This window comes from Cynocephalus volans, chromosome 1 (assembly GCF_027409185.1).
Source record: "Cynocephalus volans isolate mCynVol1 chromosome 1, mCynVol1.pri, whole genome shotgun sequence".
In the NCBI taxonomy this organism is placed as follows: Eukaryota; Metazoa; Chordata; class Mammalia; order Dermoptera; family Cynocephalidae; genus Cynocephalus; species Cynocephalus volans.
Window position 1 is genome coordinate 171,267,158 of NC_084460.1, and position 72,089 is coordinate 171,339,246.

Sequence of the window (72,089 nt, forward strand, 5' to 3'; positions counted from 1 at the left end):
GTAACAACTCTAAATGCATACACATGCAACTCTGGAGCACCCAGTTATACAGAGCAATTACAATTAGACCTAACAGGAGAAATTGATTCCAACACAAAAATAGTTGGGGAATTTTACATCCAACTTTAAGTGAAGGACAGATCATCCAGACAGAAATTCAACCAGGAAACATCAGAATTAATGTTCACTCTAGTCCAACTGGACCTAATGGACATATATATAGGGCATTTCATCTGACAGCTGCAGAATGAACATTTTTCTCATCAGCACATGGAGCATTCTCTACAATAGACCATATGTTAGATCATAGGATAAATTTAAAAAATTGAAATCATATCAACTATTTTGTCCAACCACAATGGAATAGACCTAGAAATCAACAAAAAAACAGACACAAGAAACCATGCAATTACATGGAAATTAAACAACATTCTCCTAAGCAATGAATGAGTCAAAGAAAAAATAAAAAAGGAAATTAAAACATTCCTGAAGACAGATTAAAGTGACAACTTATGGAATGCAGCAAAAGAAATTCTATGACTGAAGTTTACAGCAATAAATGCTTACATCAGAAAAGAAGAAAGAATTCAAGTAAACAACCTAACATTACACCTCGAGGAACTAGAAAACAAGAATAACCCAAACTTAAAATCAATAGCAGAGATAAATGAACTAGAAATTTTTTTTAAAAAGATGAAAGAAAGAGCTGGTTTCTTAAAAAGATAAACAAAAAAAATTTGATAAACCTTTAGCTAGACTAACAAAGAAAAACAGAGAGAAGACTCAAATAAATTAAGTTAGAAGTGAAAAAGGAGACATTACAACTGATACCACCAAAATACAAAGGATCATGAGACTACTATATGTGAACAAAATGGAAAACCTAGAAGAAATGAACAAATTCCTAGACTCATACAACTTACCAAGATTGCATCATGAAGAACTAAAAAACCTAAACAGACCAATAATGAATAATGAGATAGAAGCAGTAATAAAAAGTCTCACAACAATGAATCCCCACCCCAGACCAGATGGTTTTTCCCCTGAATTCTACCAAATATTTGAAAAAGAATATCAATTCTTCTTAACCTCTTCCAAAACATTGAAGAGGAGGGAATACCTCCAAACTCCTTCTATGAGGCCAACATTAATGTTATACCAAAACCAGAAAAAGATACAACCAAGAAAAAAAGAAAGAACAGACCAATATCCCTATTAAACACAGACACAAAGAACCTCAACAAAATTCTAGCAAACAGAATACAGCACATTAAAAAAATCATTCACAATGATCAAGTGGGATTCATTCTAGGGATGTAAGGATGGTTCAACATACAAAAGTCAATAAATGTGATACATCACATAAACAGAATGAGGGGAAAATAAACAAATAAATAAACCCAAATGTGACTATTTCAATAGATGTAGAAAAAGTATTTTGTAAAATTCAATACCACTTTGTGATAAAAACACTCAACAAACTTGGTATAGAAGGAATGTACCTCAGCTCAATAAAGGCCATATATGACAAACCCACAGCTAACATCATACTGAATGGACAAAAACTGGAGGCTTTGTCTCTAAGATCTGGACTAAGAAAAGGATGCCTACTTTACCCACTGTAATTCAACACAGGACTAGATGTTGTAGCCAGCACAATAAGGCAAGAAAAAGTAATAAAGGACGTTCAAGTGCATAGGAGGAAGTCAAACTATCCCTATTTGCTGATGACATAATCCTATTCATAGAAAGCATTAAAGACTCAAAAAAAATTATTAGAACTAACAAATGAATTCAATATAGTGTCAGGATGCAAAATCAACACACAAAAATCAAGAGTCTTCCTATAGGCCAATAATGAAATATCTGAAGAAGAAATCAAGAAAATAATCCCATTCGCAACAGCAACCAAAAAATAAAATGACAAGGAGTAAATTTAACCAGGGAGATGAAAGACCTCTACAATGAAATCTATAAAGCATTGATTAAAAAGAAAACAACAACAACAACAACAAAAACAAAAACTAACAAGGACACAAATAAATGAAAACCTATCCTACATTCATAGGTCAAAGAGTTAATATTATCAAAATGTCCATATTACCCAAAGCAATCTGCACATTCAATGCAATCCCTATCAAAATACCAGTATCATTCTTCACAGAAATAGAAAAAAACAATCTTAAAATGTGTATGGCACCACAAAAAGCCCCTTATAGCTAAAGCAATCATGACCAAAAAGAACAAAGTGGGAGGCATCACACTTCCTGACTTCGAGATATACTATAGTAACCAAAGTGGCATAAAAACAGACAAAGTGATTAACAAAATAGAATAGAGCCCCAAAATAAACCTGCATACTTACAGCCAACTAATTTTTGACAAAGATACCAAGAATATACAGTGGGGAAAGAACAGCCTCATCAAACAGTGGTGCTGAGAAAACTAGATAGCCACATAAAGAAGATTGAAATTAGACCCCTTTAACTCACCATACAAAAAACAACTCAAAATGCAATTAAAGGCCTAAATTGAAGACCAAAAATAATCACACTACTAGAAGAAAACATAGGGGAAATGCTACATGAAATGGGAGTGGCAGCACTTTTTTAAATGAGGAAACAAAAGCACGGGCAACTAAAAAATATATATATACAAGTGGGACTGCATCAAACTGAAAAGCTTCTGCCCAGCAAGGGGCACCATCAACAGATGGTGAAGAGACAACCTACAGAATGGGAGAAAGTGCTTGAAAACTACCCATCATAAAAGGGGCTAATATCCAGAATATATAAGGAACTCAAAAAACTGAACAGCAAAATAAATAAACAAATAAATAGCCCAATTAAAAAAGGGGCAAATGACCTGAATTACACTTCTCAAAGGAAGACATAGAAATGGCCAACAAGCACGTGAAAAATGCTCAAAATCACTAATTACCAGGGAAATGTGTTGCTTTGTGTTGCTTTGCCCCCCACGGAATGTCACCCCACTTCCCCTGGGTGACGGAGACACAAAGGATTACTCAAAACCCATCTCTTCTGAGCAGTGAGAAGCCCCGAAGTGGTTAACTTCCCTGGGACCCTCCAGCAAGAGGGATCCCTTCCTTGGGAAAATTAACGCTGAATTGGGGTTCTCTTCCTGCATTTATTTCCCAGACCAGGAAGTTACAGGAAGAGAACAAAGGTGGGGTTATAGTTTAACAATATAGGTTGGTAACTTTCAGTGAAACAAGTTAGATGACATTCCAGTAAGGCAATTAATTGGTCCTATCAGCAACAGTTTGATCTTAGCAAACATTCTTTCTCAACAGCAGTTTCTCAGTATCTTTACATAACAATCAGTAACTAGTCTATCTTTGAGCCAGCAACCTGCTGTGCCATAAATCTTGATCTTACACCAGAGACTTATAGTCTGAGGAAAATTTCCTGTCCTTGCAAGGTCAATATTTGAAACTGCAAGGCTTTGGAAAACCAAGCCCTTTGAAGTACATATGCTTTATAGTATATTCCACAGAAATGCAAATTAAAACCACAATATCATCTCACTCCAGTTAGAATGGCTATTATCAATAAGACAAAAAATAACAAATACTGGGTGGTGAGAATGTAGAGAAAAGGGAACCCTCCTACATTGTCAGTGGAAATGTAAATGATACGGCCATTGTGGAAAACAGTATGGAGGTTCCTCAGAGAAATAAAATAGAACTATCTTACAATCCAGCTATCCCAGTACTGGGTATATACAGAAAGGAAATGAAATCAATATATCAAAAAGATACTTGCACTCCCATGTTCACAGCAAAGCTATTCACAACAACTCCAAAATGGAATCAGTCTAAATGTCCATCAAAGGATCAATGGATAAAAAATCTAGTATATAAACATGATGAAATACTATTGAGCTATAAAAAGAAATGATATCCTATCATTTGCAGCAATATGGATGGAACTGGACACCAGCTTGTTAAGTAAAATAAGTCAGGACAGAAAGACAAATACTGCATTATCTCACGCATATGTGGAATCTTAAAAAAAAAAAAAAAAGTGGTTCTCATAGAAATAGAGTAGAATAATGGTTAGCAGAGGCTGGGAGAGGAGAGGTGTATTAGTCCGTTTCTGTTGCTTTTAATAAAATACACAGAACTGGGTGATTTATAAAGAAAATGAAACATATTGCTTACAGTTTCTAAGGCTGGGAAGTCCAAAGTCCAGGGAACACATCTGGTGAAAGTCTTGAAGGTGGTGACAGTGACGGCAGAGTATCACATTGCAAAAATGATGGAGCAGAGAGAGAGGAAGAGTTTCTCACTGCTCTCCTTTAAAAGCCCTCAGAACAACACCCATGACCACCATTTTTAATCAATTCACTAGTCATGGTCCTACAATCTAATCACCTCTTCAAGGCTCCACCTTTCAATTACCATAATAAGATTTCTCCCCTCTTAATAATCACAGTGGCAGCCAAGTTTCTAATACATAAAACCTGGGGGACACAATTCAAGTTTCAATGTGTTTTAGGGGAACCTTCAATCCTCTACAAGGGTGGTGGGTGGGGAAGAAGTGGCAGACTAACAGAAATCATTGTGCAGTATATGTTTGTATTGAAACTACATACTGCACCCCACACAAAAATATATAAGTAAAATTGAAATTAATAAATTAAACAAATAAAAAATAAATGACACTTGAAGAACCTAGGAAATTAAAACCCCTGATGAAGACAGGGACTATAAAAAACTAGGAGAACATTTTGGGTTCCTGATACTGTTAGCTACTTGTTAAACTACCTTCATGTAAAATGAAGAAAGTTCAATGGAAGAGAACACTTACACATTCTGAAAGTCATGAAACCTAATTTGTCCGTATGACTTTGACAACAGGAATCAACACTGTCAGAAAAAGCCAGCAACATCTCAATCCTGCACATCTCCTGGATTCTACAGTGACTCCTGCTGCTCTGTGTCCAGAGGACTATCGTACTGACACACAGCACTCTATCTGATGAATTGGGTATTGTGTAAAAGCTAATTTTTACTTTTATGGAAACATTATTTTTGTTACCAACCTTCCAAAGCTAAGCATAGGGCATGATACGTAGTAGCTACTCAATATAGAGTGGTTAAATAAATGGACATAAAACACATATCAAACATTATTTCATTAGAACAGCAAATCTATATCTGACATTTTCTAGTAATTCACCTTTAGTAGTCAGCCTGTAAAACGTCTTAGAAGGTCAGAAGCAAAAGTGACAGAGGGGAGATATTGTGCTATGACTAACTGGAGAACAATAGATAGAGGACGGCACGCTACACTCCTCAGTTCTTAAAATTACTGCCATAGATCAGTCAATAACATACTAAGAGAGTGGCTTCTCCCTAAGTCACTTGAATTTGTTCCTCTTTTTAAAAAAATTCTGCTCTTATGGCATTGCATATACATTGCTCCCTCACTAGTTTTCATCTCTGGTTCTTAGTTTTCATGTATAAGTTTAATACTTCAGGTCGAAAATTATGTAGTATTCCATGTATGTACACACACACACACACACACATTTATGAAAAGAAACAAAAATAAATAAATATCTGAGAACATTTGATCGTTGGAAGAAGAGAATTGTGCATAGGTGAGACCCCTTTATACATATTTTCCCTTAGGGACCTCATAATCTGCACAACATGAGCTAGCCAGGACTAAAACCTAAAGCTAAGATTTTATTGGCTTCAAACTTCCCTGGACAGATCTCAAAACTTCAAAAGCAGCTGGAGATTGAGAAAGAAAACATTATCAAAGAAGTCATGTAGGTTGGCTACCAAAATTCTATATAAATTGTTTTGAATTACTGATTATATCCTGAAGTATAGATGCATGTAGGAGGCATTAAAGAGCCCAGTGGAAAGTCAAAAATGAAAGGCCTAAAATGATAAGCAAAGATTTAAGCTGCTGATCCATACAGAAAATACATAGTTTCCAGTTTGAATCATCCCAACTTAAACAGCTAAGACCTCCTATTCAAACCTAAGAATTGCTGCATCATAAGGTCAAATACTGTGTCTAATAGCAAAGGAATTAATCCTATGACTCAGGGCAAATGAAACATTTCTGCTATAGCAAAGTATAAAACTAAGCCTACAAAACATCATTATGATCAGTTAGAAATGTATTTGCCAGAATAAATGAATGGACACTCTTCCGAAGAAGAAAACTAATTCCAAACCCACTGAAACACAGTGTACACAATATCTAACATTCAATAAAAAATGAGCTGACTGGCCAAGAAGAAAGAAAATGTGATTCATTTTCAAGATAAAAAGTATTTAATAGAAACAGACACTGAGCTTACACAAATGCTGAATTTAGAAAATAAGTACTTAAAACATTTCACTTTAAGCATGTTTGAGAACATAAAACAAAACAAATTTAAAAAATCAGAATGACTAAAGGCATGGGTGGGTATCTCATCTCTAAAGAGAAAATTAAAAATAGAAACAAAAAGATATTGTAGAGCTAAAAAACATAATACCTGAAATGAAAAAATTCACAGGATGGTTTAGCCTGTCAGCCTGAAGATAGTGTAAAGACGTTATCCAATTTCAAGCTTAAAAAAACAGAAAAAGATTGAAAAAAAAAAAATAGGTTCCACATTATCTGTGGGACAATGTTGAGTTTTCTAACATAAGTATAAATGTGGTCCTTTAAGGAGAGGGAAGAGAGATTGAACAGAAAAAAGAAGTATTGATGAACAAATAAATGAAAAAAAGTGTCTGAATTTAATGAAAACTCTAAACAAAAAATACAAGATCAATAATCCTCAAACAGTGTATACATTATAAAATAAAACAAAAAGTTCTTAGTCACATCATATTCAAACTTCTGAAAATCAAAAGAAAAGTTGAAATTCTAAAGTCAGACAGATAAAAAAGTGCAGATTACTTCAGGGGGAGTGACAATATGAATTACAGCCAATGTCTCCTCAGACGAGTTACAGTGAGAAACTGTTTATACTGGTAAAAGGATAATTTTACCAGGAAGATATATATGACTGTGGGTTGTGTGTGTACCTAAAATCAGAGTTTTACAACATTTGAAGCAAAAAAAGAGACATCTAAAGGAATAATTTAAGTTGACACGTAAGGTAGAATATTTTTACGTCATTTATCAGTAAAGGATAGGAAAACAAGAAAAATATATTAACAAGGATATAATATATTTAAATAAAACTATGTTTCTCCCATTCTGTAGGATGTCTTTTCACTATATCGATTGTTTCCTTTGCCGTGCAGAAGCTTTTTAGTTTGATATAATCCTATTTGTTTATTTTTTCTTTTCTTGCCTGTGCTTTTAGGGTGTTATTCATAAAGTCATTGCTTAGTCCTAAATCCTGGAGCGTTTCCCCTACCTTTTCTTCTAGGAGTTTTAAAGTTCCAGTCCTTATATTTAGGTCTCTAATCCAGATACAGAAAGAGAAATACTGCATGTTCACACTCATAGCTGGGAGCTGAATCCATAAATAAACAAATGAAGAATAAAGAGAGACAGAGAGAAATAAAGAAAGAAACAACAATCACAGTAATACATTGAACTTTTAGAAAACTAGAAATGGAAAAGACGAGGGTAGTGAGGCTAATGAGGAATTTGCCAACAGACACAAAGAATGATCACATATTGTAATGATGAACAAGCAAACTACTGGTCTAACCACCACACATTGTACACAATTATTGAAAATCAACATTATACCCTACATGTATGTATAATAAAATAAATAAGTAAATAAAAAAGAAAACAGTAAAAAAGAAAAAAAAAAGAATAGTGAAAAAATAAAATAAAATAAATACATTAACTATGTTTCAATTTACCTGAATTAAAATTTATAGAATACTGCATCTAACTTTTTCAAATTCACATGAGAATTTCACCAAAATAGACCATAGGCTAAGCCATTATATACCTTAATGAACAAAAAAAGGAAAGAAGGAAGGAAGGAAGGAAGGGAAAGAAAGAATGGAAGAAAGAATACAGAAGATGTTTTCTGACCGTGGGGAATTAATTTAAAATAAACAAAAATAAATGAATTAGAAAAGACTCAAATATAAGAAAATTAAATACACCCTCTTTTACACACACACTTTTAATAAGAAGAAATTACAAAGGATATTAGAAAAGATGGGTGAAATGAAATCACAACATATTGAAATGTGTGGGTTGCTTCTATAGCTTTAAAACAGATTTAAATTTTTATGTTAGAACATAAGAAAGGTTAAAAATCACTGAAGCATTTTTTTACCTTAAAAAGTTTGAACATGTAGAGGATATTAAATGTAAAGTGAGAATAAGAAAGAAAATAATAAAGATAAGAGCAGAACTTAATGAAACAGAAATCAACCTCTCGAAAACATTAATAAAAGCAAAGTTCGTTCTTTAAGAAACTGGGGAAAGACTGGTACAAAGAAAAATAGAAGAGAAAATAAAATAATTAATACCAGGAACGAAAGAGGTGAAAAGAGTAGAGATCATCCTATAATAAAAAGAATATTAAAAAGAATATTATAAAAAAGATTCATGTCAATTCTGCACCTTAGATAATATAGACAAGTTCTATGAAAAACAGAACCTATCAAGACTATCACAAAAATAAATAGAAAACTAGAATAAGCCTGTAGCCAGTAAATAAATTTAAATTATTGAAAAGTAATACTTCCACAAAGAAAATCTCAATGGCTGGATGGCATCAGGTATAAATTCTGTGGTTCATTTAAGAAAAAAATATTAAAATCTTAGGCTATTTCAGATAACATTGAAGAAGATAAAAATTTCCCAACTGATACATTATCCTTACAAATATAATAATAAAAATTTATAGACCAATATCTTTAATATATTAGCAATTTGGATTAATCAATGTACAAAACAAAAGTATAATACTATAATGCTCAAGTGAGGTTTACCTCAGAAATGCAGTTTTGGTTCAATATTTAAAAATTTGAAAACAATGCAATGTATTATATTTGTAGACTAGTGGAAAAAAGCCATATGGTAATTTCAATAGTTTAAGAAAATACATTACAAAATAAACATTAACAATTGCAATAGTAATAGCACTCTTAGGAAACTGTAGAGATACTTCATGGATGATTGTGTTTTATCTGAGGAATACAACATTGGTTTAACATCAGATAACCAAGCAAGGTAATTTGCCATATTACCAGATTAGCAATAAAAGTGATATAACTATCTCAGTATATATAAAAGGTATGAAAGAAAATCAGTAAATAATGTGATCAGAAAATTAGGAATAGAAGGGAATTTCCTCAATCTGGTGTCATCTACAAGAAACCTAGTATTAATACCATATTTAACTGTGAAATAGTGATCCCCCAAGAGAGGAAAACATCAACATTGTCTATTCTAATCCCTTTATTAAATATTGCACTGGAAGTCTTAGCCAGTGAAAAATAAAATAAATGGGGGAGAATGTCAATACTATGAATATAGATTGGAATATTAAAATGCCTATTTTCCCAAAATGAATGGATAGATGAAATGTAACCCCAAGTAATATTGCAACATGTTTTTGTTTGTTTTTTTGTTTGTTTTAAAGAATTGGAGCTGGCCAGTTAGCTCAGTTGGTTAGAGTTCAGCCTTGTAACAACACCAAGGTCACTGGTTCAGATCCCCATACTGGCCAGCCACAAAACAAGGAAAAAGAAAAGAAAAAAAGAATCTGGTATTTCACTAGTGTGTCTTAAAATTTGTATAAAAAAAAAAAGGAAGAAAACTAGGCAAAATAATCTTTAAATAGAAGAACAAATTTAGAAGGCATAAAACTACCTGATTTTGAGACTTCATATAAAGCTACAATAATCAAGACAGTGTGGGAGTGTGGAACTGGCAAAAAGAAAGATATAGATTAGTGAAACAAAATAGGGGATCTAAAGACCCACACACTCAATGATTTCAGCATAGGTACCAAAGCAATTCAATTGAGAAAGGACAGCCTTTTCTACAAATAGAACTAGAACAATTATATAAACATATAGAAAAAAAATAAATCTCAACATTTATCTCATAACATGCAATAAAGAATTAAGTCTACACTTAAACCCTAAAACTATAAAGCACTTGGAAAAAGAAATTGAATAATATCATCAGGAAGGTAAAGTTTTATTTGAAAAATAAACCAACAAAAAAAGCACTAAGTAATAAGACAACATTTGAAAAGTTTGTCTTCACATTAAGAAATTCTGTTTACTAGAAAATACCATTAAAAAATTAAAGACAATTGTACTACTATTTACAATTCTCATTTCTGACATGGAACTTGTATCTACACTACGTAGAAACCACTACAAATTAAAAATAAATAAAAATACTTAAAGCATTCAACAAAGAAATTGAGTAGATACTACACAAATGTTTACAGGAATTGCCAATTAACACATGAAATGGTGCTCTTAGTAATTAAACATCAGAAAGTATAAATTAAAATATAAATGACATATGACTTCACATCCACTTAACAGTAGAAAATGAGATGTCCAGCAATACTAATGGTTAGTGAGGATGTGGAGAAAAGAGCTTTCATACATTGGGGGTGGGGGGTAAGAGAATGTAAAATATTACGACTACTTGGAAACAGTTTGTCAGTTTCTTATACAATTTAATATATCACTAGTCTAGGACCCAGTGTTTCCCCTACTAAATATTTACTCAAGATAGGTGAAAACATTACCCCAAAAGACCTGTACAAAATGTTTATCTCAGGTTTATTCATAATATCCTCAGATTGGAGACCTCATGGCTCATCAACAAAAGAATGAATAAACAAATAACATTGTACCCTTACAAGGAAATAATACAGTTCAATAAAAACAAAACCAAATACCACTGATACATGCAGTAACATGTATGCATAACATGAACCTTTTCTTAAGTGAAAAAAAAAAAAAAGACATAAAGGTAGGCAATACTGTAAGTGTCCATTTATATGGAGGTTAAGACTAGCCAAATTAACATATAGCCAAAGTAATTAGAAAAGTGATTGCCTAAGAGTGATTGTGGGTAACTCAGAGGTGGCAGGAGCAAACTTAACAGTGTTATTGAAATGTCTTTTCTTGAATGGCGTGGAGGTTATATAAATGGTGTTATATGTAAACACATTTATATTTATATAATATACAAATAATATATGTGTATAAATAATATATCTAAATATAGTATGTGTTCATCAGCAGTAGTCAAATTGTGCACTTGAGAGCTGGCATTTCACTGTATGTAAAGCTTATCTTAAAAAAATAATGTGTGTACATAAGTTAAATATAATTTGAAACAATAATCACTGGAACATATTCCAGACTCTGAAGTTGTACATAGTCTCCATTCAAGGGGTGTCAGTGTCATAGTCATACAGCCAGCAAGTGCTGACTTCACAGCCTTGAAAGGTCTTGAAAGTCCAAACTTTAAAAACCTTCGGGAATCTGGGGTGATACTTGCCCATTCAAACTGTGCATGATTCCTACCTGACTTATGTCGGGTATATTAGCTTTCTCTTGCTGCATAGTAAATGACCTCAAGCTTCAGATTAACTACTCCCATTTGCTATCTACAGTTGTGCAGGCCAGAAATTCAGTGAGCTTGGCTGGGTTCTCTGCTCAGGGTCTCACAAGACTGAAATCAAGAATCAGCCTGGCCATGTTCTTATATGGAAGCTCTGTGGAAGAATTAACATGCAAGATCATACAAATTTGGGGGTAAATTGAGTTCTTTACTGTTGTTAAGACTGAGGTCCTCATTTCTTTGCTGGCTGTGAGGCCAGAGACTCCTAGAAGCTTCTGGCATTTCTCTTGTCATTTGGTCCCCTCCATCTTGAATCAGAAATGGGTTATTTAATCCTTATCATCCTTTGATCTTTCTGAGTCCCTTTCTGCCATCAGCAGAAAAAAAACTCTCTGCTTTAGAAATGCTCACCTGATTGGGTTAGACCACATTTATCACAAGGTCAACTGACATGCAACTTTAATTTGCACAAAATCCCTTCAAAGACGTATCTACATTAGTGCTTGATTGAATAACCAGGGAATGGGAATCTTGGGGGGCAGTCTTTTTAATTCTACCAACCATGTAAGGCTTGTGAGTAGTACTTTCCAAGACAAGCTTGAATGAGCCATGGAAAGAACTCTATTCCTGAGCCTTAGGAAATCATAAGAGAAAACATAAAAGGTATGATTGCATCTAACAGATGAAATATTTCAAGTGCTAAATCAGAAAAATATATCTAACAAACTTAGTCTAAACAGACAAATGCACACAATCAGTACAGCAATATCAGAATATATCACACTGAAAAAAAAAAAGAAAACTCTAAAGAGATTGTGTTTGTTATATTCCAGTAAATGAAGACCCAACTATCATAGTAGCAATTTCTTATATTTTTATAGCACTTTATAGTTTTCATACCTAACTTGGAATCATAAGTCAACATTTCAATGTCCTTTAAGCTTTATGAATTCATTTTTTTTCTTAGTTAATTTTTCCTTAACCTTGAAAATAAAACAAACAACACCAACAAAAAAGGAATACCTTATAACCAAGCAAAGGAATAAACCATTTATTATGAGTGCAATTTAAGTTAGTCATCACTAGCCAGACATTGAAGGCAAGATTGATATAATCACTTACTTCATGCTAGTTATATCTTCATTAAAACAAGACTACAAATTTCCATACCCTATTTCAAGCTGCTCTATTTTGTTTATGACCAAATCACATAAGAAAATTCAACTTTTAGACTTTGGAAGATTATAAATATGAATGTCACAATGAAACAAATTGGTGGATATTATAGTGGGGAATGAAATTCTTTTCATCTCATTTCTTTCCAAGGGAAAATATTTTAAATATTTATATTTTAAAACTTAGTTTTCGGTACTACAATGTTTTCAACATTGCTGCATTGTTTGATAACTACAGACATAATACTATTTTAACTGTATTTTATTTAATAACAATTAAAATGATAGAAGGATGCTGAAGTCCAGTCTGAGATGGTAGTTTAATTGCAAAAATAAGTGCCACTGCTAGTTGACAGAAGGAAGTTCTCTAAGAACACATTTCAGAGCTTTCAACAAAATGAGTCATCAAGGTAAATTTTGGATCCCTTGTTGTCTTCATCTCCATCAATGAGTATGGAAGTATCTGGCTCCCCTGGGGCCTATTTTAGCAAGGTAAAGGGATACAAAGTGAGCAAATAGAATAAATTTGGAAGCTTGGAAAGCAAAACAAATAGAATGAAACAATTATAGAGAAAACGCTGTCTCATTTCCAATGCCAACAAAGACAGAAATATAAAACAAATAAAATGTGAGAAATTTTGACAGAATAATAATTAAAATGGGGTTTATCTTTCCTTCTGCACATAGGCTTTTTTTTTTTTTTTTTTTTTTTTGGTAAAATAAGGAGCTGTGGATGCAAGAGACGAGAATTGTGTGTACAGCAAGGGAAGAAAGGACACTCAGCAGAATGGTTGCTCCCACAGGAATTATACAAGAAAATAAATTGTGGAAACAGCATCATTATAAATGCCTAAAAATATTTTGCAATTTTGCTTTCCTATTTTTCTTTCCCTTTTGCTACTTCTACCTATCTCATCTCTTATAACAACATCTTTGTCAGCTTTTGTTTTTATTATGTACAAAAAAAGCCAGGGAAGAATAGAGAAAATGACCATGTGAATTAATAAAAAGGTCTATATTTTAACAAACATGAGATTATTCTTCATATCCCAACTGGGTATGATTCTGAAAGCAGAAGAAGCAAGGAGAGAAATGAGACTTACTTGAAATATAAAATGAAGAGGGGATATACATTGTTCAGTTTATGTTCAACAAGGGTTAAAAGTAGATTTTTTTTTTTTTAACAAAAAGGGAAGCATTTCATCAAACAAGCCATTCTGATTTTGCCCAGACACGATGAATAACAATGTAAAGCAGAAGCTGCTCTTTAAATATAATGTGTAGATTGGAAAATATTAAAAATCTGAAGGCATATTCTATAACAACTGTTATATGAACTTACTGACATGGATTATTAATATTTTGGATCCTCCAGTGTACAACTAATACTAACTCAGAACTTTTTATATCCATAAACTACACACTTGTTCTCAAATGCGTCCAGTCAATATTCCATTAACTCTGACAATTCATTAGCAAAACACAATTGTCTTTCAAATTACAATTTCAGAAGGCAGTGCAAATTAGTGGTGATCCTTGGTTGAGTTAGGGATAACTGAGCTTGTACTTTAGTCTTCATACCACTTTCTAGTTTGGACACACATATGCCACGATGTCTTTATCTGTAAAAAGTGTAAACTGGGTATGTGAATTAAATGATATATGGGCCAAGAACTGTTCTAAAAATTGAACATACTGTGATCAAGACAGACAGTGTCTTTATACTAGTAACCTAGATACTTATAAATGAATAACAGCAGATAAATGATGAAGATAATTGTATGGTATGGTATTTGCTATGAGGAAAATGAAAATGATAAGTCATCAAGAGTGACTCAGTGAGGGAGACATTTGGGTGGTTGTAGAAGGCCTCAATGAGGAGGTGGCAAGTGTAATATCCCTGATGGTCAGGAGTCTAAGATCTGGAGAGGACCTTTCCAGGTGGATGGATCATAGTGTACAGAGGCTCTAGGATAATACAGCTGTTTCATTGATAGGAAGAGAAAAAAAGCAGTGGTGCTCAGAGGAGAGAAAATACTGAAGAAAGTGGTACAAGATGGCATGCTATAGAAATGGTAGAGATGAAGCATGCTCACATTAGATAGGGTCTTGTAGACAATGACAGATGCCTTGTATTTATCCTTCATATCCATTCTCTACCCTCTCTCACCTTCTCTGTGCATCTGGAGTGGTGAACTATATAAATAGTCACAGTGGGTTGATTTAATCTGTTTTCCACTGAGATCCAACTGTTTTCCAGTTGCCTGGAAAGATACCCAGAGGAGAAGAAGAAAAAAAAGTGTTGGTACTACTTCTTTACTGCTATGGTCTCAGCATTTGTACCCCTACCCCCAACCCACCACAGTTTTATGTTCAAATCCTAACACCCAGAGTGATGGTTTTACAAAGAAAGTAGAGCCTTTGGGGGGTGATTAAGTCATGAGGGTGCAGCCCTCTTGAACGATATTAGTGCTCTTGAATCTTCCAGCTCCTTGACCTTGAACTTCCCACCCTTCAGAACTGTGAAAAATAAATTTGTGTTATGTATAAGCCACTTAGTTTACAGTAGTTTTTATAGAAGCCTGTTTTAATCTGTTTTGTGTTGCTATAACAGACTACCTGAGACTGGGCAATTTATAAGGAAAAGAGGTTTATTTGGCTTATGATTCTGGGACAGTTGCATCTGGCACGAGCCTCAGGCTGCTTCTACTCATGGCAGAAAGTGGCAGGCAGCCGGCAGGTACAAGCAGATCACATGGTGAGAGAGGAAGCAAGAGAGAGAGAGAGAGAAAGAGAGAGGAGGTGCCAGGGTCCTTTAAACAACCAGCTCTCACGGAAACTAACAGAGTGAGAACTCACTCACTACCCCTCCTCCCCTAGGGAGAACATTAATCCATTCATAAGGGATCCACCCCCATGACTCAATCAGTTTCCAACACTCCCACACTGGAGATCAAATTTCCACATAAGGTTTGGAGGGGACAACACATCCAAACTCCATCAAGCCTGAGCAGATAAATATACCTATTGAGTCACACTGGAGCAGCTGCATCTCTCTACGGAATGCCCCGACTCCTATGGAGGAAGACCTCTGCATAAACCTACTCTATCTGGATACCTATAACTGATCCCAACCTTTCAAGTCTGGTCTTGGTGAAGTCTCCCGACTGTTGCCATTCCTGAAGCACCATACTATTCCCTGCTGGTTTACCTAAACTCTTACTATACCTATAAAAATATATCCACTATTCAGTTATCTTTAGTTTGCCAAGTTTGAACGAGCTCTCTATTCCCTGCTGTAACCCTATCTCATACAAACCTAATAGTGAGGATTTGGTTTTAATTATAAACTGATTATTTATGGGAAAAAATGCCTTAAATAATTACAATTAGAAAACTCGATGCATTCTCAGTTACACTATAGGAAATAGTACTACATTCATCATCTTCTCTCTTGCTCTTTTGACCAGTGACCAACAGTGTCCATGCCAGGAGATTATATTTGTGAGCAGCACAAATTTAAATATTTTAAAATAAATTTTCTGACTTTTTTCTCCTTTAACCTCCTGACTTGAAAGGGCAAAATAACATATCAGGAGTACCACTAATATTAAAGAGCAATTCTAGGTAATCTTAAGAAAAGTTCGAATTTCACACAAAAAAAATGCAAGCTGATAAAGAGAAAAAATGTAGAATTAATTTTGTATACTCCTGAAAAGCTATATAAACAGAAAAAAAAAAGGGCATCTATTGTCTAGAAAACTGAAAGTCATTTGAAAAATGGTCTCCTAGAAGGCTTGAATTTATTACACCTGAAGTATTCCTTGCTATAAAGCATTAAATCCTCATTTTTTATCCTAAAAAGAAAAAAATTGAACATGGTAAGACAAAACATCAGATCGAAGTATTTGCTGTTCATTTGAGAAAAAACACAATTTCTCTTGAGACAGCTCAAACCTGCTGTTTCTTTAGCAAAATGTATAAATAGGAAGACACTTAATCTAAGTTTAGGTTTTGTGCAAACATAGATGAAATGCTTGAACTATTCTCTAAAGCTCTAACAATTCTTCCTCATAAAACTGCAGCCAAGATAATATCTTCTGTGTTTACACAGGCAAACAGAAGCAGAGGTATGAACAAGAATCTGGTGATTTTTATCAGCATAAACAGCCAAGAACAGGATTACCCGAACAGCTGAGATCAAAATTTTGTTCTTCCTTTAACATTATATTGATATTTATTTATTTATTTTGAACATTTTGCTAATGATTATAGACAAGAGGAATGCAGAGAGATTTGACAATTTTTATTTTGAATTAATTTGTGTAGAAAGGGTATAGAAGAACAGAAAATTTCCTAAGTATTTACCAAATTAGATCATTTAGGCCTAAGAAAAGTAAGTCAAATCTACATACTACACAGGAGAAAGTTGACAGGTATTTAAGAAAATTTTACCATGAAGTTTTCTCACCTAGTTTATATGTTCAAGTCTTGTTATTTCCTCTATTTATTTTAAGGTAAAACTATTTCTCTTCATAAAACAAGAAGTTCCTTTGTCAATGAATTCAATGAAGCTCTTAAGCAATACTAAGAGAAACATATGTGAGATGTTGAGTTGATGACAGGTAAGATATCTTTGTTTTTGGAGGTGGTAGGTATTGCTGATTTAAGCAATATTGGGAGAAATGAGACGGCTTAAGATATTTTATCTATTTAGAGGCTCAAGGGTACCTAGGCTCAAATATTTCAATACAGCATGTTGTTTACATTGGCCTATACTAAATACTAATTGAAGCCTTGGAGAATAAATAAACAATAGCATCATCAGCAACAATAACAACAACAAAATACTTCCTTCACATTTCTAACAGATTCTAAATATACTGGGATTCCCCAGTCTATAAAGTTTCCCTCTTTGGGCTAACAGTCTTATCAGACTCAGGTTTAACTTTTATTCATTCTTACTCAGCCATTGGTTCATTGGTTCATTCAAATACATTCATGGGAAGGTTACTAAATGCCAGTAATTAGGATACACAATTTTACAACACACAGGTATGATTTCCTCTGAGGAGAGGGTTAACACTCTTTAGTTATTAACTACTAACATGATAGTAAGAAGCAAAATAAAAAGCATCTATTACTTTACAGTTATATTAGGTTTCTGAAATATTCCCGGTAAAGAATTAAAACAATAATGAAGCATTCAATTGTGACCCTTTTACTTAAATCAGTATTTATTACTAATTACTCACATTTTTAAATATTTTTTTATACTAAGGATAGAGGACCATTCTAAACACAAGGTATTGAGAATGCCACAGAGTTATTAAGAGGTTTGATCTATTTTAAAATTGATCTTGCCTAGAAGGTTTAAGTCAATTAAGTCAGTGCTACAGAGAGATTCTCTTTTATACAAAGGAATTTGAAAAGGAATTTTTCTGAGCAAGGGCACATATATATATATATATGTTTTTTGTTATAGCATCTAGTCTTGTTATCAGGTTTTTATAGAATGAACTAAATATGAACCTTTTTTTTAACCCTCTCTAGGCACTCTCTAAATTCCATGAGTACTTTAATTTTTAATAGTTTACTTCATTATCTCTCAAAACACTACAAGCTACCACTTATGATTAACTTTTAGCAACAGATAATCTTTAATTGTTGCTTTGCCTCACACGAATTTATCACCTCTGTTTCCCTGGGTGATGGAGCTGCAAAAGAATTGCAGCCCATTTCTTCTGAGCAGTGAGAGACCCCAAAGGGGTTAATTTCCTGGAACCCTCAAGATCGAGGCCTTACTTCATTGGGAAATTAACCATGAATTGGAGTTCTCTCCCCACATTTATTTTCCAGACCAGGAAGTTACAGAAAAAGAACATAGGTGGTGTAATAATTTAACAACAGAGGCTGGAACAAGCAAAGTGACATTCCCTGACTGGCCAGCTATAGGACTGGAGACTACACTAAGCAGGGATAATCCGTTTCAGCTCCATCCTAGATCAGCCAGCCCCCACAGACTCACCTCCAGAACAAACCAACATCATCCAACTGCGACCTAGATCTGCAGAACCTTCCAAAGACTCAATCTCATGAGAAAGAATAAGATGACCATAGTTTTAAAACTCTAAGGTATAGGTGTTTGGTTATACAAAAATAGCTAACTAATAAAAAACTTTAAATGAACTGCCGACTATCATGGTATTAAATCTCACATTTTTATTTACCAATATTTACTAAATTCTCTAGGTGCATGAAACTCTGCAAGGTGCTCTAGAAGAAACAAAAATGATATGAAAACAGGTCTTTGGCCTGAATTAACATAATTCTTTGAGGAGAACAATTCAAAATGTTCTGGGTAATTCTTTAATATTTATGAAGATTTCATATTTTCCTGATTCATGACAATGCTCTGATTGCTAATCTAGTTATGCCACTGAGACTTTCCTGATTTTAAGGATCTGTAGATAAACCCCCCATGCCTACCCACATAAATGCAAAGAAACACACGTTATAAGGCTCTGGATCATTCTACAATACCCTTGGTGGAACTGAAAATCTTCCAACCACCCTAGAGGCCAAAAAGAATGTCCTGCAGAAGTCCTAAATTTCCCCACTAGCACATGACCTTGATAGAAACTGCCTTCACTATGTTGTGTTACTAGTGGAAAGTAACCAATGAAAAGAGTGCAAGGGGAGTAAAACACTGTTAAGAAGGAGGGGAAAAGTAAGTGTATGCCATAGAGAATAGGCAACTGGGCCAGGAACAATACATTCTCAGTTTAGCCACGCTCTTTTCCTTTTTTATACAATACTGAGCAAACTACAGAACTTCTATAGGCTTCAAATGTGCCCTACTTTATGGGATTTTTATAAGAATCATATACAACAAAATTGAGAAGATTCTTAATACTCCCAATCAGAAAAGAATAGAGAATATATGAGCTCTTCTGAACTAGATTCCTAAATTTCTGTAACACTCATCACCCAAATCACAAAATAACAAACACCACATAGTAGAGTTAAAACTAATTAAGCATAAACATGTTCTAAGTGAAATTTTTTCAGCTCTCTATTTCATTTAAAGTTGAAAATCATGTGCACATCATATACCCACAAAACCACGCACACATTAGTATATAACCAACAAAGCACAGGTGCTGGTTCCAAGGGCTTAAGGGTAATAAGACAACTGAGTTTTATTATTCTTGTATGTATATAACTTTTTAAAAAATGAGACTGACTGTCTCACTGACTTCTTTATACATCGAAGCAGTCTAAATCACTCCCCTGTATATCATCTTTACCTTGAAGTAGATCATACCATCAACTAGTTAGTGTAAGGGTAGAAAATTTTAAGAACATGCTGAAGTTTGAGAGGTAATGAATAAAGGTGATTAGAAATATGCCAGTAGAATGTAAATATGCACAATTTTGAAGTGATCTTGGGAAAAGCTTACACTTTCTTACTAGTTAAAAGTATTTTTATTGCTTATGCTTTTATTGTCATATTCACAAAGTCTTTGCCCAGTCCTACTTCCTGAAGTGTTTCCCCTATTACCTTTAGTAATTTTGTAGTTTCAGGTACTATACTTATGTCTCTAATCCATTTTGAATTGATTTGATGGTGAAAGGTGCAGGTATAGATTCATTCTTCTGCATGTGGATGTCCAATTTTCCTAGCACCATTTATTGAAGAGTCAGTCCTTTCCCCAATGTATGTTCTTGCTGTCTTAGTCAAAGATCAGATGGATGTAAGTATGCTGATTTATTTCTGGGTTCTCTATTCTGTTCCATTGGTCTGAGCATCTACTTTAATGCCAGTGCCATGCTGTTTTGTTTACCACAGCTCTGTAGTATCATTTGAAGTTGGGTAGTATTATGCCCTGGCTTTATATTTTATTTTTACTCAAGATTGCTTTGGCTATTTGGGGTCTTCTGTTGTCCCCTATGAGTGTTAGGATTGTTTTTTCTAATTCTGTGAAGAATGTCATTGGTATTTTGACATGAAACTGTAGATCACTTTGGGTAGCATGAACATTTTCACAATGTTGATTCTTCCAATCCAAGAGCATGGAAATCTTTCCACCTTTTTGTGTCCTCTTTAATTTCTTTCAATAGTGATTTGTAGTCTTCTTTATAGAGATCTTTCTTGATTAAATTAATTCCTAGGTATTTTATTTTTTGGTCACTACTGTAAATAGGCTTACTTTCTTGATATTTTTTTCTGCTAGTTTGTTATTGGACAATAAAAACAAAAGCACAAGCAACAAAAGAAAGAAAGAAAGAAATGGGATTACATCAAACTAAAGAGCTTCTGCACAGCAAAGAAAACAATCAACAGAGTGAAGACTACCTATAGAATGGGAGAAAATATCTGCAAACTATATATCTAGCAAGAGACTAACATCTAGAATATACAAGGAACTTATGCAACTACATAGTAAATAAACAAATAACCCAATTAAAAAATGGGCTGAACAGACATTTTTTAAAGGAAGACATACAAATGGCCAACAGATACTTGACAGAATGCTCAACATCACTAATCATCAGGTAAATGCAAATTAAAACCACATGAGATATCATCTCACCCCAGTTAGACTGATTATTATCAAAAAGACTGAGAATAACAAATGCTAGTGAGGACGTGGAGAAAGGGGAACTCTTCTGGACCACTGGTGGGACTGTAAATCAGCACAGCTGCTAGGGAAAACAGTATGAAGTTTTCTCAAACAACCACAGATAGATCTACCATACAATCCAGCAATCCCACTTCTAGATATATACCCAAAGAAATGGAAATCATCATGTCAAAGGGATACATGCACTCCCATGTTCATCACAGCTCTATTTAGGACAGCTAAGATTTGGGACCAACTTAAATGTCCATAGATTGACAACTGGATAAGGAAAATGTAGTATTTATACACAATGGAATATTACTCAGCCATAAAAAAGAATGAAATTCTGCTATTTGCAGCAACATGGATGATCTCTGAGAAAATTATGTTAAGTGAAATAAGCCAGGCACAGAGGGAAAAATATCACATGTCCTCACTCATAAGTGGGAGCTAAGAGAGAAAGAAGGAAGGAAAGACCACAGTGGTGTGTTGGACTTGCAGAGGGAGAGAGCATACCTCGGAGTGCTGAGTGTGGGGAGAGGAAGGGAGAGAGGGATAGAGAAGAGGTTGGGTGGGGAACACAGGGAATAATTGCAATTTGAGCTGGTGGGCATGCTGATAGTACTGATTGGCTCACTACATCTTTTGCACAGGTGCCGATGGTCAGCTCTGTGTCCCATGAATATGTATAATCAATAAAAAATGTGTTTTTATATCTTATATATGGTTAATTTTTGCCTCCCAATCACTCAGAACATCTATTTCCTAATTTCCTTTGTCCTTAAAGTTGTATTAAACTGCACAGCAATTTATTACGAGCTTCAAATAGTGTTACTTATCAGCACCACACTCTCCCGAGTGAGCCACGGGCTGGCCCTCAAATAGTGTTACTTAAATGAAGCACAGATAAGCAAAAACAAATTTGGTTGTACAGAGTACATTACATTTCTAGCATCCACTTGCGTGTTGTTATTCCTAACATAGGTTGATTCAGTGTGGAATTGTGAGGAATTTACTTTACTGGGTAGACTTTGGTATCTTTGATCTAAACAAAAGCAGGAATTAATAGGAGATAGTCACTGCAGAAATTTCCAGTCTAATCACTCTGTTGTTTAAGGAGAGAATGTCTCTAAACCTTGGAAATGAGTGTGGTGGATAGCAAGGAAGTTGGCAGTGCAGTAGGTGTTCCAGAATAAACCACTCTTCTATGGTTTCTGAAGATTATGGTCAATTATAAGGCTCCATAATAACCAGGGAATCTAAACCAGAGTAGAAAATAGTTATCAATGTAGTCAGACATACATAACTATTTTCTAAAATGACTTTTGGGCATCCACTATGTAATTTCTTCAGGAGAAAGCACTTAATATATTATATGTGGTACCTAGAACGATACCTTTTCATGAGCACCATCAGTATTCTGCCATTTTAAGGTATTATCAAGAGACTTTACAATGCAGGGGTATAGAGAATTGACAGATTTTGTGCATTTTAGTGTTATTTTTTTGCACGATATTTACTATAATCATTACAATATAAGCTTTCAGATATAAAATATGAGCTGAAGTCTATCTTGCAGTGCAAATCAGTACACTAAGCAAGCCTAGAAGAAAAGCCTTAGAGGTAACCAGAAAACATGCAAGAGGCTTTGCTCTCACATATAATGGGAAATAAGATTTAAATATTGACTTGACCTACAGGTAAGAGTTAGATGTTACGAAGTTCGGAAAAAAGTCCTGAAAATGTCCGTATACTTGCACAATAGGTTGGGAAAACTGCTAGAACTCACCTAAAAATTAAATTTAAAAAAAAATTGTATTAATGCCTACTGTTAGTATAAGATAAACTATTGTAACAACAACAACAACAAACTCATAAAGGGTTTATATTTATTTATACCTTATAGTCCCGGTAGGTGATCCTGGCTGGTAGTTATCTCTCCTCTGCACAGGGACCCAACGTGACAGGCTCCTTCTCTATAGCACGCTGCTGTCTAGGGCCTTGCCATTGTCCATTGCATAAAGGCTTGCCTATCATGCCCCAACTTTGGGAGAAGAAAGCCCTGGAGGACGCACACTCACTTGGGTAATGACTCAAGCACCGAGGCAGAACATACTTTCCACTCTCATTCCATTAAAAAGAACCCAGTTAAATGACCATGCAAGAGAGGTTGGAAAACTGGTCTTGCTGTGCATCTAGGAAGAAAAGGGGAAAATATTTTGCTCAGCAGTCATCTATACCACACACACAAACAAATTAATATTAATGCTGTAATGTTAAATTTCTCAAAAAATATTAATCCATCAGAAAAGAGCTGAAATAATTATGATCCCTGTATTAACTTGCCAGTGCAGTCATAACAAAATATTACAGGTTGTCTGGCTTAAATAACAGTAACTTTTCTCCCAGTTCTGGGGGATGTGTTGGTTTCTCCTGAGGCCTCTCTCCTTGGTTTGCAGATAGGTGGCCGCCCTCCTGATGCCTCTTCACATAATCGTCCTCTGTGCACAGGCCTCCTGCTTCCTCTCATAAAAACACCAGTGATAATTGGATTACGGACGCACACTAACGGCCTCCTTTTAACTTAATTACCTCTTTAAACACCTTATCTCCAAATACGGTTACAGTCTGAGGTACTGGATGTTAGGACTTGAGCATATGACTGTTGAACAAATCATTACAGTCCACCCTCTCTAAAAAAAACTACGTTTAGAACAATTATGGTCATTCATTTGGCTGAGTCATCAAATAAGCCTTTCAAATAATAAGGAGCCCCAGTGACTGTGCATGCCAACTTTATAAACTTGGAGAACACTCATAAATACAGCAATGCGAATTACAAAAGTTTAAGAGCTTAAGAGAGAAAGAGGGGAAGACAATTCATGTCTTCAAGTCTCTGTACTTAGATGTGTGCTTGAGTGACAACTTTTATAAACCTTAGATTTCTCTTATGTAAAATGGAACAAAACACACCCAATGTAAGTAGACCCCAAATTGTTTCATTTGTCAAAATTAAAACAAGACAAACTGTGCAAAAGCACTACGTAATGTCAACAGGTGACATATACTCATATAAAATATTTTATAAACAAAATTGTTGATGGTTCTGTCTTTAAATTTCTAAAAAAAAGGAGTTAAATTGCATATGTTATTTATTATCTACTGTTTGAATAATTTAAAATTTTAACATAATCCTTTCAAGAAATATTTGCCTTATAATCAATGTCTTCATATTTCCTCTTTTTATGGATTATTAAAGGAAATTTTTAAAATTGTTGGCCATATTACTTTTTCTTTTCTTTTTTTTTTATAAAAAAGAAAGGCATCAAAGTTTTATTCCTAGCATGCAGTTATATTTTCCAAAAAATTTTGTTAGTGAATCTCTATCAGTAAAAAAAATGTAAAGTGTGCAGTATGTGTTTGTGTGTGTGTTGCATATGCATATGAAGACAGATATTTATATACATATTGTACTATTATATATTATATTACATTAGATATATTAAACAAGAAATAGTAATTTTAATCAGATGAGATAAAAATAATAGAAAATTGTGTTAAATTTATTTTATTTATAAGGGATAGAGAACCTTTTTGTTCTCACTATTTCTAAGAATTTTCTTATTATGTAATAAGATGACTACTATTAATATATGTTAATAATTGCGGTGGGAATTATACCACTGATTTTGATTCAGTCTTCTGACACTTTCTTAGTGTTAACTTCTTTCATTTTAATTTTATCTTTGAACTATAATTTCTGTGGGGGAATCTTTTTTAAGACTGCTTTTCATTTTGGAAAGAATATTTTAGTTAAAACTAGATGCTTTCACTTTAATAGGCAAAGAGAACCTGCAGTTCATGGCACTGCATTGAAAGCAAATGAAAAGTAAAAGCAACTGTGGAACTCTGTGATTTTGAGGAAACCTGGGCCTGGGTGTTCTTTAGAACATGTTGAGTATCCCAGTCAACACCTTGCTACTGCACATGGGACCAGATCAGTTCCTGTATTTAATATGCATAAGTAAAATCTCTTCCCCAGTGTTAAAATAAATTACTTTAAAATAAGTAATTAGAAGGATCATAATTTTCTTCCTATACCACAATGGATAATCTTGTGCATACCTGAATATGTCACCCTCACATTAAGAAACCGATAATTTTAACTCTTTAAAAAAAAAAAAAACTCAGATATTTTATCCTAAATTTGTATCACACATTGTGATAAGGAGTGGAAAACTGTTATTAACTCTCAAGAATTGCAGGAGGTGGAAAATCCATAAATTCAAGGTGTCTGTTTTTGTATGTATCGTAAAGATACACGATTGCTTAATCTCTGGATTTATTGTGTTTGCTGAAAAATAGCTAACCTTGTCAGGAAAAAAAAAAAAAAAGCTTTAACATTTTACGGATCTTAGAAAAAATGAAAACTACTAAAGAGGAAATTTGATTCTAAAGTTATGTACTTGCCTGGGGAAAATAAAAGAAATATATGAAAAGTACATGCATTTTGAAATGTCTCAATAATATGAAAACTTTTGATTCTCTTTCTTGCCACAAAAAAATCAAGATTCAATATTACATTGTTTATGAAGACTTCAAATATAAGTATTTATTCATTTGTATTTTCACAAAGCTGCAATTATAAATTTCTGAATGATGCAAGTTTTCCATATCACATTTGTATAATTTGTATAATTTGTATATGGTTTTATTCCTTTTTATAAAGTCTCCATGAGGATATTTTACTCTTTATTTGGGGGAGAAAAATAACTTGAAACATCTTGCTAAAACAGCTAAATATGATATTTTTAAAGAAACTCTCCATAGACTATCCTGAGATCTGCTTAAATGTATGGAACTTATATATACAGATTTACGAGTCCCTATAATTTTTTTCTAGCAAATAATTACTTTTTAAAATCAAAACTGCCTTAGAAAATATTTTTGTTCTCATGGTTACTAAATGAAATGCCTGGCTAATGCTATAGTCCTCAGAATTTGGTAAACTATGAATAAAATTCTGAAACAATTTCTGCTGAAGAAACTAATGAAGAGTTCAAAGAACAAAAGAAAATGAAATCAAAAAGCTAACACTAATTCATTTCTTTATTATTACACTGATTAAAAAGTAAGTATGTTCTCTTTTGACTAAAATGTTAAAAACTAATCTTTTGAAATTGATAAAGTTTATCACATCATGATAAAAGAGGAAACATTATTATGCATCTGGTATGTGTTGGACCCTCTGCTACATGTTTCATGTATGCATCTCAGTCCTTCCAGCAGCCATATGATAAAGGTAATATTAGTTCCATTTTATCAAACAGAAGATTATGTTCAGAAAGAAAAAGACTGGAATTATCTGGTCCTTATGCAGAAAAATTAAGCAGATGCTCTGTCCAACTAGGCCAGAATCTTTTAACCTTAATACACCATGATCAAGTGGGATTCTTCCTAGGGATGCAAGGTTGGTTCAACATACGCAAATCAATAAATGTGATACACCATATTAATAAACTCAAACACAAGGACCATATGATCATCTCTATAGATGCTGAAAAAGCATTTGATAAAGTTCAGCACTCATTCATGACAAAGACCCTCTATAAGTTAGGTATAGAGGGAAAGTATCTCAACGTAATTAAAGCCATATATGACAAACCCACTGCCAAAATCATCCTGAATGGGGAAAAACTTAAAGCTTTTCCTTTAATAACAGGAACTAGAGAAGGATGCCCACTCTCACCACTCCTGTTCAACATAGTGTTGGAAGTACTAGCCAGAGCAATCAGAGAAGAGAAGGAAATAAAGGGCAACCAGATTGGAAAAGATGAAGTCAAACTGTCCCTCTTTGCAGATGACATGATCCTATATATCGAACAGCCTAAAGCCTCTACAAAAAAACTCTTGGAGTTGATAAATGATTTCAGCAAAGTAGCAGGATACAAAATCAACACCCAAAAATCAGTAGCATTTCTATTCTCCAATAGTGAACATGCAGAAAGAATAATCAAGAAAGCTTGCCCATTTACAATAGCCACCAAAAAAAAAAAAAAAAAAAAAACTTAGGAATAGAGTTAACCAAGGATGTGAAAAATCTCTATATTGAGAACTACAAACCACTGCTGAGAGAAATTAAAGAGGATATAAGAAGATGGAAAGATATCCCACACTCTTGGATTGGAAGAATCAACATTGTGAAAATGTCCATACTACCCAAAGTGATATACAAATTCAATGCAATCCCCATCAAAATTCCAATGACATTTTTCTCAGAAATGGAAAAAACTATCCAGCCATTTATATGGAATAACAAAAGACCACACATAGCCAAAGCAATTCTGAGCAAAAAAAAATAAAGCTGTAGGCATAACACTACCTGACTTTAAACTGTACTACAAAGTTATAATAACCAAAACAGCATGGTACTGGCATAAAAACAGGCACACTCATCAATGGAATAGAATAGAGAATCCAGAAACCAACCCACACACCTACAGCCATCTGACCTTTGAGAAAGGCACCAAGCCTATACACTGGGGAAGAGACTGCCTCTTCAGCAAATGGTGCTGGGAGAACTGGATATCAATATGCAGGAGAATGAAACTAGACCCATATGTCTCACTGTATACTAAAATCAACTCAAAATGCATTAAAGAATTAAATATACACCCTGAATCAATAAAACTTCTTAAAGAAAACATAGGAGAAACACTTCAGGAAGTAGGAATGGACACAGACTTCATGAATATGACCCCAAAAGCACAGGCAACCAAAGGAAAAATAAACAAATGGGATTATATCAAGCTATAAAGCTTCTGCACAGCAAAAGAAACAATTAACAGAGTTCAAAGATGGGAGAAAATACTGGCAAAATATACATCTGACAAAGGATTAATATCCAGAATATACAAGGAACTGAAACAACTTTACAACAACAAAAAAACAAGTAACCCAATTAAAAAATGGGCAAAAGAGCTAAATAGGCATTTCTCAAAGGAAAATATACGAATGGCCAACAGACACATGGAAAATGCTCAACCTCACTCAGCATTCAGGAAATGCAAATCAAAACCATACTGAGATACCATCTCACCCCAGTTAGGATGGCTAATGTCCAAAAGACGGTGAATGATAAATGCTGGAGAGGTTGCAGAGAAAAAGGAATTCTCATACATTATTGGTGGGACTGCAAAATGGTGCAGCCTCTATGGAAAATGGTATGGAGGTTCCTCAAACAATTGCAGATAGTTCTACCATATGACCCAGCTATCCCACTGCTGGGAATATACCCAGAGGAATGGAAATCATCAAATCAAAGGTATACCTGTTCTCCAGTGTTCATTGCAGCACTATTTACAATAGCTAAGAGTTGGAACCAGCCCAAATGTCCATCATCAGATGACTGGATATGGAAAATGTGGTATATCTACACAATGGAATACTACTCTGGTATAAAAAAGAATGAAATGCTGCCATTTGCAACAACATGGATGGACCTAAGATAATTATATTAAGCAAAATGAGTCAGGCACAGAAAGAAAAATATCACATGTTCTCACTTATATGTGGGAGCTAAAAATAAATAAATAAATACACAAATAAACTGGGGAGGAAAGAGAAGAAGACACAACAATTATAATTCCTTAAGGTTGATACGACAAGTGAACGGATATGAGGTTGCTGGGAGGGAGGGGGGTGAGGGAGGAGGGAGGGAGGTTTTGGTAATGGGCCACAATAGTCAACCACATTGTATACTGACAAAATTTTTAAAAAAAGAATTTTTCAACCTTAGTGTTATTGCCATTTGGGGGCTTATAATTCTTCAGTGTAAGCCTCTGTTTGTTGTAGGAGATTTAGCAGCATCCCCAGCTTATTTTTACTAAATGCCAGTAGCATATCCCACCCAACTCAATTCTAACAAACAAAAATGTCTCCTAACATGTCAAAATGTGTTCCCTTGCGGGGCAAACTCACCCCTGGTTGAGATCCACCAAGCAGTACAATCTGGCATAAGAATCAGAGCTCATACTATACATATTTTATCTTCTCTCTTCCTTGTGTGTATATACACACACACACACCAACACACACACACACATGCACACACACAAAGACAAAAAGAACTAACATCAAAGAGAACAATACTATAATGATTTACAACATGACAAAAGAAAATTTTTTAAAAAATAGTGTGTGAATCTAATTACATACGTTATGAAACAATAGTCTCAATACAATTTATTCTAGGCGAAACTTCATGAAGTTTATGAACTGAACAGAAACTTCATGAGAAGAGGAAATAAAACAAAAAGAAATTTTAAGCATTGTCTATAGGTGATATCTACCATTACCATGCTAAATTTAGTTTTCAAATCTCAACTTGTCCACTAGTTATTTAGAAAGAAAATATAATATTGAAAAGAATATAAAGGGCTGATGATATGCAACCTCTCCCATGGCATGCTTTGAAATCAGAATAGACTAAATATTACTCAATTACTAAATAATTCATAATTTTGCATCTTACCTTAAGAGTAAATTACTAAATAATAAATGTTTTGCAATATTAAAAGTTTATCAAAATACTGAATATTAATCTGATTGAGTGGCTGATTTTGAACCCAATTGGTGACCTGCTATCTCCTCAGGAAAGTTCAAGATTCTGCATACCCAGTTACTTTTCAGACACAACTACTAGTTTCCTCATACCTTACTGATTGGAGAAAAATCTGTAGTCTGAATCAAGGGTAAAAATGAGTTCTCAAGGGCTTACAATGAGATGACTATAGTAGTATATAAAACTTTTAGAGGAAAGAGTAAATGAAAGTTCACTTTCTTGATGGAAGTTCACTTTCTTGATGGGTTTATTTCTCTTTATGCCATTGGGGCTATAATTTAAGCAGGACCAGGGAAGGATTTAAGGGAAGTGATGTTTCCAATATCTTTCAGGAAAGAGTTACAAAGAGACCTCGAAACTCACACGAGGGCCAGTCCACCCACCAGCTAGATCTTTACTGCTGATTCACTACTCATTCATGAAGAGCTCCAAAATGTGGCTTTTGTGATAAGGTAATTCTAAAGTTGGCTCTAAGTTTTGAAAATAAAGACAAAACAAATGTTTGGGGAAACTTGATCCATCTTTCAGGCAACAGGAAAACTCAGCTGCTAAAAGAGGCAGGACAGGAAGAGAAAATGTCATTTTCTACATGGAATTTGTTAAATGTTATCCCTTTGTATGTTTCTTTATGCCTTTTCTTCTTTGAATTTCCCTTTCTATGTCAAATAGTTTACACATACCCTCTTTTCACCTAGTTAGGCAAACCAAAAATTTGAGGAAATTTTTGTTACAAACAAAATGTGTTCCTTTCGATCTAGTTTCTATCCCACCACAGAATTCCCATTCCCTCTCCTCTGGCACCTGCATCAGAGGCTTCCCATCGACCCTGCATAATTTGTCACAATGATGCTGCCAACATTTCCTTGACAGTTTTATCTCAAACACTGGCCTCTCAATTCCTTCATCTCACTATCTCTAGTGACTTTCTCAGCCATTTCTCACGAGCCAACTATAGGCATGATCATAACTACTCCTCCTCCAAAAGCACTATTTCAAGCCTCCTGCTCTCTGACTATAGCCATGTATACTAAAGACCCATTGCTCTCATAAAAACCTCCAGTCCACCAACCTTTCTATCATGGCTCACCTTATCAGCCTGTTGCTTCTATAATTCTATCGTCTCCTAACTTAGATCCTTCCAGTAACATTCCTGAAAATGCACAGTGAACTAGTGCTTCTCAAATGATCTGTGATAAAAGGCATTGTTGTTTTTGTTGTTATTGTTGTTGATGATGATGAAGATTATAGTCTTGTTTATTATCCATTTTGTGCCAGTACTTTTGTAAAATAAAATAAAAGTAAATTTTTAAACAATAAAAATTTTATTCTTTTTTTCTTCCAAATTTTATTTTATTTTGTCAATATACAATGTGGTTGATGATTGTGGCCCATCACCGAAGCCTCCCTCCCTCCTCCCTCTCCCCCCTCCCTCCCAACAGTGTCCTTTCTGTTCGCTTGTTGTATCAACTTCAAGGAATTGTAATTGTTGTGTCTTCTTCCCTCCCCCCTCCCCGGTTTTTTTGTGTATTTATTTATTTTTTAGCTCTCACAAATAAGTGAGAACATGTGATATTTCTCTTTCTGTGTCTGACTCGTTTCACTTAGTATGATTCTCTATAGGTCCATCCAAACAATAAAAATTTTAAATCCCCAAATACACACAAAACACAAGCCATCAGTGTATTATTATTATTAGTTTCAACAGATGAATTATTTTTTAATTTGTAATAACATGTTATAAAAATTTACTTTTATTTTCTGTATTTTTCTTGCCATAGGTGGGTAATAAAATATTTGTAAACCCCTACCAAGTTTGTGTACCAGAGTTTGAATAGTATCGCTCTAACCATTCTTCCCTCTATATTTTCTTTGCACTTATCTGGCTAAATCAGGTCCCATATCATCTGTTTTTTCATCTTCTTCGAAAGAAATTTGGAAGGTATTCCTCCTTATTTTTGAAGACCAGTCCCTTAACCTGTATGTTGGCTTTGTCTTCTCAGAAATCATACAATGTCCACATTTTTTTTTCCCTTTTTAATTGTTCAAATTCTCATAATCAGCTGGATCCTTCTCATTGGTTTTTTGACATGTTCCCATATTGTTCATCTTTTAAATTCTTTCCCTGAATCAATCATTTCCCACCGACCACCCTATTTCTCTCCCCCCCATTCAAGGGCAGACTTCTTGAGAAGTTTCTCTCCTTTCTCTACACCTGTGTCTTAACTTAGTCCTTATCACTTAACTTGCTCCATTTAATTCTATTCCTGCAACTCCACCAAAATTTCTCTTTCTAAGGTCTCCAAATATTTCTATTTTGAAAATTTCTGTGAACATTTCAGTGATATACAGTACTATTGGTTTCCTCTTCTTTCTTCGATCTGTTTTTCTCTTTCTGAGCTTCTCTGACACCCTCCTAGCCCAGATATTTTTACTCTATCTTTGCAGAATCATTCGTCTTTATCTAGATCCTTTAATATTGAATTTTCTTTTGCCATTTTCTAGGATATTTTTTATTCTTTTTCTAAACTCTCTGTCCCTAGCAAGTTCAGCAATGCATATAGTAACAATTATCTACAAATATTTATGAATTACAAATTTACTTCATATTTAATCACTTCTAAGACAAATTTTTGTTACATTTTAACACTTTGGATAGGAAGAAGTTTCTTACAATAGATGACATTTTATAGTTTAATTGGCAGATTTTTTTTGTGATGCATGAATAATATACATATTAATTCACAATTTTTTTTTAGATTTACTAAAATACAGTTATACAACTTTGATTTCTTTTCTGAAATCCAGATCCATGGAACTACTCATTATTTCCATTTAAATGTCTGTAATAATCTTCCTCAATGAAAACCATACTGTTGAAACTCATTATGTACTATATAAATGGTGCACTCTGGAGTTACACAACCTGGTGACACTGGCAAATGTACTCAAACTCAACATATCCAAATTTGAAGACATGAGCTCCACCTTCTCCCCATGTTCAGCCACCTCCCAACAGCCTCCCAAAGTATGGTGCGCATCCACTGTTCACGATGTCAATTAGTACCAGCTTCACCCAGCCATTTACACAGACCAGAAAACTTAATGCCAAACTTTGCATTTTCATCTCTTGAAATCAGGCATTACATTCTCTTGACTTTATCACTCAAATATTTCTCTAATTACTCTGCATTTCTACATTTCTACCAATACCTTCTCTATTCCAAGCAATAATCATCTCCCCTGGAATTCCATAATGGCCTTCTGACTGCTTTGGCTTCATTCATTCTGGCTCCCTTTCCCTTCTTTTTTTCATCCTTTAGTTACAGTGATAAAACTGTCACCCGTGTTTAACACTCATTGGTGTTTTTCCATTGCTGGTGTCCTCCTGGGAGGCGTTGTATTTTCTTGCATTTAAATGACATCTTACACTATGTCATTTTTTTTTCTTTTTGATATAATATCTTACCTGTAATTCTATAATAACTATGGTGCATGGCTGTATTAGGAATTTATTGTTTTGATGGTGACTGGAAAGTGCTGCTTTGCTATTTCTACACTTCCTAGTTTATCTCAATTAGCCTGATAGCCCCATTAAATTAAGACATGTGTTAAGTTCCAAGCAGTAGCAAAGTAGAAAGAGAAATGTCTCAAATGGGTCGATTTTAATTATTTTATTAAATTAACATTTTAAGGGATGGCCGGTTAGCTCAGTTGGCTAGAGTGTGGTTTTATAACACCAAGGTCAAAAGTTTGGATCCTTGTACTGGCCAGATGCCCCAAAAAACCAAGCAATAAATAAACAAATATTGTACATTTTTATAACAGAATGTAAGAAAAAAAATTAACAGAGATGTGACATAAATTAAAATAAACTTTTTACACTTTACACACTGATTATATTTTCAATTGACAATTCTTAATAGAAGAAAAGTTGAGCCCTCAACTTTACTTATATATCCATAAATATTCATATATCATATATCCATAAATACATTTATTTATTTATGGATATATAAATAAACTATACTAAATATTTTGAGGCCTCATATATAACCATAAATACATTTACTAATTGGAATAATATTTAAAAGACTGTCTGATTACCTGGCTTGATATATAACAAGGCAGAGGAACAAGGTTGTGGCAGCTTGTTGAGTGCTATATGCTATTGCATGATTCATCTTATGTCAAACAAACAATTTCTTAAAAGTTTTTGAAGTTTTTCTTTCAAAAAACAATCTATAAATGTAGTATCACTTATGATATCCAAGTTAGAATCAGCTAAGGAATTTAAGACATGCAGGTTTTCATAATAATGAACGAAATCATTTATTGACCCTTCCTTTATGCTGTACTCGTAATTATATTATACCTGTATCTATATCTATAATTATATTATTTTTCTTGAGTGAAATCATATATATAATGAAATTCCCTAGGTATCATGTATATAGGATAAATGAAAAGTGGTCCTATACTTTTTAAAATGCATTATGCTCACAAAGAGCATTAACATTTAAATTTATAAAAGCTTTCATTCTGTGCATTTCTAAAACACTAAAATCACTCACATTGTTTTCTTCTAATAACAGCATGTTACTATAATTTATAATTTGATTTTTAAAAAAACTAGACATTCTGATCAATTTTAAATATTCATCAAAATCTTGTAGAGACTCTACAGATTTGTTGCTCATTTATATTTGGATATAATATACCATTGAATAATCTACTTAATGCATTTATCTAATATTTTTGAATGAAATATATCTGAAAACATGCTAAAGTTTATATTTACTTTAATATCATCATATAAATGTTTCTATTCTATAACTTGTAAACCAGGAACAAATTAATAATTCGGACTTGTTCTACACATCTATTTACATAAGCTCTAAATCTTCAAACAGGAGAACGTCTAATAACTTATGTTACAGAAAGTCAAAGTTGAAGCAACTGAAGGAATGTAACAAACTATTATTATTTTGGTTAGGGCTTCAGAAGAAGGAGTTGAAAGCTTTTTTTTTTTTTTTAATTTATACAAGACAGCATGGATTTTGATTTAATGAAGCTGATATGTAATTCAATCAACATGTGACTTTTGGTTTCTTTCCCTTATTAGTTAGAATCTGTAGGAAATAAGTGTAATGATGCTATGGAATACAATGTTACATACCGCATTTTGTAACATGATTATATCACCCTTAAAAGTACAATTAGTAGAAGTATATTAAGAAAATTATTACTACTAAAAATATGAATACATTATTGCTCCAAACCCCAACATCAGCCTTCACTGATATATCAATGTATGTACATAAAACCTTATAATATCAGCAAGAACCTTTTGAAATATGATTTTATAATATATATAATATATACTTTATATATATATATATAATTCTGAAAAAATATCTTATTTCTCTCAAAATTACAAATTAGGGAAGTGTGTGTGTGTTTGTAATCCTGGAATTATATAATTTTGCTTATTAGATTTATGATGATAATGGTTTATCTGGAAAGGAAAAACAACACATTAAAAAATTATAACAATAAAAAATTAAAAATTAAGAAATTTTAAATTTATATGTGATATTTATTTTACTTAATAAAAATGAGAAACCAATTTTTGAAAACTAGGAAAGTTAGTTTTTTGTTTTATTTTCTATATTTATTTTCAGAATCTATTTTTTAGTTGAGAATTTATAAAAACAATATAAAATTGTCTTGAATATTATGTTGATAAATATGAAAAAAATCTAATTTATTCTGCTTTTGGTTTATTTTTTTTCCTGAGAATACAAGCACAAATCTGACATAGTCCAAAGAGTGATCAAGTGCTTTATTATAGTTTTTTAAGATCTCTTTTTGTTTACAGAGAAGTAAAATTTTTCACTAAATCCTGTTATTACTTTCACAAAATCACTACTAGCTAGACATAAGTTGGAGAACTGAACAAAATGAAACCGATGATATTGGTGAGGCCACTCCCATGAACCAAGACAGGACTTATTTCACCCCCATGAAATAAGGTTTACACTTGGCTAGAGTTGATTCTCTCAGGAAGAGATGGTGAGTAGAGGTGGTTTCCACCTCTGACATCACAGACCCAGACCAGATGTAAAAATAGCAGGCATTTTATTTCAAAACCCTCTGTCTCAAGGAGGATGTTATACAATTGAACCAAAGCTGGCCTTCTTTAAAAGGGTTCAACTTTTCTACTGTTTTTGTTGGAAACAAAACACATCTTCTATTGACATGTTGTACTGACCTCTCATAAAGCCTTTCATCCATCCCATAGTTAACCAAGACCTTGAGCCCATCTGATCTGAAATAGGGTCATGCACTTCATTCTTCTTCTCTGAGACTGTTTAACAGGCTTCTCTGACATTGTCAGCATAGCCTAAGCATCAATGGTACTATCTCAACCTTTTAAATCTTTAATAGTAATCTTTGAATATAACTTCATCACTTTTACTGTATTCTTCATGAATTAATTTGACTTCATTATCTAAAAATGGCTTGCTACTTATAACACATGTTGCAATTCTCTATTAACCAGCTTATAAAGATATTTTGCAAAATATTCCATGTATTTATGATGTCTGCATTATGAATGACAATGGATTGTGAACCCGAGGCATTCACTGACCAGAAAAACTTCTCAGAACACCCTGCTAACCAGCCATAAACAGGAACCCAGCCCTGGATATAGCAATATGTTCTGCAGTTTAACAATAAAATCTTCATTTTTGTATTGCATATTTTGTAGATTTAGAAAGAGATTCCCCACACATATTACTTCTTAAATTAAAAAACTGTTCCGTAATTTGCAATCTCTGAGTGGATTTTAAAATAATATTGATAAATGTTTCTGCCTACAGTTATCTTTTATTATCTTCATAAAATATTCCATGTGTAATAAAATATACCACTCTTCCTCATTCACACTGAAGGTGAGTGGTATATGTGTCTTCCTAGGTGAAAGAACCTCTGTAACAAGCTTGCCTGCACAAGTTCTTCCACCTCACATAGTAAGGGTTCAAACTGTATGGATCAATTATGCTCCATACATACATTTCTGCATAGAATATGACCCAGGGTGAAGTAAGGAAGAAACAAAGCCAGAGAGAGAGAGCAGATTACCATTTTTAGATCCTGAGTGACAGGTAGGTTAGGTTTGCTCTGAAAGAGGCTTAATGGCTTCCAGCTCTAATATTTACTCATCTCAGAGCGACAAAAGCCGTATTTTGTCTCAAAACATATCTTCTTTACTTGAGAATAGAGTAAGTATGCACCTTCTCTGAGAGAGATAGTTCCCAAGCAGGCTATAAATTCTTAATGAGCATTATTGCATCAGATCACATTTCCAGAAGTGACATGAAACTCAGGGAAACAGCAGGTAGAACTGGCTCATAAAACTGGTGGTAGAAGTGGAGGAGAGGAGAGAGGCCAGTGGGCTTCTGTCTGTGCCAATCACACTGGGGAGAAGCCAATTAATATTTTTTGAGTCCCTGCTATGTTACAGAATCTTTCCAAACATTATCTCCTTGAGTCCTTAGAACCAGATATTTTGATCAGACATTTCTATAGATATTTTTCAAAGCTATTTCTCCAAAAACATATTTCTGTAACCATTTATTGCATGACTCTCTCTGACTTGGGAATTTGTGATGCAAGGAAGAAAAAAGTAACCAGCCCTCAAAATGTTTATAGAAAAAGGGAAGAAAGACATCTAAGAAGGCACAAGAGAGGAGGGCCTGCTAATCCAGTATGTTCCTATGAATATGTGTGTTGGAAACTGTAAACCCATCCATAAATTAAGTACAGACATTGAGATCAAACACTCAGAAACTTTCATCACAATTCAACATAGCAATAATATACAAAAACATAAACATTCTTCTAACTCTGATTATTCTGATTATTCATTCTTATTCTATTTTACAGAAATTTTGGTCCATGATGGACTGGAATTTTTTAAGAAGAAAACAATTTGTCCTTCACAATAATTTGAGACTCACTAACCTAATCTAACTGTGAGCAGAAGAAAGATATCCAGGAGGGGAGAACAATTTAGGTGACTCTTGAAGCACAAGAACCCACATCCCCTTCAATGAGGCAGGCAGACAAAGGGGAGCAGGAGGAATGCAAACAGAAATCACCATCTGAAAATGAGTAGGGAACATGAAGCTCATTGCCTTTTCCCAATTATGACAGATTGTAAACATTTGAGTTAAGATTCAAACTCCACTTTTACCATAAAGTTTCTGCTTGTTCCACTTGTATCAAAGTACATGCTGACATAGGTGATTGATGGATACAAGACGTTTCCCTACCCTTCCTTAGTAGCCTAGAGTCAGCCCTGACCACTTTGATTCTCCAGGACATATTTTACTAGTCTTGCTGTTTCTGTTGAGAACAAAACACACATTGAAATGAAGATGAATAAAAACAACCCCTCGCCTACAGAGGTAGTGGTGGAGGTGCTTTTTCAACTGCTGAACTTCCCCTGAGAGATCCCTGGCCGTAAAAGTAGCTTCTAACACACTGAAGATTTCTAGCCTCGATTATTCTACTGGTCACAATACGTTTTACCATTGCAAGTACACAAAGAGTCGAGAAACATTTTGGTCACTACAGTATATTTTACAAATATTCATACAGTACTGAAGGCTTTTTTTGTCCTGAAAGGTTGTTACAACTGTTTTAAAGCTCATGAAATATACATGTTTTACGAGAAAGTTATGTTTATCTTGTTTAATTACTGCAAATCATTTCTTTAGACTCACTGCACATTTTGCACAAAGGCAATCCCAAAGTTTTATTTATTTATTTTTTATGGAGTGTCAGTATGCTATTCAATTAAAAAATTTAGAAACCTATAGTAAACAAAATTCAAGTCAATTGCTGATTTCACTTGTTCACACTTTGTATTAGCAGGGTCAATAGGGTAGCCACATGGAGTGGTACATAATTAGCTCTGACTGCTACAAAGCATGAAGTTGTTAACTAAGTAAAGAACTGTGGTCCTCAAACTTGAGCATGTGTCAGAATGAACTGGTCTGCTGGCTAAAAATGCAGCTTCTCTGGCCCAATCTTAAAGATTCTGATTCAGTAAATCTGGAGTAATCCAAGGAACTTTTACTTTTACAAGACCCCAAGGCAATTCTAATGTAAATTTCTGAGGAGAAACCATGGTTTAGGAGGAAAATATGAGTTCAAAGAAGTTACAGAGACCATTCCCAACCTGAAAGAAAGAGCTATGACAAATATATAATCAATAAAATACTTCTCGAGGGCACAATTAGAAGATAGAATTTACTGTTTCCACTTTCCCTCAATCAGGCTAAAAAAAATACACATATGTGTAATTAACAGATGTAAGGAAAGTAGAAAAAGTTTAGTCAGGATCTCTCACCTCACATCTGTTACAAATTGGCAAGATTCAGCACATTCACTAGAAACAAGTTATGAAAGTAGTGTAACTGTGCATGTGTGCCCATTTACTGATTCAGCATGATTGCTGTAATTATGTAATGCTTGGCTTATGGCCATTATTGGGTACTTGTGATATAAAGGTAACTGCTCTGAACCACTAGTCAGTGGAGCGTGGGAGGAGGGCAGAGCATGGAGGGTCAGTGGAGTAGAGTCTGAGCTTGTGTCTGAGACTAAAGCATGTCTGTGAAGCTCATGTGAAGAATACATTATGTCTGCCTTGCATAAAGCTGCCAGTATCTTCTTTTGATTACCTGATTCACAACCTGTACAGGAAGGAGCAGAAGGATCTGAGATTCCTGCCTGACACCATATCATGATGCCTTTGATTTTCAGAGGATATTAAAAAATTGCTAAAACTTATTTAAATTTTTTTCAATTTAATTCACTCTAATAAACAAATTAAGTGAGTGTATGACAGGCAGTCAGGAAAAGGGGATTTGATTTTAAAGTGAAAAAAAAAAAAGTAGGTTCAAACCCTAGTTGTGTCTCTTACTGAATGTATCACCATCTACATGCTATTTAACTGTTCCACATGTCAGATTTCTTAGAGATAAAATAGGAGTAGTATACCTATTGAAAATAATTAATGTTAAAATTAAGTTAGTAGCATATGCACAAGCTTCTAATGCTATACACAACACTTAGAGGAATCCTCAGTTTTTTAATGGGCTGATGATTAAATTTAAGAATTTGTGTAAAAGGGTAAAACATTATTTCTGGGTGTATCTGTGAGGGACTTTCTGGAAGAGATTAGCATTTGAATAAGTAGACTGAGCAAAGAAGATTGCCCTCACCAATGCAGGCAGGCATCATAAAACCCTTTGAAGACAAATTTGCTTCTGTGTGAACTGAGACATTTATCCTCTGTCCTCAGATATTAGCATTCCTGGCTCTCAGGCCTTTGTACTCAGACTGAGTTATGTTACTGGCTTTCCTGGTTCTCCAGTTTGTGGACAACAGATTGTGGGACTTCTCAGCCTCCATAATCATGTAAGCCAATTCCTATAATAAATCTCCTCTTACATATTTATTTGTATATTTCCTATCGGTTATATTTCTCTGGAGAACATTATACACAATTCGTGTAAAGCATTCAATACTCATATACAGTACTGTTTAAACAACAGCTGAACCTACCTGTCTTTACAGCCAATGCTGTTTAGTTATGAAGTAAAAGTAACTTCTTTATGTGGCTTGACTTTGAATATCCTTTTCATCTTCTTTAGTACTTTTGCAAATCTCCAGAGTATGGACTGCAAGTAGCTCCACTGAAGTTCCCAATTACCAGGGCTGTCTTCCATGTAAACCCTTCAATTGGCCTCATTTACAAGAATCACTGTCTCATCTTGATTTCATTGGGAGCCAAGCAGAACTGGCATTTTCCTTGTCACATTCCATTTATTTCCCAGCACATGCTGCAGCATACATTAAGTACATTTTCTGTGAAGGTTTTTATTGAGGTGTAGAACCATGAACAGTTGGATGGCATTGTGCCTTTTAAATGAGATGAAGATGAATAATTCAGAAAAAAGGGCATGGAAAAGCTGACTTTTCCAATTTGCAACATGCACATCATGCCATGGAGATCCCCAAGCTTTCTCCAGAAGTAAAAGAAATAATGTGACTCAGAGGTGGATGAAACTTTTCTATTTATAAATGATTTCACACACATGATTTAATCTTCATGACAACACTCTAACATAGGTTGTACTTTAATGCTCACTAGAAAGATGTGGAAAACTGAGACTCCGAAAGATTACATAAATGGCCCAAAGTCACATATCTAGTGAATTGCACAGCGAAGCCTAACGTGAAATATTCTCACGATTACATGTCTGCTAACAGCAAGGTCTGAAAGTATATAAATAAGTGGTGAAATAAACATAAAACATAGCCAGACTAGTTTTCCAGCAGCAACTACCAACTTTATCTTTTTGCATAATTTGATTCAATTAATCTTTGTCTTGTTCTCCTCTTATCAAAGACATTTTTATTTTATGATCAGTCTCTAACACTGGAGATTGATTTTTTTAGATGACTACTGTTGTATTTTTTCTGTAGTTGAGTCACATAGCTCTGACAGCTGTCATAAATAAACAATGCTGTGGGACCATTGCCTGAGTGGGACACATTTTAGTGATAGTTGGTATAGTTCACTTGGATCAAAATCCTTGAATGTATTGTCTACACAAGATTGTAGGATGTGACAATGAGAAGTTGTGGCATTCAATTATATTTGACTTAGTACATAACAGTTTTTGTTCTAAGTAAATTTTGAATACTCTCCAGTTAAAGAGTTCTACAGACAAAATTATCTCGAATTTAAATTCTCTTTTAAAGAGTCTAAAAATATATTCACTTTTGTGTTTTGAATTATGGAAACTATACATCTTTCACTACAGTAGGTCATGATAATTTCATGAATGTGGGCTCTGCATTCTTTCTAAAGCTCAGAGGATCTTGTTTAGTTTTTTATCCTTGTGTAGCAAGGTACTTATATAATTGGTGTAGTCAAGGAAGTTACTGCCCTAGCTAGAATCCTGTTAACTCCATCATTCAACATTCAATAGATGATTTTAGATACATTTTCAGCCTCAAAAAATTGCTATACATTCCGGGTAAGATGAACTCAAGCATAAGACCAGGTGCTTACAGATCCAGCTGGAACTCCCACTACATATAGGAAAATGCTGTGTAAACACAGTCCATGCTAGTATTTTTAAGGAAGGAAACACATCCTTCTGCTCTCTTCACAGTGCTCCCAGGCCCATAGTGGAGGATATATTTATGTGCCCTCTTGAAACTTCATTTCCCAGAAAAGGAGTTGTCAAAGCTGGCAACATTAATCAGACACATTGTGCTATAACATAGGGTTAGTATGCCTTAAAGAATAAAATCTCTTCAAAGAATTCAAAGATTTTGCTCTTTCAAAATTCCCATTTTCTGTGTCTATCTGGAATTCAGACATAGGCAAGGCCTATCTTTTCAGAGAATCTCTTTCTCTCCCTTCTTTCATTTCTGGACATGCAAATATATAACTCCTAGATTCAGGGGGAGAGAAGGAAACATTGTTTGGCTCTTTAGTCACAAACTTTACCTAATAAAAGTTTGGTTGAAAAAAATTAAGAAGTTGAAAATTTAATCTTATTGAAATAGCATGCTCATGGATTGGTAGAATTAATGTTGTGAAAATGACCATACTACCCAAAGTGATCCCCATCAAAATGCCAATGACATTCTTCACAGAAATGGAAAAAGCAATCCTAACCTGCATATGGAATAACAAAAGACCTCAAACAGCCAAAGCAATGCTGAGCAAGAAGAATAAAGAGGGAGGCATAACACTACTTGACTTCAAATTATGCTACAAAGCTATGGTAACCAAGACAGCATGGTACTGGCATAAAAAATAGACACTTGAACCAATGGAACAGAGTAGAAAACCCAGAAATAAAACCATGTACTTACAACCAACTGATCTTTGGCAAAGGCATCAACAACATACATCAGGGAAAGGACAGCCTCTTCAGCAAATAATGCTGAGAAAACTGGAAATCCATGTGTAGAAGAATGAAACTAGACCCCTATCTCTCATTACATATAAAAATCAACTCAAAGTGTACTAATAACTTAAACGTAATACCTGAAGCTACAAAACTTTTGGAAGAAAACACAGGGGAAATGCTCCAGGACATAGGACTATGAAAGATTTTATGAATAAGCCCTCAAAAACACAGGCAAGAAAAGCAGAAATAAACAAATGGGATTTTATCAATCTTTTGTATTTGCCATTACCTCAGATCACAGCTATAGGCATTCTCTGGCCTCAAAATTAGTGCCATTAAAATATCATAATACTAAATCTCTATTCTTTAACATAATTTGTATACACAACTTTCAATAATGGGAGTTGAATATTTGTTTGGATTTGGTAAGTACATTAGTTTCCTAAAACTGCCATAACAAATTATTAAAAATTTGGTGGCTTAAAATAACAGAAAATTATACTCTGACAGCTTTAGGGGCCAGGAGTCCAAAGTCGAAGCATAAGCAGGGCTGCTTCCTTCTGAAGGCTGAGAGAGAATCTATTTGATGGTTCTTTCCTAGCTTCTGGTGGTTGCTGGTAGTCCTTGGTGTTCCTTGGCTTGCATACTCATCTCTCCAATCTCTGACTCTTTTAAAACATGTACAAAAGTAAACAGAACACTGTCAATGTGTTTATCACCCAGCATGAACAGTCAACCATATAACTGAGCTGAACGGACAGCCCTCTGACTCTGTCTTATGAAAAAGTAGACAGATTTGAGACACACACAGAAGAGAGACCCAGGGAAGATACACAGCAGAGAAGGCTATGTGAAGACATTTCACCTTGAGATTCTCTAACGTAATTGCATCTGCAAAGATCATTTTCCAAACAAGGTCATATTTGCAGATACTGGTAGGTTAGGCCATATATATGTTCATATACATATTTTCATATACATATATATATATATTTTTTTAAGGCCACTATTTAACCCATTATAGTAGAGGATAGTAAAAAAGAATTTGCCACTACTCTGAACAGTACTTGGGTGTTAATATTTCCGTATATATTTAATTGAATAAACTCCTCCATGATGGGCATTAGCTACAATCTCCCCACCTTAATGACATTTTTCATAAAAATTTATTCATGCAGTGTTTGAGCTATGCCTAGTTTGTGTTTCCCAGAAATCAAAACTTGAAACAAATGCTTGTGGGCAAGTAATTTAATTGGTAAATTATCTCTGGGAGCAGGAAAGAGGAATAGGAGGAAATAAATGAGAAGAGGGGAAATCCAAAGGATGTGTGATTGAGTTTGCAATTGGTGTTTGATCCTACACAGGCTTTCTGAGGAGCCTTAGGACCTGTGCCTCAGAACTGCCATCTGTGCATAGACAGAGGGGAGCTTTTATATGCCAATAACTATCTTCCATTGGTCAACAATGACTCAATGAAATTAATTTTTTTTGTAATTTCAGATTGCTTAAGCGTAAGTATGATTATGTCCACACTGATATCTCAAACCAAAACCTAAGAGAATCCCTGAGACAAGAAGTGAAAAGTACAAGGTTGCTGTCAGGGTACCTGACGTTTGTGGAAGCCTATGTGGAAGTATTTGCTGAAGCTGAAGAAAAGAATGACGGTACTTCAAAGTGGCACATAAAAGTTGTCTAGACCTAAGCAGTTTTTTTGTTTGTTGTTTGTTTTAGTTTTTTTCTGGTGCTCACATTACTCAGCTCTTGATTTTACTCCAACTAGTTCATTGCAGCATCCCTTTCAGTATAGCAGTGAGCTTCATTCTATGCAAACTGAAGTGTGTTTGAGGCAATAGTTGGTATTCAATATCTTCTTCTTCTACCTCCCATTCTAGATTTCTCTCATCTCTTGTCAGCAATTAGTTAGTCTTGGTTACTTGGAGGTAACCCAGGTCATCAAGGGGTGATTAGTCAGGCTGTGATTACTCCCATTATTTGTTCACTGTGGTAGTTCTAATTAACTTTTACTGATCCCAATATGTAGCAGCATATTTAGCTTTTTTGGATAATCAAAGTTGATTACACCCACAGATACAGTAACTCCTTTCTTCATCTTTTTTGCCAGCTGGTCCACTAGCACAAAAAGACAAAATAATAAACAAGTAGTTGCTTCAAATTCTGAGAAACCCTTATAGTGTCTCCTGGAGAAACTGTAATTTGGAAAGGTCTAAAATTGTGGGAATACATTTTACAGATGGATTATTGGAAATGATAATGAAATGGAGCAATCCTACATCATATTTTGTGTATTGTCTTGTATTGGCAGTTATTTTATTTCATGCCCCACATCATGAAAGACAGTGCCCAATCCCATAGTGTGTCGTCACTGAGAAGGCGCTTCAGATAGAGCTATTTCTGTAAAAGGCCATCCCTCCACTCTGAGAAACCAGCTGTTTCTGGGTCGTGAGGTATGTTTTTGTAAAATGGCCCTGTGGTCCAAGGCAATTTTGTGCAGGATAACTTGCTAATAGGTAAAACACTCCAAAAATCTTTGGATGGTGGTGAAGGAAGGGAAGTGAAACCCACATGAAGTACAAGAATTAATCGTAGTATCACTGGGATCACTGTCTCCACCATATGGAAGGAGTCCAGTGCAATCAACTTCAAGTGGCTGGCTAGTCTTCTCCAAGGGTGTTGCCATATAGGAGGTTCAGTGTCATTCTTTGATGCTGGCAGGTTAAAAATTCAGCAGTAAATAGCTAACTCAGCTTTGGTGAGAGAGATTCTATGTTGTTGGGTCCATTTTTCACCTTGTTCATGTCACTGTAGCCACTCCATTAATAGGCCCATTTTCAGAATGGGGTTTTTTATTCACTTAGTTTCTTAGATGAGCTCTGGTGGGTATTTATATGCTACATAAGGGTCTGCATGCTCTATGACCCTTCCCATAAGTTCACCCACATACCTTTTCCCAAGACTGCTTGATCTCCAGTTTTCTTATCTTATTTCTCCAAGGTCCTTGACCAAACCAGCTAAGACATTTGTCACTTCCCAGGTATTCCTTCTAAAGAAAGAAGAAATAATTTGGAAAGGATTTATAAATATCAGAACGCTGGTCTACTTTACTCTCCATGTAACATGAGTAACCAAGTATTCTATCTGCCCATTGAGAGAATTTCCTTTCACACCTGTCTCTCCGAATTACTCCTGAGTGGGGCTCAAGTGTGGCAGCTCTACATTTATGACTAGCACAAATACAGTTACTGCTGTGAACCAGGCCCTAGTTTTTTTCTCCCTCCATCGGTTAGTCACAATGACCTACACATGTGAGTTGATAGAGAGGTGTTGGTGCAAATATGAAGGTATTTCCAAAAGTTCATGGAAAAATAGTATTGAAAGATAATCCGAACCTTTCTATGAATTCTTTGAAATACCCATGTAAGTAGCTGCCATCGTAGTCTCAGCCACTGTATTTGTAATTTGCTTGTACCTTTTGGATTTTCTCAGGCCCAATCCACAATTATAAAGTGGAAATAGTAAAATGGATTGCTGTTGCACCTTACTCTGCATACCCCCCATAAAAACTATGACTCAGTGCAAATCTCTGCTCTCACTGGTACTGGTCATTTAATCTCAACTAAGGCCTAGTTGCACAGGCTGCCACTTTTCAAATGGCAAATAGTTTACACCATAGAGACATAACCTCGCTCCAGAACCCTAAAAATCTGCTTTGGCTCTTCCGTTAGGCCTTGTCAGAGATTCTACACATCATCCTTATCCATTGGATCTGATGTTTCATATGGCCTAATCAACACAGCAACTTGCACCACAGCCTGGATTTTAAAAAATGGCAAGCCGTATAAGTCATGATAAAGGGATAAGAATGGTATTACCAAATGCAGAGTGTACTGTCTCCAAAATCAAAGTGCTGTGCCTCTTTATTAATAGTAGAGGGTAAAGAGAATCAACTTATTCTTTCTTTAGATGGAATGCCTTGGCATGCTTTGAAATATTGTAATCTTCTGAACCTCACTGTGAAACTTCATGGATTATATTTCCAATGCTCTGGCATGTATGTGTGTTATTAGGCATGTAGAGCTCATATCAATCCCTACTTACAGTGCCCAGGTAACAAAAATGTCGTCAATAAAGTTGATCACTATGCTGTTCTACAGAATCTTAAGATATTAAGATTTTCTTTATATTATAATTTGACAAAGAGTAGTAGGGTTAACATACCCTTGAATTAAGATAGAAAAATGGGTGACTGTATTCCCATGTAAATTAAAACTGCTTTTAATTTTCCTTATTGATTTGGATACAGAAAAAGATATTCACAAGACCAATTGCCAAGTGCTAGAGGTTATATTGATCTGTTCCAGCAAAGATCTCATGCTCAGCACAATAACCATGCTTTGTTTTAAAAAAAGGTGATGATTTTTACACACAAACATCTTTGGTACTGCGTTCAATCCTGCTTACAATATGACCACAAAAACCTGATTTACAAACTGTTCATCATGGCATCCTCATAAGACCAAGTGTCTTCTTAAGTATTTTAGATTTGGAACACTTCCATAAAACAAATTTCACCAAGAAATTTAATATATAGAACAGGTAAGGGTGGAGCTACCTGGCTTAAATTGAAGATAGGGCTAGCTCTACTCTGGCAGTTACTGTGTGGAAACCTAAGACTCTGAGAAACACATTTAGAGACCACTGCCTTAAAGAAACAAAGTATCAAAGACCTCTAATATAAGAAGGTCAGGGTCATTCAGGATAGAAAACTACCTAGCTTATGGATTTCTTCCATAACATCCTCTACGAGGAGTTATGTAGTCTCTTCAAAAACAATTCCAGAAAGCCAATATCCCTACATGGTCAAATTCCACCCCTCAGCCACACTCAACGTTCCTGCATTCCAAATAGCCAGTATGTAGTAACACACAAACTGCTGCCTTCACCAAAGTTTCTAGAGATGTCACTGTGATATGGTTCACACAGTTGGCCTTTGCTGTCTTTTTCAGTGATAGGAGTAGAGATATTATGGATGTGATTTATAGTTCGGGAAAGTGTTATCGGTTGAATTGTGCCTCCCTCCCCCCAAAATAATGTTGAAGTCCTCACTCCCAGTACCTGTGAATGTGACCTGTTTTGGAGATATGGATTTTGCTGATTTAACCGAATTAAGATGAAGTCATATTGGAGCAGGGTGGGCCCCTAACCTGATATAACTTGTGTGATTATAGGAAGACAACCATGTGAAAACACACAGATACAAGGGGAATATCAAGTGAGGATGGAAGCAGAGATTGGAGTGATTAACCTACAAGCCAAGGAATGCCAAGGATTTCAGGCTATCACCAGAAGCTGAAAGAGACACAAGGAACAGATTTTCCCTCAGGGCTTTCAGAAGGAATCGGCACTGCCTGCACCTGAATTTCAGACTTTTAGCCTCTAGAATTATGACACAATAAATTTCTATTGTCTCAAGCCACTCAGTTTGAGATACTTTATTATGGCAGCCCTAGGAAACTAATACAGAAAGTTATAGTCTTTCTGTATTAGTACTTAAAAAGATGAATTGAGGCATTTTAGCAAAGTGATTGTGACAGACTTGGAGTTTGAGAGACTTGGGCTTTAATGCTAGTCATTTCACCTATTAGTTGTGTGATTCTGGACAAATATCTTAATTCTCTGAATCTCAAAGTATGCATATATAAAATTGGATTTATAATAGTGCCTACATTATAAAACTTTTGTGGGGATTTAAATGAGTCAATGCCTATTATATGGTTGGCATATAGTAAGGACTCATTACTATTACTATAAAACTTTGCATTCTAAAAAGAAAATGGAGATACCTAATTTCACATTGACTCATTTATTACATGAATATTTATTTAGGAGCTGTTATGTTCCAGGTATTGTATTAGGAGTTCGAAGCACGATAGACTATAAGACAGAGAATATATTGTCCTTATAGAGAGTATATTTTACTTGAAAGAAACATTAAATTTTAACAAACAGATCAAAGAAAGGTCAATAATAAATGCAATGAACAAAATAAAAGCTCTATAGGATAAAGAGAAGGCAGTTGGGAATAGGCAGGTAGGAGTTACTTTAGAAAAAGTTGATTCTGAAACTGGACTATCCTGAGAAAACTTTTATAACTTATACATGTTGATTTTCATAAAAAATGGTTTTGTGTGGTTTGAAAAATATCACTTGAGAAGTTACATGCTCAAAGTGGCAATATTTTCCATTCAAAGTGAAGAAATCTAACTAGATGAAGTAACTTTAAGATGAAGATAGGAATGTGTACATGTTAGGAATGAGATAAGCAGGTCATATAAGAAAACAAGATTAAGCAAATGAGGCTTCTAGTTATTCCTCTCTTTTTGCTCATAATAGCCAGCTCTGGCTTTGCTTGCTGGGTCCCTTCCATCCCTCTCCCAGTGAGGAGGGCTCTGTCATTTGCCCAATGGTAGGACTTGGGACGACCAAAGTAGAAGAATAAGGGTATAGCAAAAACACAAAGCCATGCAGTTTTTTTATTTGAGGAAAACAATCACAAGCAAAGGTAAATTGTGCTCTTAAGACTATCTCAAATGGAAGGAGCCACATGGAGACTGTGTCATGGCTGATTATGACAGAGTTATACATAGATGAGGTGAGCTGATAGCATGAAGAGAAGCGAATGAGAGAGAAAAACAGAAATTTATTCCCAGTAGTTACAAGCATTTGCATAATCAGAGAGAACACTGATTTTATTAAGACTTGCCATAAGCTAAGTATTTAAATGTGTTTCATGAATTTTAAGAGACACAAGTAAGGATATGAACTCCTGTCTGATTTATGCTTCCTTGAAGGCATTACCAGCTATGGGCTGGAAACCCATGGACCAGCATCGATAGGGTTAGAGAAGGCTTACCAATTCTTCCTCCACCTGACCCCATCTGATCTGTTTGGACTATGGTCTGAGTTATCTCTGTGCTGCCAACACCTTTCCTAGAACCAAAGAATTGATAGCCTCTCAGAATTTAAGAAATTGTGTAGTTTGTCAAATGGCTATGTGAAAAAATAAATTTTCTCTGTTCCATGTGTAGATAAACCAGATGTCTCTGAACTGCTATTGGGAATCTGTTGCATTTTAGGAGTTCCCAGGTTGCTGAGTTTGACCCATCTGTCTGAGTCTCTTAGATGCCTAGGATACAATTAGCCTATTTCATACTTATGGCTCCTGTTTTTGCAGAGGAACAGTATTATCCTGTGACCCAGACAACTGCTTGGGTCTTGGATTTGTTTGTTCATCTCAACCCATCTTACCCTCTCACTTATTTTTTTAAACTTTTATGTTATTTTTAATTTTTAGAAAACAGCTGGATTACAATTATACAACCACGTCTGCATTTACATGTATCACACACCTGAAAGTTGGTTTTTCAGGCAAATATGCTAATTTTTTTTCAAATATCTTGTGACCCCAACTCAAAGAAATACTCTTATTTTTAGCTATTTATTCTAATAGACCTCTTTACTCTTTTTTTTTCTGTCTCTTTGATACTTTTTTCCCCTTTCTCTCTGCCTTCACCATTTTTTGATCTGTTCTATTTTGTCAGCATTGCACATATTCTTTTAAAGGTAAGGGACAAATAAATAAAAAATGGACATTTTCTGATTAATCATTCTACTGAATTTGGTTTGGTCCCTTCAGTTCTCTTCCTTCAAATACAATCTTATCTAAACTCCATCAATAAACTGTTTCATGCTAAGGGCTAGATAACTGAGGTCTCAACTTCTAGCTACAGCAAATATCGTTTATATGAGAAGTAATAGGTGGATTCTGGATAAGTAAGAGTATAGAATTATTCTAGAAGCCTGTAAATACAATTATATTCTAGACATATTTTTAAATATGTTTAAGGAAATACTTATGTTAAATCTTTTAGAAAAAAAATTATTTTGTAAAATAAATATTTGACTAATCGTATTTTCATATTTTGTCTGTATTTTCAGAGGCTTTTTTCCATATAAAAATATTTATTGGTAGTCATATCTGTGCTGAATTCAATTATCCAAACTTTTTTTCTCTTTGAGTAATTTCTTCTTACCTTCTCACTTACGAATCTTCACTTTTATTTGCCCTTGCTTGCATGAAATTCCTATGATAACTTAACATTACCTGAGATTCACCTGAAACGTACACCTTTCCTTATCTATGTATCTGAAGCCCTGTGCCTGAACTGTTTTCCAGATTAGGTGGCCATTGATTCTCAACATCTTGACTGGGTCTGTTAAACCACTTTTGGAACTTGTTCTCTAATTGCTGGCCCCCAGCTCTGTATAATCTTTTCCACCTCCTCGTAAACTACCTCTGTTAGATTCATACCTTAAGCCTTAGTCCCCCTTCTTTTATATACTTCATTCAGATGGTGTTCTCACATGGTATTCCTTAACCCTGATGTTCTTTCTTTCATTCTTCCTTTCTTTCTTATTTGTTTGTTCAGGTCCCTCTTATGAGTGAGGGCATGTGGTATTTATCTTTCTGTCCATGGCTTATTTTACTTAACATTTATGTAATTCCATTTGTCTATTGTTACTTTTGTTGCCTGTGCTTTTGAGGTTTTGCCCAAAGAGTCCTTGCCTAGACCTATGTTATGGAGACTTTACCCTGGTGTTTTATTATATATATATTTTTTTTCCTAGAAGGTTTATAGATTCAGGTCTTAAATTTAAGGCTTTAAACAATTTTGAATTTGTTTTTGTATATAGTAAGAGATGAGAATCAAACTTCATTCTTCTGCATATGAATATCCAGTTTTCCCAGTACCATTTATTAAAGAGATTGTCCTTTCTTCATTGTGTGGTCTTGGAACCATTGTTGAAAATCAGTTGGCTGTGGATGAGTGGATTTATTTCTGGGCTCTCTGTTCTGTTCCATTAGTCATATGTCTGTTTTTATGCAAGTACCATGCTGTTTTGGTTACTATAGCTTTGTAGTATATTTTGAAGTCAGGAAATGTGATGTCTCCAGCTTTGTTCTCTTTGCTCAAGATTTCTTTGGCTAATAAGGGTCTACTGTGATTCCATACAAATTTTATTGTTTTCTGTTTCATTTTGGTTTTTTTTTTAATTTTTTTATTTTGGCAACTGGCCTGTACAGTGATCAAACCCTTGACATCAGTGTTATCAGAACCATGCTCTAGCCAAGTGAGCTACCAGACAAGCCTTGATTCCATACATATTTTAGAATTGTTTTCTCTACTTCTCTGAAGAATGGCGTTGTTATTTTGATAAGAATTGTATTGAATCTGTAGATCTACAGATCACTTTGGGTAGTATGAACATTTTAACAATATTAATTATTTCATTCTTTCTATTTATTTGTGTCTTCTTCAATTTTATCTTTTTTTTATAGTTTTCAGTATAAATATCTTTCACCTCTTTAGTTAAATTTACTTCTAAGTATTTTAATTTTTTGTAGCTGCTGCAAATGGACCTGTTTTCTTGATTTCTTTTTCAGATAGTTTACTAGTACTGTTACTAATTTTTGTAGTTTGATTTTGTATCCTGCAAATTTACTAAATTTGTTCATTATTTCTAACTGCTCTTTTAGTGGAGTCATTAGGGTTTTCTATAAATAAGATCATGTCATCTGAAAACAGGGACAATTGAATTTCTTTTATTCTTGATGTCTTTTATTTCTTTCTCTTGCCTAATTGCCCTGGCTAAAACTTCCATACTACGTTGAATAGAAGTGGCAAAAATGGGTATCTTTGATTTGTTCTTGATCTTAGAGAAAAAGCTTTCACCTTTTAGCTGTTCAGTATGACATTAGCTGGGGTTTGTCATATATGGCCTTTATCGTGTTGACGTACATTCCTTCAGCTCTTTAGTAAATTACAGGCAAGGATAAAGAGGAGAGGCTTGCCTACTTATAAAACATTCTTTATTTTCTTCTTTTCTTACAATGCATTGGATAACACCATAGGGCATAAATCACCATATGCTCAATATAATAAATGCATAATTAAATGCATAAGACCAAAAAGGAACTACAAAGAGCATCATGAAAAGGAAGAGAAAGGGAAGAGATGTTTCAAAACATTGAAAAGAGCTTTCTGTCTTGAAACACAACTGGCAACAGTATTAGAAAACTGAATGGCAGGAGGGATTCATACCCATTATTATACCTGAGATGCTTTACTGTGAGGTAATTTATAAAAAACCCTATAGGAATGATATAATTATTTCCATTTTACAGCCAAAATTTAGAAATGGATGGTGACTCACCAGGTATGAGGTAGAACCTGGACTCAAACATTTTTTTAAAATCTAATAGCTTTTGAGTCTTTAAACAGCAATGCACTGTTACTCCTAAAATTTGTATATAGAAAGTTATTATTACAAATTTCATCTTTTTAAAACAAAACTGCAAGTTTTCCTTTAAATATGTATATATATACATATGTGTTTACATATATTTGAATTAATATCATGTCTTTGAAACCTATGCCTTATAATTGTAACTTTTAGAAACCTTGATTCTCATACACCAAAAAAGTATTTTTCTTATAGTTTCCCAACTTCCTGATATTTAGTCTTATTCAGCAAACACATTTTTCTTCAAACTAAAGCACAAGAAATATTTAATGGGATTGATTTTGAATTGTTTGATATTATGATTGTTTATGTATGTTGCTTTGCTATAAGCTTTTTCTTAAATATTTTTGCCTATTTATGTTACCAACTCTCCTTTAAGTGTCTCGAGTCATACATATTTCAAAACAATAAAATGTTAAACATAGAGATACATCAGACGAGAAAATGGGGGTGGTGAAAATAAAGTAACCAGGAAACTTGCATATACATGACACTCCTGCCATCTTGTGGGATTTCTATGTTACCCACAGACTTAATTCAACTTTACTTTTTAGAGAGTTTTTTATAGGAAAATATTGGTGCATTTTGAGAACCAAGGTGTCAATTACTCAAGCCTATCATAAAGTAAAGCATAAAAATAAACTAAAACTAAATAAAGTACAAAATTCAGCTTACTATCAAATAGTTCAAAAAATTATCTATATCTATGCTTAGATCTATGATCTATACTTAAACCTCTATTTAAACCTTTTCCTATACATATAAAGATATCTATACCTGTGAAACAGAAGACAGAGAGTGAGTGAGAAAGGGAAAGCACTAATGATAAACAAATGTGGTCAAATGATAACAGTATATAAATCTGGGTAATATGTTTGTTGTTGCAATTTTTCTTTAAGTTTGAAATTATTTCCAGATAAACAGTTAAACACACACACACACAGACTCACACACACACACACACACACACACACACACACACAACACCACATTCTCTCATCTTTTTCAATACTTTCTTTTTTTGCCTAAAATTACTTGAAGCTGGGTTATTTCCCCCATCTCAAGTTGTTTTATTAGTTGCCTGGCAGGATGTAAGCTGAGCAAACACAGAGAGAAGGACCTTGCCCACCAGACGACCTCAAGCACTGAAGGAATCAAAAACATCTTCTGTCTGTGGAACCCAAAAGCTGGAAGTTGAAACACAGGAGCCCTTTTGGAAATAAGAAACCCTTCAGCAAGGATCCAGAAGTTTCACAGATGGCCTAACTCAGAGCTAGCCAATCCACTTACACACAATCACACAGCCTGATTGGGAGCCCGCCAATCAGTTTTGTCTCATTATCATATGTGCCTTGACTTGGACTGTCCAATGCACTTTTGTTTCATCATATGGCCTGACTCAGAGTTGGCCAATCAGTTCTGCCTAATACCCCTGAAAGCCTGCACAGCCCTTGGATAGGAGAAATAGATTTGAGGGAGCTTTGCCTCCTGTCTCCAGGCCAGTAGACATTGCAAAATAAAACTTTTTCTTTTCTCAAAAACTGGTGTGATGGTATTGGCTTCTGTGCACATCAGGCAGAGAGCCCTTGCTCGTTAACATTTTCAGCAATGTTTTCCTCTCCGTCCTTCATCATTAGTATTACTCTACTGAATGGTTTGAAAAGCCTTTCAATACCCACCTCTTCTAGCTATAGAAAACTTTCTTCTTACCCTTTGTCAGCAAAATTCCTCTAAAAAAGAGGCTACTGATTGCATTTACCACCCATTCTATCTTAAACCTGTTGCTCATACATAAAAATTATTAATTATTAAAATTAACTCTCAATCTTCCTTTTCAAATATATTCTATCAGCCCTCTTCCTATCTAACTAATGGGAATTCCATTAACCTCTTCTCTTTGGGTTACTTCAGTAGCCTTCTAATTGGTATCCTAGAAAAGATAGCATCCCCATCTCTCAGTCTCTGTGGGAAGGTAGGAGCCCAACTTTTGTGGACACCTTACTCCAAGTTGTAAAATTATCTCCAGTCATGAGATAGGAGAAAGATCATTTTCATTTGGGTAAAGTCAATTAGCAAACACAGAAAGCCTAAGTTTCTTCTACTCTCCAGCTCTTAGAAATTCTCTTGCAGTTTGTTTCAGCAGAAGTGATTATCAGGACTTGGTCTGTCTTCTCTCTTCTATGGCTGGCAGTAGTATTGGAATAAATTCAATTTCTGTTTGCTTGTTTTGTCTGGTATGATATTTTTCTTTAACCAATGGAAAAAATAAAGAAATAATGTACTTCATACGGAGTAGACTTTGTTCCATTCCAAGAAGATAATTACTATAAATAATCTTTGCATTTACAGATGAAAATATGTTAATATAGAAAATAATTTAAATCAATCCTGACTTTTTCTCAGAAAAAAACAAACAAAAAAACCCCCAAAACCCTTATATTAAAGGTTTAGTTTCTGATGACATTTTTTTTTTCAAGGAAAATATTCCATAAAACATCATATAAATTCCGATTCACTAGATTTTATACTTGAATGTACAAAGCTTTTATTTTTATGTTAAGAAACTCTTAATTTGACTACAGCATATCAGAAAGTAGATTAATATATGTATTTGGGAATAGCATTAGTTCACTTGTTTAAAATGAAACTTGGGTTTGCTTTAAAGCTGTTTGATTAACTACTGAAAAATTAAAAACGAAGTTAATTTAAAAATTAATGTAAATATGCTATTTTCTACTTCACCACATACCTATTTCACCTGTTATATCATAAAACTCATATGCAAAAATTGTACCAGCCCACACCCTATTATTTAACTCAATGATTCAAATATAAACAATGCCAAGCACTATCCTACACGTGGACATTATTTGTTACAGACGAATAATGTGTCTGCCCCCGAAAAACTAAGTGGGAGTACGAATCCCAAGTACCTCAGAAGTGATCTTATTTGGAGATAGTGTCTTTACAGAGATAATCAAATTTGAATGAGGTCATGAAGGTGATATGACCTCTATCTAATATGACTGGCATCCTTATAAAGGGAAAATTTGGACACAGAGACAGATGCACACAGAGGCAAGATGATATGAGAAAACACAGAGAGAAGACAACCATCTACAAACCTGTGATGGAGGCCTGAATCAATTTTCCCTGTAGTCCTCAGAAGGAGCCAAACCTAACAACATCTTGACTTTGGACTTCAAGCCTCGAGAACTGTGTGACAATAAATTCTTGTTATTTAAGTCATCTGGTTTGTGGTACTTTGTTATGGTGGCTCTAGCACACTAATAACTTATTCTTGCCAAATAAAACAAGTTTAAATATGATTATGTTTTTGCTGTGGGTTGATTGAATTGTGTCCCCCAAAGTCCATATATTAGAAGATTAATCCCCACTGTAACTGTTGAGGGTGGGAAGTCCTATTATGGTAATTGAAAGGTGGGGACTGGAAGAGATGATTAGATTGTAAGACCATGCTGTAATGAATGGATTAACAACGGTGGTCAGGGACATGGTTATGAGGGCTATAAAAGAAAATTGGCACCACAGAGGTGGGTTGTTGCTTATAACAAATACCTGAAAATGTGGAAGCCGCTTTGGAACTGGGTGCTGAGGAGAGGCTGGAGGAATTTGGAAGAACAGGTTAGGAAAAGCTTAGATGCTGATGAAAGTTCAGAAGACAAGAAAACCAGGGAAAATTTGGAATATTTTAGAGACTGGTTAAACACTGGTCAGCAGAATGTTAATAGAAATATGGACACTAAAGGCCATTCTGAGAAGATCTCAGATGTAAATGAGAAGAAGCTGTTTGGAAACTGGGGCTAACATCACTTGCTATGAACCAGCAAGGAACTTGGCTGCATTGTGCCCATGCCCCAGGACTTTGTGGGAGTAGGAACTTAAGAGTTGTGAACCACAGTATTTGGTGGAAGAAATTTCTAAGCCACAAAGCATTAAGGAAGCTGCGTGGCTACTTGTAACAGACTACAATGAGTTTTTGTCAGCAAAGGCATGATGTAAAGCCAGAATTTAAAAGGGAAGCAGCAGTCTGGCTATGTGGTAGAGAAGCAGAAAGCATTTTCAGAAGAAAAATGCAATGGTATTAAGAAGACTAGTACAAAAGAAAGGGATTATCAAGAGAAGGGAGAAAAGTCCCTGAATGCATTGCAGACACCTCTTGGGCCAACCCATCCATTTCTGTCCCAAATGCCTAGGAAGGCAAAATGATCTTGGAAAACAGACCTGGGGTGCCCTCCACGGGCTTGCAGCTCAAGACTACCTCAGGATACTCCCACATCCCTGCTGCTCCAGCTGTGGCTAAACTGGTCTTAGGCATGGCTGAACACGCAGCTTTGAAAGAATCAAGCCGTAAGCCTTCACGGCATCCTTGTGATGTTAGGTCTGCAGGCTCAAAGAATGCCAGAGCTGTGGAGGCTTGGGAGCCTTCACCCTGTTTTCAAAGGATGTATGGAAAAACCTGGGGGTCTAGGAAGAGACCTGTTGAAGGGGAAGATTCATGGTATAGAATCTTTGCTAAAGCAATGCCATGAGGAAATGTTGGGTTGGAGTTACAGCAGAAAAGCCCCATCAAGGCCATGACTAGTGGAGCTGTGGAATTGAGAGACCCCAGTTTTGTAGAACTACCAGTGTGCAGCACCAGCCTGTGAAAGCTAAAGCATCACCTGAGACTGTGGGGATGATATGAATGTATTTACCTGTGAGAAGGACACGAACTTCGGGGGCCAGTGGTGGAATTCTGTGGGTTGATTGAGTAGTATCCCCCAAAGTCCATATATTAGAAGCTTAATTCCTGCTGCAACTGTTGAGGGTGGGAACTCCTATTATGGTAATTGAAAGGTGGGGCCCTAAAGAGATCGTTAGATTGTCAGACCATGCTGTAACGAATGGATTAATAATGATGGTTAAGGGCATGGTTTGGAGGGCTTTAAAGAGAGAGTGAATGAGGAGGTTGGTCTCTCTATGCTCCACCATTTTCACAATGTGATACTCTGCCATCACTGTCACCTACCACCAAGGCTCTCACTAGATGTGTTCCCTGGACTTTGTACTTCCCAGCCTTACAAACTGTAAGCAATAAATTTTGTTTTCTATATAAATCACCCAGTTTCAAGTATTTTGTTAAAAGCAAAAGGAATGGACTAATACAGTCTTATTTAAAATTAATTTGACATTTGAGATGGCTAATCATAAGTGAAAACGTTCTCTTGGGAAATCATTCTCCATTTGACTATTTTCTATCCATTGAAGAAAAATTAATAACAATTATTTTTTAATTTTTATTTTCTGAAATTGATATAAATAACAGTTATTCACAGAAATGAAAATATCCAGCCCCACATCTCACAATTTATATTTTAAAGTCTAGAAATTGCTAGACTAAATGTAGCCATGGGCCAAGCCTGTGGCACACTCGGGAGAGTGCGGCGCTGGGAGCGCGGTGACGCTCCCGCCGCAGGTTCGGATCCTGTATAGGAATGGCCGGTGCACTCACTGGCTGAGTGCCGGTCACGAAAAAGACAAATAATAATAATAATAATAAATAAATAAATAAATGTAGCCATGCTGAATGTGATTTTAACAGCTCTGTAAATTGTAGAGAACCAATAATTTAAATGATATTTGTCCACAAATGCTAAGTACTAGTGTCCTTTGATTATTGCATTGTGGATAGATCAGTTTCGGTATTTATTTGTAAATTCATTTTGGCATTCTCTCACTGAATACAAACATGAGTCATTTAATTTTGCTTTGAGTTAGTTGTAACATCTTACTGGTTCCCTCATTAACTTATGAGTTAAGTACAATCAATGATATGTATTCATTTAATATTTATTTATACAATAGTCATGATTATGCCCTCTTTAAAGAATTAATCTTTAAAAGACAATAAAGAAAGGTAATGCTTTGCCTTACATTAGCATGAGTTACTTTGACCTAAGAAAATATGATAGCCAAGCACCATAACCTTCTGTGCAATTTGGATATTAAATATTCCCTTCTCCTAGTGGTCTATACCCCTGTGCTGAAGATAAGCAGATTTCAACCTTATCACCATTATGAAAAACTTCAATCACTTTTGACATTTGAGTACATGTGTGTAAATAAAGTTACAAAATGATTTTACCACTTGACCTGCCTTGAGTGAAACAGTAACTATATTCTCAGTTCCAATATTGTATTAAAAATTATGTAATTTGACTATTTAACAGAAAAAATAGTAATTTGTTTTAATTTTCATATTTGAGTACTTGCAGGTCAGAACATTTTCCTTCTCTTTATTTACACACAGTATTTTCATTTCAGTTTGTGTGTGTGTGTGTGTGTGTGTGTGTGTGTGTGTGTGTGTGTGTGTGTGTGTGTGTGTGCATGTGAACATAGCATGTGCTTTTAGATGTTACTGAAAACAATTAGGAAAAATGAAAGAGTATTTTATAAAAGCTACCCCAATTATACAATCTCATAAAACCTCAGTCAACCTTTCTTTCTCAAAAACTTCTATTGAAATTCTTCCAAGGAGTCACTTTCCTTTCTTACCTCTACACAAAGAAACCAGCCCTGCCCAAGAACACCTCCACTTCTTCCTCTTCCAATCCTCCAGCCTTTATTATGTAGCTTCCTTTTTCAGCAAGAAACCACTGAAGCCAGCTCAGTCTCCAGACTCTGGAGGCTACTTGCATCTCATTGAGAGCTTGTTTAAGCCTCTTCCAACAAAAATGCAACTTCACATTTCTATGCTGGTTATAAAACCTAAGAATTAAGATACTGATAGATACAAGAAAAGCAAGAAGATATTTTCATGGCCCAGTAGGTATGGGGAATGGATACATGGGAAATTATTTTAAACATGATTAATCTGAGGTGCTGTTAGAAGCACTCATTAGGAGGTATTGACTAGGTCATTTAAGCACAAGAATGGCCTTTGGGCAAGTTTTTAAGGCTCTAGATAATACTTGTGCATATTCACTAAAAACAGTTTGAGAATAGTTGAATCTCTATGGGAAAGGGTACAAAAGGAGAAGTGCAGACATAGGTTCAGAATTGTGGAGAACAGGATTTATTCTATACAGATCTAGGAGAAGGAGGCTGGGAGGTGGGGAGGAGCTAGAGAATAAACAATGAAATAGTTTGCATCACAGAAATCAAATTAAAGGGTGATTCAAGAAAGAAGGTTTAGCAAATTAAGGAGCTTCAAAGAAAGGTCTTGTCGGAAGCTATTCTTTCTACTGGCATGTTCTCAAGGATGGGGATTATTATTCTTTCTCTTTTTTTTACTAGGGACAATTAAACAAAAAGACAATCTTTGCTACTTAGAAATCCAATAATTTTTGTTTGTTAATTTTTTCATGTCTCTCTCTCTCTATTCTTTTCACGTACAAAACATCTTTTATTATCTGTGTGTGACACTGGTTTTCATTACAATTCATTTTCCTGAACTCTACAAGTAGATTACTATATTTTCAGTAACCAAAAATGAAACAAAAATGTATTTTTCAAAAATACCTCATTTATCATTAAAAGCAAATAAAGTGGAAAGGTGTATGTTAGCTTTTCTGCTAGGCTTTTTAGATACCAAATAGTTTTCCAATATTCCCTAACTTTCTGGCCTTCTTGACTTCAATTTTTCTTTCAGTTCAGTCCATATTGTACACAATATCACAGTTATCCTCATAAAAATTGAATTTAATTATTCACTTCCCAGTGTACAATCTCCATAGACTCTCTAACATTAATAGAGTAAAAATATTCAGAGTGATCTTTCTCACTAACTCCTCTCCCCATCCCCTTTTTCTACCTTTGGTAACATCAATTCTGTTCTCTCCTTTTGAAAGTTCAAGGTATTATTGTGATTGTATCTTTCTGCTTCTTTTTATTTGCATTTTTATTTTTTTTAAACTCCCATTTATGAATGAGGATATATGGTATTTCTCTTTCTGTGCCTGGCTTATTTCACTTACAATTTTTTCTAAGTTCATCACTGTTGCTGCCAATGGCAGAATTTCATTCTTTTTTTTTTTTAACGTCAGAGTAGTATTCCATTGTGTGTATATACCACATTTTCCTTATCCAGTCATCTGTCAATGGACATTTGGGCTGGTTCCAACTCATGACGATCAGAAATAGAGCTGCAATAAACATGGGAGTGCAGGTATCCCTTCAGCATGATGATTTACATTTCTTTGGGTATATTCCCAGCAGTGGGATTGCTGGATCTTATGGCAGTTCTACCTGTAGTTGTTTGAGGAACCTCCATACTGTTTTCTTTAATGATGCTCTAAGTTAGAGTATCAGCAGCAGTTTAGGAGGGTTGCCCTTTCTCTGCATCCTCGCCAGCATTTCTTATTCTCTGTCTTCTTAATAATGGCCAGCATAACTGGGGTGAGATGACATGTCACTGTGGTTTTGATTTGCATTTCCCTGATGCTTAGTGATATTGAGCATTTTTTCATGTGTCTGATGGTCATTTGTATATCTTCCTTTGAGAAATGCCTATTCAGCTTTTTTGCCCATTTTTTAATTGAGTTCCTCTTTACGGTTAAGTTGTTTGAGTTCCTTGTATACTCTGGATATTAAGCCCTTGTCAGATGCATAGTTTGCAAATATTTTCTCCCATTCTATGGGTTGTCTGTTCACTCTGTTAATTGTTTCTTTTGCTGGGCAGAAGCTTTTTACTTTGATAGAAACTTATTTGTTTGTTTTTGTTGTTGTTGCCTGTGCTTTGGAATCTTATTCATAATGTCTTTGCCCAGTCCTGCTTCCTGAAGTGTTTCTCTTGTGTTTTCTTTTATGATTTTTTATAGGTTCAGGTCTTATATTTAAGTCTTTAATCTATTTGGCAGTTGATTATGGTTTACAGAAAGATGTGTCTAGTTTCATTCTTTTACATATGGATGTCCACTTTTCTCAGCACTATTTATTGAAGAGGCAGTCTCTTCTCCAGTGTGTGCTCTCCGTGCCTCTGTCAAAAATCAGTTGGCAGTAAATATGTGGATTTATTTCTGAGTTCTCTATTCTGTTCCATTGGTCCAATTGTCTGTTATTATTCCAGTCCCATGCTGTTGTGGTTGCTATAGTTTTGTAGTATAAATTGAAATCAGGTAGTGTTCTACCTTTGGCTTTATTTATTTTTTTGCCCAGGGTTGCTTTGGCTATTCAGGGTCTTTTCCATATGAATGTTAGGATTGTTTTTTTTTTTTTTTTTTCTATTTCTGTGAAGAATGCCATTGGTATCTTGATTTGGATTTTATTGAATCTGTAGATCCCTTTGGGTAGTATAGACATTTTCACAATGTTAATTCTTCTGATTCATGAACATGGCATGACTTTCTGGGTTTTTTTGTTTTTGTTTTTGTTTTTGTTTTTTTCTTTTTTGGACCTTCTTCAATTTACTCACAGTGATTTGTAGTTTTCATTGTAGATATCTTTTTCCTCCTTGGTAAAATTTATTCTCAGGCAATTTATTTATTTATTTATTATGGTGGGGGTGACTATTGTAAATGGACTTGCTTTCTTGATTTGTGTGTGTGTGTGCTTGTTTGTTAAAGGAGAAAAAATACTACTGATTTGGGGGTATTAATTGTGTATCCTGCAACTTTAATGAAATCATTGATCAGCTCTAAGGGTTTTTTGGTAGAGTCTTCAGGTTTTTCTATACATAGAATCATGTCATCTGTATACATGAACAGTTTGACTTAATTTTTTCTAATCTGGTTGCAGTTTATTTCTTCTTTTTCCTGATGTCATCATTATATCTTCTATGCCTCCGCTTGTTTAAATTTCCTGGATAAAGTGTTTAATGTTACTGCTCTTCTTAGAATACTTAAGAGTTTTCCATAGCCAAAGAAATTATATCGAAAATCCCTGTCATTGAATTGAGAACTATCCTATCCTCCAACCTAAATTAGAGAATTAACTTCCATGTTTCTCTATCCATAGTTTATTCCTCATAAGTAGATATTAGAGCATTTTAACTTTCTGCTATTCATTTAGTTTATATTTCTAAAGGGACAATTTGAAAGCTGTGTAAAATTATTAGGATTAGGTAAGAGTCACATTTTCTTGAACCCCAATATTCTCATTAGGCATAATAATTTATGTTAATGAAGGTTAGTATGCTGACCATAAATAATTCAAAGTGTTTAAGGGGTCAATCGTGTTCAGGCTATAGGAATCAGGAAACATACATTTATAAACTAATATATGAAAACCTTCATCAGTTACTCACACCCTTCATGCAAACCTTTGACCTCAGGTGAGATGATCAATGCCTCATAACATAGTAGACTAAAAATGCCTCCAAATTCTGGAAATCAATATGTCAAAGGGGATATCTGCACCACCATGTTCTTTGCAGCATTATTTACAATAGCCATGATATGGAATTAACCTAAGTGTTCAAAAACTCGTGAATGGATAAAGAAAACGTGATATATATATATACACACAAATACAAAAGAATACTATTCAGCCTTAAAAAAAGGTGAAATTCTGTCATTTGCAACAACATGGAGGAATCTGAAGGACATTAGTTAAGTGAAATAAGTGAGGCACAGAAAAACAAAAACTGCTTGATCCCACTTACATGTGCAATCTAATAAAGTTGAACTCATAGAAGTAGAGTTACTACAGGATAGTGTCAAGGGGTAGGAGGGAGGAAATGGAGAGTTGTTGATCAAAGGGTACAAAGTTTCAGACAGACAAGAGGAATAGGTTTTGATATCTATTGCACAGCCGGGTGACCATTGCTAATAATAATGTATTGCATACTTAAGAACAACTAACAGTAAATTTCAAATGTTTCAACATGAAGAATAACAAGTAAGCAAGATGATGTATATGTTAGCTTGATTTAATCATTCCACATTGTGTATATAGATCAAAATATCACATTGAATCCCATAAATGTATACAATTATGATTTGTCAATAAAAATATTATTAATCACTTTTTTAAAAAGAGGCTAAATTGCTCTCCAGATGCCATTTTAACTATTGTGCAAATTCACATTTCACAGTCTGCGTCTCGTAAAATATTTATGCATCCTGGAAATTTTTAATGTTTCAAAAGTGAAGAAACGATGAAAACTTCTATTAAATGTCTCCTAGGAAAGAGGTTGGTCTTTGAGATCAAATACTTTGACAGCTCCCCGTAAATGCTCCTATATGCAACCAATCTATAAATAAAATATTGAGTTTATTTTCCCCTTACAATGCTCACAGATCGTAGTACAAATTGCCAACATGTCATTTTATATCTTTATCTCTACTCACTGGTATAACCAGAATTGCACGTGAGAGAATACCGTAGATGAAGCCCACACTATTCATCAAAATGCCTGCCTGCAAATAGAAACTCATTGTTGTGAGAAATAATGCTTCAGTTATTCAGATCACCACTGAGGAAATATTCAGAGTTCACAAAATTCAGGCAATGTAAATTAGCACTTTCTTCAGTATTTCCTGTTCAACACTAATAAGTACTCAGGGGAGTTCATAAGTGTCCTTGGAAAATAAATGGGATGTTGGTGACTTCTACAGAGAATCTCCCGTGACTTAGGAAATGCCATTTAGTTAAAAAATAGCAATCAGTGACTGGACTCAGGGACATATTTATCCTAAACTAATTTAAAATATTTATTTAAGTCTGGGGTAAATATGATAGGCTATAGAGTAATTCAAAAGGTTTAACTCTTTTCTCTAATGTAACAGAAATCTTTCCTGGAATACATTGAAACAAAAGTAAAACTGAAATCCTATTTAATATTCTGTAAAACAAAGTACAAAAGGAGAGAAGAAGAGAAAGAAGTAAAGAAGGTGTTAACTTGGTAATGGACATTAGCATACACATTTTTGCATACAAATTGTAAATGGATTGTTTTGTTAATCACATTGTCACAGAACCCAAGTCTGCTGCCTGCTGCCAAACTGAAACAAAATACTCAAAAGTCAAATGTTGGTGAAAAGGCAAGATAGCTTTATTCAGGATTTGGTAACCTGAAAGAGATGGTAGCTAACCCATCTCAAAGCCTCAAATTTACAGAGGGGTTTTTGTAGAGGAATTGAGGAGTGAAAAACAGAAGGGGGACATGCAAGGTGCCAGGTGCAAATTCTGTTCTCGCTAAGACTCCCTCTGGTTTCTTTTCTCATCTTTGACATTATCTTGGGTTCCCACAGGATTTTGATTCCTTGCTGGCACCCATGGTTAGACTCCAGACATCCTCCAGAGTTCTCAGAACTCTGCAAGCTTGAAAGAAGAAACGTTAGTTTTGCAAGGTACTGATTAGCTTTCAACAGCCTTGTTTTTCTACTTAGCAAGCAAGATAAATAAGACAGTCAGGAGATGGAAAGAAATAGAGGAGAAAAATAAATAAATAAATAAATAAATAACTGTGTCTTTTAAAAATTTCCTACAGCCCAGGTGGTTTTAGGTCCCAACGTGGTGTCAGTCCTGCTCATTCCAACAACATGGTAATTAAATCAAGTAACAATTACATGGAATTTTTTCTCTCTATAATATACTTATAAATGATTTTATTTGTATTGATCATGTCCAAAGAGAACCTGATAAGATCTTTCGTTCTTTCATTTTCCATGTGTCTAGGAAAACTGAAAACTAATCTGAGGATTAAATATAAAAGCTTTTTATTTCCAAGAGCAAGACTTTAAACTTCATCATAAATATTCTCTTGTCACCAAGCAATCAAAAACAGCTTGTGGACTGGCATTAGTCTAGTTAACTCTGCTAATAAATAATAAGCCATCATCACCTACCTGTGGTGGTTAATTTTATGTGTCAACTTGACTGGGTTAAGAGACACCCAAATAGCTGGTAAAATATTATTTCTGGATATATCTGTGAGGGTGTCTCCAGAAGAGATTAGCATTTTAATGAGCAGTCTGAGTGAAGTAGATCTGCCCTTACTGATATTGCAAGCATCATCCAACCTTTGAGGGTCTGGATATAACAAAACGCAGAGAAAGGGCAAATTTTCTCTCTTCTTGATCTGGGACATTTGTCTATTCCAGCCTGTAGACATCAGAGGTCCTGGTTCTCAAGCCTTTGTCTTCAAGCCTTTGTCCTCTGCCTGAGAGTTACACCTTTGGCTTTCCTGGTTCGCTAGCTTGCAGATGGCATATCCTGAGACTTCATGGTCATATAATCTCATAAGCCAATTCACATAATAAATCCCTCCTTATCTATGTATCTATGTATGTATGTATGTATGTATGTATGTATGTATGTATGTATGTATGTATGTATCTATCTATCTATCTATCTATCTATCTATCTATCTATCTATCTTTCTATCTACCTACCTATCTACCTACCTACCTATTTTTATCCTACTGGTTCTGTTTCTCTGGAGCACCTTAATACACTACCTGAAGGCAATATTTTGATGGCTTTTCCAAAACTCTCAAAGTGGGAAAGAAAATATCAACAAAATTTTTTTATTGATGAATTTCTAATATTGCTGCATTAATAGGAATGCTATTCTAAATATGAAATGAGATATATTTGCTTATTTTAAAATTCCTTGAGAAAGCAGTTTAAACAAATAAGACATTCAATTTTTACTACTTTGTACATTTGTTAACTGTTTATAAATTTTCCCAAAAGGAATTATACAGGGATATTTAGTAATGGAGAAAATTTTAAGTCTTTCACACATCATCAGTATTGCTTGCTATACTTCTGTCAAATAGTTGGGTAACTTCTAAGATAAACAATTTACTACCTTCTCACTTGTGTAAATAATAAATCAAAGAAAAAATAAAAATATCTTAATTATATATGAAAATTTACTTAAAAAGGGATAAGGATTTAAAAGTAATGTCTGAAGCTGTATAAAACGACTAGAAGAAAACATAGAGAAAGCACTTCTTGACATTGACTGGGGCAATGATTTTTTGTATATGATATGACACCAGAAGCACAGGTGGCAAGAACAAAAGTAGATAAATGGAATTGTAGAAAACTAAGAAAAAAATTTTGAAGTAAAGGAAACAATCAAAAGAGTGAAAAGGCAACCTATTGAATGGCAAAAAATTTTGTATAATATCATACATCTGATGAGGGTTAATAACTAAAATATATAAAGATTCATACAGCTGAATAGTAAAAACAATCAATAAAAAAAACAATTTAAAAAATGGGCAAAAAATAAATAAATAAAAACCTTAATATACATTTCTCAAAAGAAGACATACAAAAAGCCATCAGATTTATGAAAAGATGATCGCCATCACGAATTATCAGGGAAATGTAAATCAAAACCACAATAAGATACCACCTCAAACCACTTAGGATGGGTGTTTTTAAAAAATAAATAAATAAAAGCAAGCACTGGCAAGGATATAAAGAAACTGGAAACCTTGTCATAGTTGATGGGAATGTAAAATGGTACAGTTGCTATGGAAAACAGCATGGTAATTTCTCAAAAAATTGAAAATAAAATTACTAGATGATCCAGTCATCCCACTTTGGGTCATATAACCAAAAGAATTGAAATCAGAATCTGAAAGATACATCAGCACCTTTATGTTCATCAAAGCATTATTCACAGTAGCCAAGATATAGAAACAAACTAAATGTTCATTAACAGATGAATGGGAAAGGAAATGTGGTATATACACACAATGGAATACTATTCAGCCTTAAAAATGAAAAGAAGGGAATTGTGTCATATGCAGCAACACAGATAAACCTGGAGGACAGACTGCTAAGTAAAATAAGCCAATCCATGAAGGACAAATACTGCTTAATGTTACTTATATGAAGTATATAAAATAGCTAAAATTATAGAAACAGTGAGCAGATTGATAGTTTCCAGAGCCTGGGAGAAGGAGGAAATCAGGAGTTGTTCAGTGGGTGTACAGTTTCAATTATGCATGATAAATGAGTTCTAGAGATCTAATGTACAGCATTTGTTTCTATAGTTAACAACATTGTATTGTGCATTTGCAATTTTCTAGGAGAGTAGATCTCATGTGTGTTCTTAGCACAAAAAAATACAACTATGAAATCTACAACAACAACAAAATACTTGGGTGGGAGACACTAAAGATGTACCTCAACAACATGTTATTTTCTTTGCCATCTCCAAAGTGAAAAAAGAGGCAGAAAGATTCATTGGGTTGTTAATTTCTGGAGACATCTCACACCATTTTTGAGAATATCACTAATCTCTATTTGTAAAAATACCATGGAAAAAGATAAATTTTAATGGTACTATATACAGCAGAAGACAATCTTGAAGTTTAAAGGAGCTCAGTATAACATTTTACTTAATTTATTCCTTTGGAATGGTACATCCCGAGTGCTCAAATAATATGAAAAATGTCAGTCACTTGCATTTGTGCTGTCTTGAGTCTTTGGCAAAAGAGCATGTCTGCCATCCTGCAATAACTGCTGGGATATTGGAGTAGAAAGTTTCCAGAAGATGTTGATATATAAATTCCCTTTGAAAGACAGTTTTTGACATGTCATCAGGCTTTGATAGGAACTGTTTTGTTATGGAAACACACAAAATTATTTTGAGACCTGAAATACCTTGCATAGAATGGGTTATGTCAGAAAAACATTTCAACAGAGATGGAAAGACACACAGTGGAGTTCCAGGAGTTGTGTGTGAGGAGGGGTTAAAGTATAATGCCCTCCAAATTGAGAAGGTACTTTAAGACCAAAAAAGGAAGCAGGCAGGCCCATTTAGTAAACAGAGATGTTTATTAATGGGGTGACTTACATACAGGAAAGCTTCATACAGTGAAGAATCAGACATCTACAGCAGATCAGATCTCTGGCTCTCTGAGGTCAGTCAATATTCAAACAGCAAAATCCCCTTTTACTAAAAATAACTGCAAGGAAATATCTTATGAAAAATAAGTTGATAACATCATTCACCAGGTTTCTTATGATTCATGAGGCTGGGGGTTTTGTAATGTTATTACTTAGACCACTGATGCCATCTGCTGTAATAAATTGTTTACTCCCAGAATCCTATGTCCATTTTACAGATTGCTCTGATGTTCATATATAACTGGCCAGTGAAACAAAGGAATGAAGTTAATCAGGAGTCATCATGGCAGGCAGGGCACAGAATGTCTTTGGTTTTGTTCATCCTCTAGCAAGTAGGAAATGATATTTAAAAATTGTTGGTGGGACTGCAAAATGGTGCAGCCTCTATGGAAAATGGTATGGAGGTTCCTCAAACAATTGCAGATAGATCTATCATACGACCCAGCTATCCCACTGTTGGGAATATAACCAGAGGAATGGAAATCATCAAGTCGAAGGTATACCTGTTCCCCAATGTTCATCGCAGCACTCTTTACAATAGCCAAGAGTTGGAACCAGCCCAAATGTCCATCATCAGATGAGTGGATACGGAAAATGTGGTACATCTACACAATGGAATACTACTCAGCTATAAAAACGAATGAAATACTGCCATTTGCAACAACATGGATGGACCTTGAGAGAATTATATTAAGTGAAACAAGTCAGGCACAGAAAGAGAAATACCACATGTTCTCACTTATTGGTGGGAGCTAAAAATTAATATATAAATTCACACACACACACACACACACACACACACACACACACACACACACACAGACACACAAAACCAGGGGGGGGAAGAAGATATAACAACCACATTTACTTGAAGTTGATATGACAAGCAAACAGAAAGGACATTGTTGGTGGGGAGGGGGGGAGGGAGAAGGGAGGGAGGTTTTGGTGATAGGGAGCAATAATCAGCCACAATGTATATCGACAAAATAAAATTTAATAAATAAATAAATAAATAAATAAAAATATGCTATATCAGTATCCATCCCATTCACAAACAGGTGGTGGCCATAACTTGGGGTTCTATATTAGATTCACCTGGGGAGTTACCTAACCCCATACCTAAATGGGAAAATCCCCAAGATTAGTTAACAGAGAATGCTGAAGAGGCAGAAAAATTTACATATAATACTTTACAAGCAATGCCCAACAGGAATTTTCACAGTTTTTGAGGCTACAAGTCCAAGATCAAGGCTTCGACTTCTGAAGCTTCTCTGCCTGCTTAGCAGATGGCTGCCTTCTCATTGTGTCCTCACTTCATCTTTTCTCTATATATGCACATCTCTGTGTCCAAAGATGAAGCATGTTCTCTCCAACTAAGGATGGCCCTGAAAGCTTTTGCTAGACGTTTTGAGTCTCTATTGTTTGCAAGTGCTTTCTCCTGCTGTGTGTGTTCTTTACCTTTTTAACGTTTTATGCAAATAAGAACCTGGAGTGTTGTGAGCCCTTTTAACTATCTTTCCTTGTGAAATTGTGGCATCTTAAAAAATTTACTACTTATGTTCTATTGTTCCTCTTGTATTTTGAATTTTTTAAAATGCATTTGATGTATAATGCAAATCATTAATTGAAACACTTAGAAAAGTACAGGACATGAAAACTGACCAGTGTCCTTGGATTTACCACAGCAGGATATGAACAGGTTTCTAATGATGATGCATCAAGGAAGGAGCGATATTGGAAGCTGTCTTTTCTGGATTCAGGCAACAAGAGGGTAGGTTGCATGCAGAAAATTTTAAACAACAATAAAACCAACTGAAAGTTACTTTGTTTTTTATTATCATCATGAACCAGCAATTTTAAAGAATGTCTGTGATGAAATACTCCTTCTTGTGGGGGTGGTCCTACATCTACATGGTAATCGACTAAATTCTACTTCTGCCTCTGGCATTGATTTAATTGATCATGTCACCTTAAGTCATTCTTACCCTCTGGAATCCCAGTTTCCCCATATATAGTACGAGAGGCAAACTTTTATTTCTATCCTCTCAGGGTATTTTTTCTGGGACTGATAATTAAATTGACATAAGATAAATTAACAGGAGAAAAGCATACAAATTGTTTTTAATATACAGTTTACATGACACGAATCAACATCATAAGGAAATGAAGACCCAAAGAAGCAGTTAGAGTCAAACTCTTACATACCTAATTGGACAAAGAATAGTAAATTTTAAAAATGTGAAGAGATTTGAGCTAGGATAGTTAATTGGATACAGAAATGACTAGGAAGATATGGGTTGTTTGCACAGATTTTTCTCAGCCTCAACTTCCCATCTTTAAAGGCAATAATGTTACTTTTCTCCTGGTATAATGAGGGTATTTTTCACCTGGGAGTTTTATCTCCAGCTTTTAAGAAACAATAAAAGTGAGCTTCCTTTACCTACTGCTTAACATGTGTCTTTACCTCAAAATAATTGCACCAAAGTGACATCTTTTGGGGTGTTACGTTCTGAACTCATTCAAAATAAAATTAGGAACTTGCAGCAGGATGATATTGAGACCTCTTTACTTTCAAGCTTTTTAAAATACTTTTTGTTTCAAAACTCATATAGTGTATGCCCAATCAAGGCAATATGTAACAGAATGCTGGAAAAATTATTTCATTTATGTCTTCATATAAATGGTTTATCACTAAATAACTAAATGACTTTAGGTCTACACTTTCTAGATGTTAATATTTTAAAACCATATTTAAAGAAATTAAAAGGACAAGTGTCATAACTATGTCTTTGTTATCAGGATTTGGTTTCTGTGCTGAGTGATTAGGGACCCAACAACATAAAACAGACAACTCCTACTTTATTTGTCCATATGGTTGACAGGTACAGAAGTTCATC